Source organism: Myodes glareolus, chromosome 2 (assembly GCF_982192425.1).
Source record: "Myodes glareolus chromosome 2, mMyoGla1.1, whole genome shotgun sequence".
Classification (NCBI taxonomy): Eukaryota; Metazoa; Chordata; class Mammalia; order Rodentia; family Cricetidae; genus Myodes; species Myodes glareolus.
In genome coordinates, this window is record NC_142027.1 from 78,384 (window position 1) to 150,472 (window position 72,089).

Below are 72,089 nucleotides of genomic sequence, written 5' to 3' on the forward strand. Positions count from 1 at the left end.
TGAGACTTCCTCCTGATGAATTGTTCCAGTTATGAGTATGAAATGTCCATCTCCATTTCTTCTGATTGATTTTAGTTTGAAGTCGATTTTGTTAGATATTAGAATGGCCACGCCCACTTGTTTCTTAGGTCCATTTGCTTGGAAAACCTTTTCCCAACCCTTTACTCTGAGTAAGTGTCTGTCTTTGTGGTTGAGGTGTGTTTCTTGTAAACAGCAGAATGTTGGATCCTGTTTTCGTATCCAATCTCTAAGTCTGTGCCTCTTTATAGGTGAATTGAGTCCATTGATATTAAGTGATATTAATGACCAGTGGTTGTTGACTCCGGTCATTTTTTTTTTTTTTAGGTAGTAGAGTGTATGTGTTTTTCTTCTTTGATTTGTGCTTGTGAATGGTCGCTAGATGTTCGAGTTATTGTAGATCGTGTTGGGAATGTTGGATTCCTTCGGTAGTGATTTTCCTTCTAATATTCTCTGTAAGGCTGGATTAGTAGCTACGTATTGTTTAAATTTGTTTTTATCCTGGAATATTTTGTTTTCTCCGTTGATAGTGAACAATAGCTTGGCTGGGTATAGTAGTCTGGGTTTGCATCCATGGTCTCTTAGTTTCTGCAGTACCTCTATCCAGGATCTTCTGGCTTTCATGGTTTCCATAGAGAAATCCAGTGTAAGCCTGATAGGTTTACCTTTATAAGTTACTTGACCTTTTTCCTTTGCAGCTCTTAAAATTTTTTCTTTAATATTTATGTTTTGTGTTTTGATTATTATATGGCGCGGGGATGTTTTTTTCTGATCCAATCTATTCGGTGTTCTGTATGCTTCTTGAACCTTCATAGGAATATCGTTCTTTAGGTTGGGAAAGTTTTCTTCTATAATTTTGTTGAATATATTTTCTGGGCCTTCGATCTGCAGTTCTTCTCCTTCTTCAATCCCTATTATTCTTAGATTTGGTTTTTTTATTGTGTCCCAGATTTCCTGAATGTTTTGTGAAGAGAATTTGTTGGATTTACCGTTTTCTCTGACCAGAGCATTTATTTTCTCTATGGTATCTTCAGAATCTGAGATTCGTTCTTCTATCTCTTGTATTCTATTGGTTATGCTTGATTCTGTAGTCTCCGCTCGTTTACCTAGGTTTTCCATATCCAGCCGGTTCTCGTTTTGTGTTTTCTTCATTGCCTCCATTTCAGTTTTCAATTCTTGGACTGTTTCCTTTACTTGTTTGATTGTTTTTTCTTGGTTTCTCAGGGTATCACTCACGGATTTACTTATTTCTTCAAACTTTTTGTTATATTTCTCATCCATTTCTATCCTCATTTCTTCAAACTTTTTGTTATACTTCTCGACCAGTTCCTTAAGGGAGTTATTCATATCCTGTTTAAGGGACTCTATTGCTTTCATAATGGCACTTTTTTCCACTTCATCTGGGTTAGAGTGTTCAAATCCTTCTGTTGTAGGGTCATTGGGATCTGATATTTTCATGTTGTTTTTCAGATTGTTGGAGGAGGTCTTGCCTTGGCGTCTGCCCATCTCTTTGATCAAATGCTCTCTATTGGAACTTCTGGTATCGGGTCAGGTTCCCTTGTTGGGCAGGGAGTTCACTGATAGAATGCCTACCTTTCCCCAAGCAGGGTATTGAAGCACAGGCACTGCCTCTTTCCGGGATGCCCCTACAGAGCAGGCCCAGTGTGCAAGGCAGCTGAACTGGGGAAATTTTATGGGCTCAGTGGGAGGGGAGAAATATAGAAATTTGTACCTGGATGGAAGCTGGGATGGCAGGTGGGAGAGCCTAGCAGGGTGGAAACAGCACTGCAGGCTGACCTGGGAGTCTATGGGGTCGGGGAAAGTCCTAGCTCCCCCTCGCCGGGCCTGCGGGGGCCCGAATCACCTCACCACTCCGAAGGTCCTCTGGATGGAAGCTGGGATGGCTGGCGGGGAAGCTAGCAGGGTGGAGCCAGCAGAGCAGGCTGACCTGGGAGTCTATGGGGTCGGGGAGAGTCCTAGCTCCCCCTCGCTGGCCCCCTGTCGCGGGCCCGAATCACCTCACCACTCCGAAGGTCCTCTGGATGGAAGCTGGGATGGCTGGCGGGGAAGCTAGCAGGGTGGAGCCAGCAGAGCAGGCTGACCTGGGAGTCTATGGGGTCGGGGAGAGTCCTAGCTTCCCCTCGCCGGGCCCCTGTCGCGGGCCCGAATCAACTCACCACTCCGAAGGCCCTCTGGATGGAAGCTGGGATGGCTGGCGGGCGTCAATTTATTTTTAAATGATTTTTACAGTATGAATTGTTAGAGCAAATGAAACTAAATTAAAAAGGTTAAAAAATAGATGCTGTCCTATTTGCATATTAGTGTTCATAATAATTTTAAGCATAATTTTTGAAGTCCTTGAAAGGACATGTCTGTAATATAGGAAACAGATTATACTTTCTTTTTTTTTCCGTTAGACTTGTTTATTCAAGTATCCGAAAACAGTCTTTCCACTTCCTCCCCTCCTCCCAATACCCTCCCGCTCACCCCACTCCCCCCACTCCCTTTCCTCCTCCCTCACCATTCCCCAGAGCTTTGTATCAGTTTGCTATCCCCTATTTAGATTTGAAAGAAAGAAATACCACTCCAATAGGGGTACACATGTTATGGAGTAACAAATCACTTTCCAATTTTAAAAAAAGAAAGAAATTTAAGGTATACTCCATGAAATGAAATGCATATTTGACAGTGGTAAAGTAACTAAGAACCTGAGGCTATATAGGTCATGGGACAAGGGGAAAGACTACTGCAGTTATTTTGCATTAGGAACTTAGCAATAAAATCACTCCTGATAATTGACCAAGTATAATACTCATGGTTCTTTGCTCAACCCTCCTCAGAGAAGGTACATTTTGCAGCGGATGGAAATTATCACAGAGACCTACAAATAAAAAAATCATAGAGTAATAATTTTGTGCACTTAGTTATAAATGGAACAGCTTCATCATATGTCTCTTCTGAAAGGTTAGAAATCTTTATGGAAAATGAGGTGAAAAAAATTAAGGTGCCAGAGGTGCTCAGGAAATCCAAAGAAAGATTGTCTTTCTGAAACCAGAGGAATGATCCACTTATGAACTCACAGATACTGTATGAGAGTACATAGGACCTGCATGGTTTCAAGTCAGAGGAGGTCTCAGCACTGAGAAAAAGTAATGGATATTGTTTCCCATCTCTAACCAAGAAGCTATATAAAATTGATATCAACTGGCAAAGTGATAATCAGTTTCCTCCAATAAATTGTCACTGTATGTATCAACCATACTCTCCATTCACAGGAATTGTTGGCTAATATACATCACCAAATCTGTAGTTGGGGGAATTTTTTTGACAATTTAACATTATCATTTTATATCTTTTATTATTTTTGATTGATTGAGAGACAGAAGATGAGGTTGGCTGTGTATGGAGTTGGCAAGGTCCTAGAATGAGTTTGTGGAGTAAAAACCATGGTCAAATATATTTTGCATAAATATTAAAAAAGTAAATAAAAGGAGAAAATATAATCCATTTTATTTTATAGGAGCTTGAAGGATTATCTACTGACAACCCGAGGAGCAGTAATACTCTTTTACTATCCCTTTCTTCCTTCACTAATAAAATTATTTTTTCTTATTTTCTACTATCCTCTTCATAATTCACTTTTCTTGTTTTTTTGTCTTTTTGTTGTTGCTGTGATTGTGTCTGAAGTTTCTAGCCCCACACTTTGGTTTCCATCTAGTTCTCAGGTGAGATGGGGGTTATCTTGATGTTCTTACGGACTAAGGAGATTTTAAAGCTGATTTTACAGTATCTTTCAGGTGTCTCATCTGTAAAATAATGATAACTTTGGGGATTAATTTATTTTAGAATATTGATACATTACAGCATTATGTGATAAAAATTTCCTCTGGGATGCAAAAATTAATTTTTGATGTTAACTTCATGAGGTCTCCAGCTGGAAAGTGACAGGTTTTGCTTTTTGAGGTCAGACTGCCATTATCACAGGTTAAATAAGTATATTTTAATACTTTTCCATTCACAAATCTGCACTATTCTGACATTCTATGAGCATGGCATAAAAAACCCCAAAATTTTAAATATGTACTGTTATAAAGAAAATAAATCAAATGAAATATGAATATCTGAATGAAGACATTCTTTGAGTTGGCAGAAGCTTTATATAAACACCAATCTTGTGGGAAAAATATTATAGTAGGAAGACAAGGATGTGTTGTTTATGTTACACTTGACCATAATTTATTTATATTGAGAGTGATGAATTCCCAAATATTTTAATTCCTAAGTAATGAAATAAGACGTGACATCACTATGATGTGATAGATATCAGAAAGTGAGAGGAAATTGTGCGTCTTATTAACAATTAAAGTGAGGTGAACAAATACTAGTGGCTTTTCCAAGTCTGCTGGGAGTTTTTCAATGTCCAAAAGTCAAAATTAATATTGTATATTTCCCATGTTTATTCAATAATATCATGAGTTTGTAATTTGTAACTAATTCAAATCTGAGATTTAGTGTGAACAATAAATCAATACATTTCAGAGAATTTTTAGATATAACATAAAAAGACTCTAAACATAATATATGCAATATGTAAAAATTTAAAATTAGAATAAATCAATGTTATATAAATATGAATTTATACTAAAGGTCAGAAAAAAATGCTATAAAGATAGCGTGGGAAAGCTTGAAAATATTTGAGGATAAAAAAATCTTTTTTTTCCCTCAGTGTTTGGCCCTGGTTATCCCTTTCATCTTACTGGAAATATGATAATAGAATTTACTCTCGGCCAAATACAATGATCCTGTCATCTGCTTAGTAATATTTGGAAAAAAGAACAACCACATATTAATTTAATGCTATTGAAGGAATTTGGTGTTCAATAAATAGGTTAGAACTTTTTATTATAAAATAAATCCTCAGGCAAGTTACTTTTTATGTATCATTCCCCAGGAGGGAAGACAAGAAAAAGCTTGTTTTCTTTTCAAAGAAAATAAAGTGTAGGGATTATCTACAAGTGAGACAAGCAGTGTAGCTGAATTAGCAAAGAGAGGGACAAGAGGAAGTCAGTAATGCTTCTCATGGGGGCTCTGCAGTGCTCTGTCCATCTATGGGAGGAGTCAGCACACAATATAGTTCAGTTCTGCACTCAAGCTCTAATGTGCTCCTTTTCTCTCAGCTCTTTTTTTTAACTCCCTACAACACCAACTCATTTTTTGTTTATTGTGTTGCTCTCTGACAGCCATCTTAGAGCCTGTCCAGCTGTCTCCCAGCTCTGCACTGTTTTCAGATGAGTAGAACAGAGTTCTCACTCTTGATTCCTTTCAGAACCCACTGAAATATATACTAACTTTAGTGGGGAAACGGACATAAAAATCTATGTGCCGACACCCAAAGTGGAATAAATTTGTAACAGGAGAATGTGAAAATGTCAAGATTATCCATGTAAAACACCAATAACAGATTCTCAAAATGTTCATTTCGTAAGTGCCAGAGCACCAGTAATATTAGTATGGTTTAAAATACAACATCTTAATTCTTTTAAAAAGTAAATTAAAAAATAAATTCATTATTTCCCCACAAAATAGAAAGAAACTCTATTAAATTCACTATTTGAATATAGTTTAAAGTCAACAAAACACTCAAATATTCAGATAAATAATAAATTTGAAGTGTGAGTATGTGAATGTGCACATGTGTCTGAGGATGTGTTTGCCCATGTGTGGAGGTCAGAAGTGAACATCAGAATGCTTTCTTCAATCATTTCCAATATTATGTAATTCACTTAATCTAGAGTTGCTGGGCTGTGAGAACCATGTTCTTGGGTTATGAGTACATTCCAACATGCCTAGAATTTTACACGGAAGAGATTTGAACTCATGCCACTGTACTCAGCAAAAACTTTGTCCAATGAACCATCTTTCCATCTATATGATAAGTATTACATATTAGAAAGTAAAAGACAATGTTCAATTTAAAATGTTAAGTAGCAATTCATACAAGATGTTGAGTTTGTTATAATGGAGCATAATATATTGGCAGCACAGATTTCCTGCATATTTATTCATGTAAGAAAACTAAAGAACCATTCAGATAATTGCAATGAATCAAGTTGCTATATTAATACAAAAAACAACACCCTATGAGGATTTTAAAAAATTAGACATTATTTTCCTTGCTACAGAGGACCATTAAAAGGTTCTTTAAGTTTTCTTTAAAACTGAGCCCTAAGATGTAAAGATAGTCATAATAGCTATAAATTGAATATGTTTCAGGGAGAAAAAAATGACTATTTGACTATTGATGGAAATAATGATTAAATGTTCAGTCAAGAACTATAAATTTAGAGGCAGGTGAATTTCTGTGAGTTCAAGTCCAGCATGGTCTACAAGAGCTAGTTCCAAGACAAACACCAAAGCTACAGAGAAACCTTGTCTCAAAAAAAACCTGTAAATTTTGCTGATTCATTAAATCTGCTATTTTTCATCCTTTATAGAAAGACTATGAATATATTTGAGTTTAGTAAGTTCGCTCTAGATTGACAGAATAAACACCCCAAACACTGTATTATCCAAGAAGTTATGAAAATAATTTGAGGTGAAAGCATTTTTACACATAACCATTTCCACAAAGTTTATGTTACTCTCATGTACAAATATGTCATGGCAGATATAAGTGCAAAAAATATGGAAAGAGTAGGCTTATTTTAATAACAAATAGAGCAACTCAGTTCTCTTAGAACCTATGATCCACGCCAAGATCAAAGAATCTATGATGACCGACTTTGTCTGATATTTTACCATGAATATTTTTGATTTATAGAAAGACATCTCAAGTCTATAAAAGAGAAGAAAGTTTTCTAAGAGAGAAAAGTAAATTGGTATAATGACAATTTTGTGTCTGTCATATCCTTTGTTTGACTAACAGCTTTCAGGATTATGCATTTAACAATTAGGTGGGATTGGTAGGATCACAATGGGATACAGTGGTTTTCCACATAGCTTGTAAATAGATTCCATTTACAATGTACAAGTAATTGCTATTACTTGACTGTGTATGCAATCCAAAATAATTTTCAAAGAAATAATTGGTTAAAAAAATACTGTTATTAAAAGTGAAAATCATGAAAATATATTTCATGTTAAATTATTTATTGAAAAAGTAATACTTAAAGTGTGCAGTTATTGACTTTTGCAGGCAGAAACAAACTGAATGAAAAGTCAATTATTTACAATTTTCTTCTTCTAAATAGCTTACTTTCTCTTCTGTATTACTGCTTTGTGTCAAAAACCTGGTGTTTACAGACACATTGATAATGTATATTACTGAGGATTAGAACTGTCTTCTCACCCCCTACCAGCTGACTCTAACACATGTGAAATAACACTGTTATCATGAAAACATTAACAACTGAACAATGATGTCCATCATTATCATTTTATTCAACTATAACCACGGGGCTCTAGATATTCTAAAATATGCCTCTAAGACAATAAGCAAAAATAAAAGTGGTAATAAAAATAATATTTCTATCCACCAATAAATAATTATTCTGAATCAGTGGATATATAAAGTAATATAAACCACAATAGACCTTCTTAAGATTATTCTGAGGTTATAAACATTTATATGTTTATAAGGTTATAAACATTTCTCATGTTTAGGCTGGAATATTTGAAAGAAGCTTTGGTGGGTATAGATAAATTGCATATTTAATTACACCTGCAAAAATATGTGTAATGATGTTTCAAAAATATGTAGTAATGAAAGGCTTCTTTCAATTTATTCAGGAAACCCCAAGGCAATGAAAGATAGGCTAAATATTGAGTTGGTCATGTGTATTAAGGATAGTTTTATGGTTTTTGTTTTGTTTTTTTCTTTTTCTTTTTTTCTTTCTTTTTTTAGTTTTTCAAGACAGGGTTACTCTGTGTATCTCTGGCTATCCTGGAACTCACTCTGTAAATCAGGATGGCCCCGAACTCACAGAGGTCCACCTGCCTCTGCCTCCCTCCGTTCTGGGAGAAAAGTCTTGTGCCACCACCTCCCAGGTATTTTTGTTTCTTCAAGACAGTATTTCTCTGTGTAGCTTTGGAGCCTGTCCTGGCATTCATTTTGAGTACAAAGCTGAACTCAACTCACAGAGATCTGCCTACCTCTGACTCATTACTACTGGGATTAAAGGCATGCACCACAACCGCCTGACTATGTTAATGTCAATTTAACATAAAAAATAAAGTTAATGACAAAATATTACACAATTTTTATTCTAATATTATACTCACTGAGTTGTAAAATGAAACATGATTGTGAAAACAGCAATGTCGCTTTGGAGAGTGCTTTGGGAAATGATCACAGTCATAATAATGCAAAATATGGCCACTCAAATTTAGGAAAAATTGTTGAATCATTTATTAAAGAAACAGAAGGATGTCACTAATGGGGATTGCTTACTTATGAAAAAATATCGATAGAATCACATATGACCCTCAAAATAAATGATTTTATTGTTTTTTAAATAAATTATTTCCTATGTACCACTTTTGATCACTAATGAAACAATGTGACTGGGTTTATTCTACTTGGCTTGACACAGGATCCATTTAGAAAGAAAATCCTATTTGTTGTGTTTTTGCTTTTTTATATGGGGACATTATTGGGTAACTTGCTAATCATTGCTACCATCAAGACAAGTCAGACCCTTGGGAGTCCCATGTACTTCTTCTTGTTCTACTTATCCTTGTCTGACACCTGCTTCTCTACAACCATAGCCCCTAGAAACATTGTGGATTCTTTGCTGAAGGAGGCCTCTATACCTTTCAGTGAGTGCATAATACAAGTGTTTACTTTCCATTTCTTTGGCTGCCTGGAGATTTTCATCCTCATCCTCATGGCTGTTGACTGCTATGTGGCCATCTGTAAGCCTCTGCATTATATGACATCATGAGCCACCGGGTCTGTGGGGTGCTGGTGGTCATAGCGTGGGTGGGATCCTGTGTGCGTTCTTTAGTTCAAATATGTCTAGCCTTGAGTTTACCCTTCTGTGGTCCCAATGAGATTGATCACTATTTCTGTGACTTGCAGCCACTATTGAAACTTGCGTGTTCAGATACATATATGATCAACCTTCTTCTGGTGTCCAACAGTGGGACCATTTGTACAGTGAGTTTCCTCATGTTGATGGTCTCATGTCATCATCTTGCATTCCCTACAAAACTACAGTGCTGAAGGGAGGAAAAAAGCCCTTTCCACCTGTGTCTCCCACATCATTGTGGTCACCTTATTCTTTGCACCTTGCATATTTATATACACAGGACCTGCAACCACATTTCCTATGGACAAGATGATAGCTATATTTTATTCAATTGAGACACCTTTGCCTAACCCTCTGATTTACACACTGAGGAATGCAGAGGTGAAAAATGCCATGAAAATGTTATGGAGGAAGAAACTAGTCTTAGATGATAGAAGATAAATGGAGGTATTTCTTCAATCTTTTTCATAGTTAGCTTTAAATTAGAAGTCAATAAGTTTTACTTCTATTACTAGTTTAATATAACAGTTTCTTACTGCATTAGATTATAAACTCATATATTAAAGGGACAATGTGAAACATGTTGATTCAATTTTACATAGAAGAATAAAGCATGAAACACAAGTATGAAGATCCTTTGTCTTTGTTCATGAGTGATGCTGTGTCTCCGCCCTTCCAGTCCTTCTGTCCCAACAGCTAGTGGCTGTGGTTGTAATCTTTTGTCTTCTTTCTTGTTGACTTCTGATGTTTCCTCCTAATATGTATTTATCTGTATAATTACATTTTATATTCAAAGCCTCATAAGGTTTACCACTTTCAATTATTTATTATTTTTAGCATTTTATTTGTGAGATTTTAATATAGTTATAACTGTTTTTCCTTCTTTCGTTCCTCTAAACTCTTCCATATATATTTTCTGTCACTCCTCCAAAATTGTAACCTCTTTTTTCTACTCCTTGCTATAACATGCATATTTGTACACACACACACACAAACACATATATATACACATAGATTACAATTAGTTATTTTTTATAAAGATGCTTTAGTTTTACTATCAACAGAAGTTATTCTACGAACATAGCAAATTTTTCAAAATACAAATAATTGTAGCAAGTGTGAATATATGTGAAAATGCATACACTTGAAAGAATTCCTATTCTATTTGTGGATTGACCCAGAATTCTTACTATGTGTTTATTTAGATTATTCTAGAACTGCTGTGGAATAATGCTCTTAAACACTGTAAAGATTTGTCATTCATTTTATTTTAATATGAATAACACCTGTAGTAAGACAGGAAATATAGGTGGGCAATCAGACTAGGATGATTCTGGTAAGAAGAAAAACAAAGACACAGTCACAAGCTAGATGCAGAGGAAGAAATATGAGAATGCCTTACTGAGAAAATATAGCAATGCCCCATGGTTGAACATAGATAAGAATTATGGCTTAATTTAAGTTGTAAGAGCTATGTAATAATAAACATTAATGAAGAGGCCAAATTTATATTTAATGTAAGCCTTTGAATGTTTCTTTGGGACTGAATGACTGTGGGAACAAGCAGAACCAAAATTTCCATCTATACAGAGCATTAACAGGATACACAGAAGAAATTTCACTCTTGAGAACCTCTGGTTCTCTTCTCTCATTGTTGGGTTTGCAGTCACAATGATTCTTTTGTAATCCCTATAGCCTTCTTATGACTTGATCTATTCTACTTTATCTGTTAAGATTCATCTTGAATCTATTAATTATAGTACGTTCTTCATAGCAAAGTGTAAGACTTTGTGCAGCATATGTGGAATAGCTTAGATATAGATGTCTATACAAGTCAGCACCAAGAGAAAAATCACTTCAAGATAGGGTATTTGGATATATTAGCAGATTAAACAGAAATAGGATGACCCAAGGGAATATTTCAGGCTTTGAAACAGAAATTTTATATTGCAAATATAAATTATTTTAATGAATTTTGAATCTGATCCAGAAGAAAATATTAGCAAAGGAAGAGAAGACTTTTGGATGAAATTTTTACATTAGAAAAGAGTTGAATTTGACATTGTTAATTAACACTCTAGTACTGAAAGAAATTAATGCTAATAACATATTTAATGTCAATGTTTTCTTGTGTGTTTTTCTTCATAGAAAAATTAAACATGAATTATTTTTATTAAATATTTCTATTACTTTCATTAACCAATAAATTGTACATCAATTTTTAAATCAATTTTGTTATATCAGAAACCATTACATTTATTTCTTTCTTATTTTGCATTCCTTGGATTATTTTTGAGTGCCTAGGATTATATGTAGGTCCTTGTACTTTCAGGTCATAGGATCTATGCTAGAGACATAACCATATCTCAAATTTATTTAGTTCAAAGCATGATTACATTTTTTGTGTGTTAGTAGAAATAGTAGAGTCGTAAAAAACCTATACTGCTATGTATATTGTACATCACTTCCTTTTATATTCCATTATTTTCAGTCTTTCATCATTCTTGAAAATATTGTTATTGTGTAATGCTTATAGCTTGACTCTGTTAGTATAGAATTTTCAGTTTTAAATTCAAGATAACAAAATAGTATTTGGTACCTTCTCTTTCTTAATAAAAGGAAAATTTTCTTCTTGTTCTAGCTAGAACTTCAAGTACTATATTGAATAGATAAAGTGAGATTGGACAGCTTGTCTTGTTCCTGATTTTAGTAGAATTGCTTTGAATTTCTCTCCATTTAATTTGATGTTGGCTACTGACTTGTTGTAAATTGCCTTTATTATGTTAGGGAATATTTCTTATAGCCCTGATCTCTCCAAGTCGTTTATCTTAAAGGGGTGTTGAATTTTGTCAGATGTTTTCTCAGCATCTGATGAAAAGATCATGTGGATTTTTTTCTTTCAGCTTGTTTATATGGTGGATTATATCCACAGATTTTTGTATGTTGAACCATTCCTGTATCTCTGGAATGAAGCCTAATTGATCATGTTGGATGAATTCTTAATGTATTCTTGAATTCTGATTGTAAGTATTTTATAAAATATTTTTTTGCATTGATGTTCCTGAAGGAAAGTTTTTGTAATTCTCTTTCTTTGTTGAGTCTTCATATGGTTTGGATATCGTTGGATATGATGATTGTTGTCTCACAAAATGAATCTGACAATGTACCACCTGTTTCTATTTTGTTGAATAATTTCAGGAATATTGGCATTAGCTCTTCTTTGAACATATGATAGAATTTTGTTCTAAAACGGTCTAATACTGGGCTTTTTATTATTTGGTTACAAGACTTTTAATGACTGCTTCTATTTTCTTAGTCCTTATATATCTATTTAAATTGCTAATATTATCTTGTTTCAACTTTCTTGAGTGGTAACTATCAAGAAAATTGTCCATCTCCTTTATATTTTTCAAATTTTTTTGGAATCTATGAGAGTGATACTAAATAAGACTCCTGATATTGGGGGTGATAAAGTCTTAACTGGTCATCTTCTATAACCAGTTAAGGTTTCTAGTGGCAGGATTGTGACATCAATTCAGTCACAAAACCTTTGACCTACAAATCTGTCCTACCTGTAAGATGTGCTTGGGTAAAGATGGAAAATTTGTGGGAGTGACAATCCAGTGACTGGTCCTGATAGAGACCCATGCCTTGAAAGGGAACCCATGCCCGACACTAAATGGAGAGCCAGGAATCAGGCTGGATAGCCAAGAGGCCAAGGATAGAACCGAGCATAACTTGATAAAAGTCAATGAAATGATTCCTATTGAAGCTCAGCTCTACTCACAGACAGGAGCCTATCATAATCATTCTCACAGAGGCTTTTCCCAGCAAATGATGAGAACAGATGCAGAGACCTACATCCAAACATTAGAAGGAAATGGGGGAATCATGTGCAAGAGACTGAGGAAGGATTGTGGGAGCCAGAGGGTCAATGACACCATAATAAAACCCACAGAATCAACTAACCTAGACCTATAGGGACAAATAGAGAATGAACCAACAATCAGTGAGCCTGCATAGGTCTGACCTAGGTTCTCTATATATGTTATGGCTTGTAGCATAGTGTTTTTGTGGGACTCTTAAAAGTGGGAAAAGGAGCTGTCTCTGATTCTTTTGCATGCTTTTGGGACCCTTTTCTTTCTAATTGGTTTCTTCCATTCATTTTTAGTACGAGGGAATTTGCCTACTCAATTATTGCAACTCAATTTGCTTTGTTTGGTTGATATTTCTTGGAGGCCTGATCTTTTATGAAGGGAAATTGATAAAGAGCAGATCTGTGGAAGAGGCAAGTTTGGGGGAGGAATTGGGAGGAGAGCTATGAGGGAAAACTGGTGCTGGGATGTAGTATATGAGAGATGAATAATGAAGATAAGGAAAACAATGCATATTTAATATAAATGTATCCTTTTCATTTATTTTACTTTGTAGATATGAGTGTTTCAATTTATTTCATATATGTCTGTACAACAACCAGTTCCAAATTATGACAAGATTTATTATTAGTTTTGAATGATTGATCTAGTTTAGATTAGTTTCAAGATAACCGTTTTAACTTAAATTATCCTGCTTCTTTTTGCCTAACTTTTGTCTTGGGGCTTTTAAATTTTCTTTTCTTCTGTGTATCTTAATTTCACTGCTTCTCATGTCTACTGCCTGGTGTCTGCCTGGCTTCCTGCCCTGGGTGTCTGCCTGTTTTCTCCTCCTCTTTCTCTTGTTTCTCCTCCATAGTCTATCTACCTGGCAATCCCAGCTATCTGTTCTTTCTGCATAATATTTGGCTGTTCAACTTTTTGTTAGATCAATCAGGTATGTTAGGCAGGTAAGCTGAAACAAATGCTACACAACTTTACATAATTATACAAATGCAACATAAACAAAAATAAAACCTTTACACACTTAAAGAAATATTCTGCAGTATAAAGAAATGTAGCACTTCTTTACCCACTTAGAATAATATTCCACAATAGATTGTGAACCTCAATACAGATGATGCCAATTAGACCTGGGTCTTCTTGAAAACAACTCTTAACTGCTGAGTCATCTTTTCACAAGTATTGGGACCTTCTTTATAGTCTATCCAACATTACTTCTGAATATGTAGTGAACATAGATCTCCATTTTTACTGTTGCACATCTCCTGCAGATTGTGACCTACATTAAACCATTTGAAAGAATTTGTTATAAAGATACAAATAAGACTAAGTGTGTAACTCCAACAGGTATTTTGCTTGAAATAAACACTAGAGTAGAGGAAAACATGAAAATCTGAGCAGTGAAATGGAAACATTGGTGTGGGAAAATGAGGGAGGGCTATAACCTGTTAAACTATTTTACATCTCTTCAGTTGTCACTACTGTTTCCTTTCCTTTGAAAGAGAGCATTGTTTTTCACATCTAGACAACACTGTTTCTTATGAGAAAAACCTGCCATTTAGTATTGTTTGCTTTCTGCGCAATCATCTTCTATATCACTTTTTGCTTCCCCCAGCAATTCAGTGAAACATCTTAGGAAAGCCTGGCTGGGAAAGTACAGACATACCTTACAGAGATATGAGACATTCGACGAAATGTTAGGAGATACTTAAATAAGTGCAGGAATGGGCCTTATGAGAACTTCACTATGAGAGAGGATTCTGAAGGTTTTAATAATGGCTGTCAGAATACACGTCTAGAGAGTAAGAAATCATTTGACATGTGACACCCAGTCATGATTTAAGAATGGATATTATGAGTGTGGGAACCAGTTTCTCTTTCTGCTGACTGTGGATCAAGATGTAGAAATGTCAGCTAATTCTCCTGCATCGTGTCTGTCTTCATGCTGCCAGGCTTCTACCAATAATGATAATGTACTAAATCTCTGAAAGTGAAGGCCTTTGATAATGAAGTTAATGCTTTCTTGGACAACATTTTTGGACCATGAGAACCAGCTGATATAGTTTCCATGAGTCTCTTCCTAACTGTAAGGATATCAGTAACAGATTATCTATCGAGTTGATGATAAATTGATTTTTATGCTAAAAATGGATTTCACTGTGATGTCCATAGAAAACCCTTGAAGCAGCAATGAAGGAGTGTTTCACTTACTTCAAATTCTCTCCAGAACAGCTGTCATCAGCGTTTTTGACCTTAGCCATTCTTTTAGGTGTAAGATCGTGTGTCAGAGTCATTGTGATTTGCATTTCCCTGATGGATGCAAGAAATTCCTTAAATGTCTTTCTACCATTTGAGTTTCTTCTGTTGAGAATTTTCTGTTTAGACTTGTACCCCATTATTTAATTGGATTATTTGGTATTTTCGTGTCTAGTTTCTTGAGTTCTTTCTATATATTTGAGATCAGCCCCATGTCAGATGTGGAGTTTGTGAAGATCTTTTCCCATCTCACAAGCTACCATTTTGTCTTATTGACCATGTCCTTTGCCTTAAAGAAGTTTCTCGGTTTCAGGAGGTCCCATTTATTGATTGCTGCTATCAGAGTTTGTGCTACTGATGTTATATTTAGGAAGTGGTCTCCTATGTCAATACTTTCAAGGCAACTTCCCTCTTTTCTATTAGGTTCAGTATAACTGGATTTATGTTGATGACTTTGATACACTTCGACTTGAGTTTTGCCACTGACATCTTAAAATTTGCAGGCAAAGGTATGGAACTAGAAAAAATACATCATGAGTGATGTAAGCTAATCATCTAATCATATAAAATATTCAGAGAATAATGAAACACAATTTGTCAATTTATTTTTAAATGATTTTTACTATATGAATTGTTAAAACAAATGAAACTAAATTAAAAAGGTAAAAAAAATAGATGCTGTCCTATTTGCTTATTTTGTTTTTTTCTTTTTCACTTTCCCGTGAGGCGTGTACAACAGGGGGGAAAATGGCATATGTGGAATTCAGGAGGTGGTTAGAATTAGGGTGCATGGTGTGCAACCCCCAAAGATTCTATAAGGAAGCTAAATATATTTTTATGAATATACCAATATCTGAGCTTATTTTCTTTCTGGACCATAGACAAAATTTCCTTGCCTGTGTGTAGAATATATGATATCATTGTAGATAACAAAGTATGACATGTATTGCAGTTTATGAACTGCATTACAAAAAATGTTTATGACTGTTCTGTCCATAGTAATCAAACATTTGCCAAGAGCCTAATGTGTGAATTGTTTTGAAAATCACAAAATGTAGTAAGGTAAATATTGAAAATAGTCCTAAAAGATTTTATTTATTCAAACTAAAGAGATAATGTTGTTAGGTGTGAAAAATCAGGATCCATAGAGATAGTTCTCTCAAATTGTATTATTATCAACCTCCAGCAGTCTGGACTCAAATATAAAAATGTTAAAATATTGTTAGAAAAATAACAAATAACCTCAAAGATTGAGCTACATACATTTTCTTTATGGATACCGCCACCCACACTACATCATGAATAAGATCATACTTTATCATGGAGAAATTCCAACATTTCTATTATCCAGCATGATTTTTTTCTGTCCATAAAGCCTTTTTATTTATGTTTTACATCTCTAGAAAAAGAATCCCAGAATTTTCCCTCCTGTGTGCTTTCGTCTCGCCTCTTCATGGTTCATGATGCCAGCTGAGGTGGTCAGTACAATGAAGCCAAACTGACGGGACAAGAGCAGATTGTTCTGCCATTTTTCTAGGTCTTTGAGTTGCACATCAAATCTAGGGCTTATCACTCCACACTTGTTCAACCTGCCTGTGAGGTTCACAACGATCTTCCCAGCTCTGTGGTCATCAATAATTTCAAATTCACCAATGTAACCGTGCTTCATCATCACGGTTAGGAACCGAAGGATGACTCTGGAGCAGGGCCTGATGAGGACCTGGCGTTTGCCTCTCTTCTCTGCATTGTTGATGCTCTTGAGAGCATCAGCCAGGACATTCATGCGCACCATGGTGGCGGTGCGGGAAGATGGCAGAAAGAGGCCCAGCATGATTTTTTTCATGATTTTTTTTAAACAAAAGATTTTTGTTCTTTGTGAATTGTCCAGCATGATTTTTTCATGATTTTTTTAAACAAAAGATTTTTGTTCTTTGTGAATTCCTTTAAATATTGGTGAAAGCGTAGAGATAATTGTTGGCTCATTCATTCCACAGCTGTCTGCTTTAGAGACTTCATCCAGTTACATACCACCTTTTTTTTTGAGATCTACTTTTTTCTCTGCTCCCTTTCCTGCCTCTCCCCTCCCCTTCAACCGTCTTCTGTGGTCCCCATGCTCCCAAATTACTCATGAGATTTTGTCTTTTTCTACTTCTCATGTAGATTAGATTCATGTATGGCTCTTTTAGGTGCTCATTGTTGTCTACGTTCTCTGGGATTGTGATTTGTGGCCTAGTTTTCTTTGCTTCATGTTTAAAAACCACTTATGAATGAGTAGATGTGATAATTGTCTTTCTGTGTCTGGGTTACCTCACTCAAAATATTTTCTAGCTCCATCCATTTGCTTAAAGATTCAAAATGTCGTTATTTTTTGTGCTGTGTAATCCTCTATTATGTAAATGTACTACATTTTCCTTATCCAGTCTTCGGTCGAGGGGCTTTTAGGTTGTTCCCAGGTTCTGGCAATGTCAAACAAAGATGCTATGAACATAGCTGAGCATTTGTCCTTTGGCATGATTGAATATCCTTTGGAAATATACACAAAAGTGGTATTGCTGGGTCTTGAGGAACATTGTTTCCTAATTTTCTGAGGAATCGCCACACTGACATTAAAAGGGACTATACCAGCTTGCATTCTGACAAGCAATGCAGAAGTGTTCCCTTTACCCCACAACCTCTCCAGCATAAGTTACCATTGGTGTTTTTGATCTTGGCTATTCTTACAGGTGTAAGATGGAATCTCAGAGTTGTTTTGATTTGCATTTCTCTGATGACTAAGGATGTTGAACCTTTCCCAAGTGTCTTTTAGCCATTTTAGATTCCTCTGTTGAAAGCTCTCTGTTTAGGTTTGCACTCTATTATTTTTTAATGGATTATTTATTCTTTTGATGACAAATTTCTTGAATTCTTTGTTTATTTTGGAGATCAGACTTCTGTCTGATGTGGGGTTAGTGAAGATCTTTTTCCATTCTGTAGGCTGTCATTTTGTCTTGTTTGTGCCCTTTGCTATACAGAAGCTTTTCAGTTTCAGGAGGTCCCATTTATTAATTGTTTCTCTCAGTGTCTGTGCTGCTGGGGTTATAGTTAGAAAGTGGTCTGCTGTGCCTATGTGTTCAAGTGTACTTCCCACTTTCTCTTCTGAAAGGTTCAGTGTGGCTGGCTTTATGTTGAGGTCTATGATTGATTTGGATGTGAGTTTTGTGCATGGTAATAGATATGGGTCTACTTTCATTCTTCTACATGTTTATATCCAGTTATGCCAGCACCATTTGTTAAATATGCTTTCCTTTTTCCATTTGATATATTTTGCTTCTTTGTCAAAAATCAGGTGTTTGAAGGTATGTAGGTTAATATCCGGATCTTTGAATCAGTTCCATTGGTCCTCCTGTTTGTTTTTATGCCATTACCAGGATGTTTTTAGTACTGTAGCTCTGTAGTAGAGTTTGAAGTCAGGGATTGTGATGCCTCCAGAAGTTCTTTAATTGTACAGGATTGTTTTGGCCATCTTTGTTTTTTTATTATGAAGTCGAGTACTGTTCTTTCAAGGTCTGTGAACAATTTTTCTGGGATTTTGATGGGTCTTGCATTGAATCTGTAGATTGCTTTTGGTAAGATTGCCATTTTTACTATGTTAATTCTACCTACATAAGAGCATGGGAGATTTTTCCACGTTCTGGTGTCTTCTTCAAATTCTTTCTTCAAAGATTTAAAGTTATCGTTATACAACACTTCCACTTGTTTGGTCAGATTTACTCTGAAATATCTTATGCTACTTGTAGCTATTGTTAAGGGTTATGTTTCTCTGATATTTTTCTCAGCTCCTTTATCATCTGTGTACAGGAAGGCTACTGATTTTTTTTGAATAATCTTGTATCCTGCTCCATTACTGAAAGTGTTTATGAGTTGTAGATGTCTTTGGTAGAAAATTTTGGGTCATTTATGTAAACTATCATATCGTTAGCAAATAGTGATAGTTTGACTTCTTTTCAGATTTGTATTCCCTTGGTCTCCTTTTGGTGTGTTATTGCTCTAGCTAAGACACCAAGAACTATATTGAATAGATAGGGAGAGAGTGGACAACCTTGTCTTGTTCCTGATTTCAGTGGGATCACTGGGAGTTTCTATCCATTTAGTTTGATGTTGGCTATTGGTTTGCAGTATACTGCATTTATTATGTTTAAGTATGTTCTTTGTATACCTGCTTTCTCCAAGACCTTTATCACAAAGGGATGTTGTATTTTGTTGAAAGCTTTTTTGGCATCTAATGATATGATCATGTGGTTTTTATTTTTCAGTTTGTTTATATGGTGGATTACATTGACATCTTTTCATATGTTGAAGCATCCCTGCATCTCTGGGATGAAGGTGACTTGATCATGGTGGATGACGGTTCTGACATGTTCTTATGGTCCGGGAGAATTATCTGTATTCTGTCAATCATATTTTAATAAAACGCTGATTGGCCAGGCAGGCAGTATAGGTGGGAAAGCCAGACAGGAAGTAGGGGTGGAGCAAAGAGACTGGGAGTATTCTGGAAGCAGAAGCTCTCTCTCAGCCATTCCTGTACAGACCACCGAAGAGACAGCATGTAACTTGCCCAGCAGAGAAAGGTACGGAGCCATTATGGCTAACATAGATGAGAATAATGGGTTAATATAAGTTATAAGAGTTAACAAGAAGCCTGGCCTAATGGGCCAATCAGCTTTATAACTTATAGAGATCTCTGTGTGATTAATTTTCTTTGGGGCTTGCTCGCTGTGGAGTACCGGGCAGGAACCGATACCCCAACAAGCCGGCCCCCTCATTGCTACATTCTTAGATTCGATTTGCCAGTATTTTATTTAGTATTTTTGCATCAATGTTCATGAGTGAGACTGGTCTGGAATTCTCTTGCTTAGTAATGTCTTTCTGTGATTTGGGTATCAGGGTAATTGTAACCTCATAAAAAGAGTTTGGCAATGTTCTTTCTGTTTCTATTGTGTGGAATAATTTAACGTGTATTAGTATTACTTCTTCTTTGAAAATCTTGTAGAATTATGAGCTGAAACCATCTGGTCCTGAGCTTTTTATGTTTAGGAGATTTTTGATTACTGTTTCTATCTTGTCAGCAGTTATATGTCTGTTTAATTTGCCTATCTAGTCTTGATTTAATTTTGGTAAGTGATATTTATCCAGAAAGTAGTCCATTTCCTTTAAGTTTTCCAATTTTGTGGACTACAGGCTTTTGAAATATGACTTGATGGTTATCTGTATTTCCTCATGTCTCTTTTTATGTCCTCCTTTTCATTTCTTATTTTGTTAATTTGAATATTCTCTCTGCCTTTTGGTTAGTTTGGCTAAAGGTTTGTCTATTTTGTTTATTTTTCTCAAAGAACCAACTCTTTGTCTCATTGATTCTTTGTATCGTTTCCTTTGTATTCATTTTCTTTATTTTAGCTCTTAATTTAATTATTTCCTGCCTTCTAGTTCTCTTGGGTGAGTTTGCTTCTTTTTGTTCTAAATTTTTCAAATGTTCTATTAATTCACTAGTGTGGAATTTTTTCAGTTTCTTTATGAAGGCATTTAGTACTATGAACTTTCCTCTTAACTCTGCTTTCATTGTGTTCCATAAATTGAGGTATGTTTTGTGGTCATTTTCATTGAATTTTAGGAAGTCTTTAATTTCTCCCATTATTTCTTCCTTGACCCATTGATGATTCAGGTGAGCATTGTTTATTTTCCATGTGTTTGTGGGCTTTCTGGAATTGGTATTGCTGTTGAGTTCTAGTTTTAAATCATGGTGATCTGATAAGGTACATGGGGTTATTCCATTTTTTTTTATTTGTTGAGGCTTGTTTTGTTACTGAGCATATGATCAATTTTTAAGAAGGTTCCATGAGAGTCTGAGAAGAAGGTATATTCTTTTCTGTTTGGATGGAATATTCTATAGATGTCTGCTAAGTCCATTTGAGTCATAACATCTGTTAGTTATCTTATTTCTCTATGCATTTTTTTTGTTGACTGACCAACCCAGAGGTGAGAGTGAGTATTGAAGTCTCCCACAATTAGTGTATGGGGTTTAATATATGATTTAAGCTTTAGAAATGTCTTTTACATATGAGGATGCTCTTGTTTGGGGGGCATAGATGTTCATTATTGAGATTTCCTCTTGATGGATTTTTCTTGTGACTAATATGAAATGTCCTTCTTTGTCTTTTTTGATTGATTTTAGTCTGAAGTCTATTTTCTTAGATATTAGGATAGCTACACCCACTTGTTTCTTAGGTCCATTTGATTGGAATATCTTTTCAAAACCCTTTAATCAGAGGTGAGGTCTGTCTTTGAGGTTGAGGTGTGCTCTTGTATGCAGAAGAAGAATGGATTCTCTTTTTGTATTCAATTTGCTAGCCTGTGTCTTTTTATAGGTAAGTTGAGTCCATTTATATTAAGGGATATTAATGACCAGTGATTGCTATCTCCTGTTAATTTAGTTTTCAATATTGGTGATGTTAATTTGTGCATTTTCCCCTTCTTTGAGGCAATCAATTGTCTGTGCTTGTGTTGAGGTAGCCAACTTCCTAGGGTTAGAGTTTTCCTAACCTAGTACTTTGTGTAGGGCTGGGTTTGTGGTTAGGTATTGATTAAATCTGGTTTTGTCATGGAATATCTTGTTTTGTTCTTCTATGGTGATTGAAAGTTTTGCTGAGTATAGTAGCCTAGGCTGGCATCTGTGGTCTCTTAATGTCTGCATAATCATGCAGACTATGACCTCTGGCTTTCATTGTCTCCAATGAAGTCAGGTGTAATTCTGATATGTCTGTCTTCACATGTTACTTTGCCTTTTTTCTTTGCAGCTCTTAATATTCTTTCTTTACTCTGTATGTTTAGTGATATGATTATTATGTGGCAAGGGGACTTTTTTGATACAGTCTATTTGGTGTTCTGTAAGCTTCTGGTATCTTCATCAGCATATTTTTCTTTAGGTTTGGAAGTTTTTTTCCTATGATTTTGTCAAATGTATTGTCTGTGCTTTTGAGTTGAACTTCTTCTCCTTCTATACCTATTATTCTTGAGTTTGGTTTTTTCATGGTGTCCTTTATTTCCTCCATTTTTTGAGTTAAGCTTTTGTTAGATTTAGTGTTTTCTTTAACTGATGAGTCTATTTCCTCTATTGTATCTTCAGTGTTTGAGATTCTCTCCTCCATCTCTGCTGAACAGTATTCTGGTGTTCATGCTTGCATTTGTGGTTCCTGATCATTTTCTCATGATTTCTGTTCCTATAATTCCATTGGCTTGTTTTTCTTTATTGTCTCTATTTTAGTTTCCAGATTTTGAATAGTTTCTTTCATATGTTTGACTGCTTTTTCTAGGTTTTCTTTAAGAGATTTGCTGATGTCTTTCAATTTTTTGTTTGTCTTTTTCTCCATTTCTTTGAGGAAATTTCTCATTTCCTCTTTAAGAGATTCAAACATTCTCCTGAAGCTATTTTTTTTATCTCATTTTCTTCAGCTTCATCTATATTTGGTTGTTCAAGTCTTGCTGTTGTAGGATCTTTAGGTTTTACTAGTGTCATCTTGTGGTATTTTGTGTATTCTTACCCTTTCTATTCATCTTTTCCTCTAATAGGTTTGGTTGGGGCTGTCTGTGATTCTATTGATTAATCTTCTAGATGCCAGTGAATCCAAGGCTCAGATGGTTGTTCCTCACGGTACAGCAAGTTCCAAGGTTCTAGTTACCACTTTGGGTCACTCAGCGCTCCCAGGCTTTGCTCCCCTCCTTGGAGTTTGCTGTCTCAGGCCTGCCTTATCCTAGGTTGTTGTCTTGGACCTGTATCTGTAAATGTCCCTGGTCTGGATCTGTTCCTGCAGAGGTACCTGGTTTGGGGTTGGTCCTGCAAAGTACTCTGACTTCTGTCTACTCCCTCGGAGTTCCAGGCTCAGGTGCACCAAGACCTGCAGATGACCTGGCACAGGCTTACTCCTTCAAAGGTCCCAGATTCACAGTAGGACCCACAGAAATCTCTAGTTTCTGCATACGCCCTTGGAGGTCCAAGGTTCATGCCCATACCTATGGAGGCCCTGGCTTAGACCTGGTTCCTCGGAGGTCCTTGCCTCACGGTCACACCCACAGGGGTCCTGGCTTAGGTATACTCCCCTGAAGGTCCCAGATTCACGTCCGGATCCTCAGCTGTCTTTGTCTCTGGTTCACTCACTCAGTAGTTGCTCCCTGTACCTGTTCCTATGGAGTTTGCTCTCTCAGGTCTGCTCTGGCCTAGATCACTGGCTCAGTCCTGGTCCACCAATGTCCTGAACTGGTTCTGTTTCTGCTCCCATGGAGCTTGCTTTCTCCAGGGCTTCGCTTTTCAACCTGATCAAGAACCACTGAAACTCTTCCCTGGGTGTTTCTAAGTTATGTCCAGTTGATGATTAAAAGTGAGTATCAGAACTAGAATGTTAGATTGAACAAAAGCCCTTCCAGAACTAAGCAAGCCATCTGATGATGTTATTTTTTTCAGCAAGGCAGTCCTAGTTACATATCTTAAAACATAATTTTAAAAGCAATCTCCAATTGAAGCAATTCAGCATTGATTGGAAAGTTTTACTTTAACTATTTTTACACTTCTTGCAAGGTGTGTGTGTGTGTGTGTGTGTGTGTGTGTGTGTGTGTGTGTGTGTGTGTTTGTGTGTGTGTGTATTTGGGATGTTGAGAAATGGCCCACGAACAATTGCATAGATGTGTAAGTCAGTGAGTAACTTTTCAGGAGCTAATTCGTCCATTCTAGCTTGGTGACAAGCTCTCTTTTGCTTGTTAAACTATCTCACCAGCAGAAATCTTAAATTTTAAAACATATTTGGATGTTTACTAAATATTTTCACTTGTGTATAACATAGGGACCCAGGTCTTATTGACTTAGTGACCTGGGTTTCATTGCCTTACAATTGTTAAGCCTGAGATTCTTATTTCTTACCTACTTGAAGTATCTTCTTTATAATAATTATTACTGGATTCTGAAATACTACTCTTGGGCATATACCCAAAAGATGCTCAATCATACTACAAAAGCATTTGTTCAACTATGCTCATAGCAGCATGATTTGTAATAACCAGAACCTGCAAACAACCTAGATGTTCCTCAACCAAAAATGAATAAAATAAGTGGTACATTTACACATTAGAGTACCACTCAATGATAAAAAACAATGACATCTTGAATTTTACATGCAAATGGATGGAATTAGAAAAGACTATCTTGAGTGAGGTAACTCAGATCCCAAAAGATGAATATGGTATGTACTCACTCATTAGTGGATATGGACAATGGACAGTGATCCTATAGCTTATGATCCTAGAGAACCTAAGTAATAATATGAACCCAAAGAAAACATATAAAGATCCACCTGGAAATTGGAGATGTATGGGATCAACTGACAGGGTTGGGAGCATGGGGGTTGGAGGAGAGGGGGAATTGAAGAGGGAGGAGGAGGAGTCGAGAGGTTGAGGAAAACTTGAGGGAATTGGATGGTTCAGATAGAGAAAGCGCAGAGATGAGAGCAAAGAAAGAGATATCTTGATTAAAAGAGCCATTATGGAGTTAGAAGAAACCTGACTCTAGAGAAATTCCCAGGAATCCACAAGGATGAGCCTGGCTAAGACCCTAAGCAATAGAGCGGTGTGGGGGGAGCTTATCTTGATTTGCCCTGTAGTCAGACTGATGATTATCTTAAATATCACCATTGAACCTTCATCCAGCAAGTGATGGAAACAGAGGCAGAGATCCACATTGGAGCATTGGACTGAGCTCCCAAAGTCCAGTTAAAGAGTGGAAATAATGAGAATGTGAGCAAAGGGGTCAAGACCATGATGGGTTCGCCCACTGAAATAGTTTATCTGAGCTAATGGGAGCTCACTAATTCTAGCTGGACTGGAGAGGAACAAGCATAGGAATAAACTAGTTTCTTTGAATGTGGTTGATAGTTGAATCTCTGTGGCAGATTTGTCCCTGCTCCATGTACTGACTTTTTGGGATCTTATTCTCTTTGGATGTATATCTTACTCAGCATAGATATAGTGCCTTACCCTCTCTTGGGATGGGATAAGGGTGGGGGTAGGAGATTGTATGGAGGTAGTGTGAGGAGGGGAGAGTGTTGCAAGAAGGGGCTGCTTGTTCATCCCGGCTGCCCGGCTAGCTTAGCACCGAAAAAAGCACATAGAAGCTATATTAATTAAATCAGTGCATGGCCCATTAGCTCTAGCTTCTTATTGGCTAATTCTTACATCTTAATTTAACCCATCTATATTAGTCTGTATATTGTCATGTGGCAGTGGCTTATGGGGTAAAATTCCAACTGTCTGTCTCTGGTGGCTCAATGGCGTCTCTCTGACTCCACCTCCTTTCTCCCAGCATGCCATTTAGTTTTCCCCACCTACCTGAATTCTGTTCTACCCTATCAGGCCAAGCCAGTTTCTTTATTCATTAACCAATGAAAGCAATATATAGACAGAAGGAACTCCTACTCTATTTCTCCTTTTCTGTTTAAACAAAAAGGAAGGCTTTAACTTTAACACAGCAAAATTACATATAACAAAACAGGTATCAAGCAAGAACTACAGTTACAATATTTATATCTACTTTATCTTTTATCATAACTAAGGAAAACTATAACTATGACTATAAATTCTTCAACTCCATTAAAGATTCCAGAAGGATATAATATTGCCTAAGTAAAAAGGAAGTGCATTGTAAGCAACTCACAAAACTCTAGAAATGACAGAGACATTTTGCTGCCTGGACAGCTACCCAAAGTTTTCTGTACTGTTGGGACATCCATATTCAGCCTACAGGCCCATAATATCCACCAGTCTTTTCCATGAAGCAGGAAATTTCAAAGACAAGTCTGCCTATATTGGCAGTTTGCTATTTTCTTTTGTATCCTGCAGTATATCTCACAGATTCTTTCATGAAGCAGGAACCCCAAAGGATCATCTCACCTTAGGCAATTTCAGCATTTATTGCTTTGTGGGTCCTCCATGTTCAGTTTATGCAACAGTCCAGGCAAGAGCAGTATCTTGCCAAATGGCTAAACAACTCCATAAGGAGCCTCTTCGATATTCATCTTCCTCTCAAAGTAATTGGTGCTGCCAGAAGCAGATGTGCCTCATTGTCATGAAAAGTCTTAAGTTCTTAAATAATTTTAAATATCATATTCTGAAACTCTCTGAAAGATTTGAAGAAAAGTTATCTAACTGAAATATATTTCTAAACATCTAGAAAATCTAACTAACATGACTACAAGCTTGACTATTATAGATGACTATCTATTAACTTATATTTCTTAATTATACATTACATTTTTAAACAAACTACACAATCACAATACTTTAATCAAGAGCAGAAATATACATAACAAAATTGACCTTAAATTTGTATCAGTTAAACAAGCTTCATACCAATACAAATAAGTTTCGCATATTCCCCTTTAAATTTGAAAGAACATTTACAAACAATATTTGGAAATATGGGCAGAGTTCTGTCCAAACTTCTTCATGTGTTTATTTGGTGAAGTATTTTTTTGGAGTGGTGTTCAAAGCAATATTTCTGGAAGTCTTGATCCATGAAACCGTTTTGTTCTGAAAGCAATCCACAGGTTCGTATCTTCTGTGGAAACAAGAAAAGAACATTTCTAGGGCAACATATCCTTAGACCCAAATTTGGAAGTCATGATACCTTTATAATATACATGCTGGTTTTCTTAGTAGCCCATACAATGAAATGTATCTCTGTACTTAGCGTCTTTACAGTCAAAAAATTCAAAGAAAACACAATAATATACAAAATCCAGGCTCTCTGTGAATTTTCCATCTTCTTGTGGCTCATTTTTCTTTACTCTCTTTAATCTATGATTATCTTTAGTGTCTCTTTAAAGACTTTCCTTTTTTAAAAAAAGCATTAACTTTATGACTCTCTATACTCTTTTTCTTCTCTCTTCCAAGCCTACATACATTTATGCAACACTGTGACCCATTTGGAGGTCTTTTATGTCTGAATCTGTCCTATTGGGAATCTATAATTCTTTACTGTCCAGAAGCACTTCCTAAAATGCTAAACGCTTCTTAAAAATTCAATCTGTATCATTGCTAGGGATAATATGGTACCATCTGTTTGCCTGCCCAGTCTAAAACTTAAACTGCTCTATTACTATGACATATATGGTAGTTCCTGCTAGCTCTGCACAGTACATCATAGGGGAGCTGCTTGCATCTCTGAGCTGAGCACACTGCTCCATTTCCAGGCACACTGCCAGTCCACTTGCCATCAAGGAAGCCACATGAAGCTCACAAACCCTACTCCAAAGCTTTGTAGCCATACCTCCTGCCTGAATGAGTCAGAACTCACACCAACAGCGGCCCAGAAAAGTGGCATATTAATATCGCCATTTTTTTCCTGCTGGGGTTGAGTCAGGAAAATTTCTCTTAAAGGAGCCAGCAAACAGCAAAAAGCTGTGTTAAACTGTATCTTTGTGTTTAAAATTATGCTCTCGAGCGACATTCCTGACCAGCAAGGGGCATTGACTTCTAACAGACAGCCATCGGAGGGGTGAGTTTGCTTCTGGCTCGTGGCAGCAGGAGCCCGGTGAGGAAGAGTTCAGACTCTTCCTGACCACCTAGACTCCCAGGTCAGTCTGCAGTGCTGGCTCCACCCTGCTAAGCTCTCCTACCTGCCATCCCAGCTTCCATCCAGGTTCACTTTCCTGTATTTCTCCCTTCCCCCTGGGGCCATAAAATTTCCCCAGCTCAGCTGCCTTGCGCTAGGCCTGGGCTGTAGGTGCATCCCTGCAGGAGGCAGTTCCTGTGTTGTAAAAGCTTGTCTGAGTACAGGTGGGCCCTGTGTCAGTGAAGTCCCTGCCCAACAAGGGAACCTGACCCGGTACCAGAAGATCCAATAGAGAGCATTTGAAGGAACAGATGGGAATATGCCAAGGCAAGATCTCGTCCAACAATCTGAAAAACAAATTGAAAACACCAGATCCCAACGACCCTACAATAGAAAGACATGATTACCTTAATCCAGAAGAAGTGGAAAAAAGTGCCATTATGAAAGCAATAGAGTCCCTTAAACAGGAAATGAACAACTACCTTAAAGAATTGGAGGAGAAGGGTAACAAAAAGTTTGAAGAAATGAGTAAAGAAATGGATGAGAAGTATAACAAAAAGTTTGAAGAAATGAGTAAAGCCATGAATGATACTCTGGGAAACCAAGAAAAAACAATCAAACAGGTAAAGGAAACAGTACAAGAATTAAAAACTGAAATGGAGGCAATGAAGAAAACACAAACCGAGAACCGGCTGGATATGGAAAACCTAGGTAAACGAACGGAGACTACTGAATCAAGCATAACAAATAGAATACAAGAGATAGAAGAACGAATCTCTGATTCTGAAGATACCATAGAGAAAATAAATGCTCTGATCAAAGAAAATGGCAAATCCAACAAATTCTCTTCACAAAACATTCAAGAAATCTGGAACACAATAAAAAAACCAAATCTAAGAATAATAGGGATTGAAGAAGGAGAAGAATTCCAGGTTAAAGGCCCGGAAATATATTCAACAAAATTATAGAAGAAAACTTTCCCAACCTAAAGAACGATATTCCTATGAAGGTTCAAGAAGAATACAGAACACCGAATAGACTGGATCAAAAAAAAAAAAAATCCCCTCACCATATAGTAATCAAAACACAAAACATACAAATTAAAGAAAGAATATTAAGAGCTGCTAAGGAAAAAGGTCAAGTAACTTATAAAGGTAAACCTATCAGTCTCACAAGGGACTTCTCTATGGAAACCATGAAAGCCAGAAGGTCCTGGATAGAGGTACTGCAGAAACTAAGAAACCATGGATGCAAACCCAGACTACTATACCCAGCCAAGCTATCGTTCACTATCAACGGAGAAAACAAAATATTCCAGGATAAAAATAAATTTAAACAATTCGTAGCCACAAATCCAACCTTACAGAAAGTAATAGAAGGAAAATCGCAACCCAAGGAATCCAACATTGCCAGCACTGCCTACAATAACCCAGACATCTAGCGATCCTTCACAACCACAATTCAAAGAAGAGAAATACACAAACTCTACTACACACACACACACACACACACACACACACAAATAATAACCGGAATCAACAACCACTGGTCATTAATATTACTTAATATTAATGGACTCAACTCACCTATAAAAAGGCACAGACTAAGAGAATGGATACAAAAACAGGATCCATCATTCTGCTGTTTACAAGAAACACACCTCAACCACAAAGGCAGACATCTACTCAGAGTAAAGGGCTGGGAAAAGGTTTTCCAAGTAAACAGACCTAAGAAACAAGCGGTTATGGCCATTCTAATATCTAACAAAATTGACTTCAAACTAAAATCAATCAGAAGAGATGGAGATGGACATTTCATACTCATAACAGGAACTATTCATCAGGAGAAAGTCTCAATCCTGAATATCTATGCCCCTAATACAAAAGCACCCACTTATGTAAAAGAAAAACTTTTAGAACTCAAGGCAGTCATCAAATCACACACACTAATAGTAGAAGACTTCGACACACCTCTCTCACCAATGGACAGGTCAATCACACAGAAACTCAACAGAGAAATAAGAGAATTACTAGAGGTAATGAATCAAATGGACTTAACAGATACATATAGAGCATTCCACCCAAATAAGAAATAATATACCTTCTTCTCTGCAGCTCATGGAACCTTCTTGAAAATTGACCACATACTCAGTAACAAAGCAAACTTCCACAGATACAAAAAAATATTAGTAACCACCTGTGTCTTCTCAGATCACCATGGAATAAAGTTAGAATTCAATAACAATTCAAATACCAGAAAGCCTACAAATGTGTGGAAGTTGAACAGTCAACTACTGTATCATCCCTGGGTCAAGGAAGAAATAAAGAAAGAAATTAAAGTCTTCCTTGAATTTAATGAAAATAAAGACACAACATACTCAAACCTATGAGACACAATGAAAGCAGTGCTAAGAGGAAAGTTCATAGCACTAAGTGCCCATTTAAAGAAAACGGAGAAAGCACACATTGGAGACTTAACAGCACACCTGAAAGCTCTGGGGAAAAAAAGAAGCAGACTCAACCAGGAGGAGTAGAAGACTGGAAATAATCAAACTGAGGGCTGAAATCAACAAAATAGAAACACAGAAAACAATCCAAAGAATCAATGAATCAAAAAGTTGGTTCTTGGAGAAAATCAGCAAGTTTGACAAACCCCTAGCCAAACAAATCAAATGGCAGAAAGAGAACACTCAAATTAATAAGATCAGATATGAAAAGGGGGACATAACCACAGACACAGAGGAAATTCAGAGAATCATCAGATCTTACTACGAAAGTTTATATGCCACAAAGTTGGAAAATGTACAAGAAATGGATTGGTTCTTAGATAAATACCATTTACCAAAGTTGAATCAAGACCAGGTGAACAATCTAAATAGACCTGTTAGTCATGAGGAATTAGAAGCTGTTATCAAAAACCTCCCGACCAAAAAAAGCCCAGGTTTCAATGCAGATGGTTTCAATGCAGAATTCTACCAGAACTTCCAAGAAGAACTGATACCTATACTCCTTAAGGTATTTCACAATATAGAAACAGAAGAGTCATTTCCAAACTCTTTTTATGAAGCTACAGTTACCCTGATACCAAAACCACATAAAGACACCACCAAGAAAGAGAATTACAGGCCAATCTCACTCATGAACGTCGACGCAAAAATTCTCAACAAAATCCTGGCAAACCGAATCCAAGAACACATTAGAAAAATTATTCATTATGATCAAGTAGGCTTCATCCCAGAGATGCAGGGTTGGTTCAACATATGCAAATCTATCAATGTAATCTATCATATAAATAAACTGAAAGAAAAAAACCATATGATCATCTCATTAGATGCTGAAAAAGCATTTGACAAAATTCAACATCCCTTTATGATAAAAGTGTTGGAGATTGGGGATACAAGGATCATACCTAAATATAATAAAAGCTATTTACAGCAAGCCAACAGCTAACATCAAACTGAATGGAGAGAAACTCAAAACCATTCCTTTGAAATCAGGAACACAAGGCTGTCCACTCTCCCCATACCTCTTCAATATAGTGCTTGAAGTTCTAGCAATAGCAGTACGAAAACATAAAGGAATCAAGGGGATTTGAATTGGAAAGGAAGAAGTTAAACTCTCGTTATTTCCAGACGATATGATAGTATACATGAGCGACCCCAAAAACTCTACCAAAGAACTCCTACAGCTGATAAACACCTTTAGTAATGTGGCAGGATACAATATCAACTCCAAAAAATCGGTTGCCCTCCTATACACAAAGGATAAAGAAGCAGAGAGAGAAATCAGAGAAACATCACCTTTCACGATAGCCACAAACAGCATAAAATATCTTGGGGTAACTCTAACCAAGGAAGTGAAAGACCTATTTGACAAGAACTTTAAGTCCTTGAAGAAAGAAATTGAGGAGGACACAAGAAAATTGAAAGACCTCCCCTGTTCTTGGATTGGGGGAATCAACATAGTAAAAATGGCAATTCTACCAAAAGCAATCTATAGATTCAATGCAATCCCCATCAAAATCCTATCAAACTTCTTCACAGACCTTGAGAGAATAATAATCAAGTTTATATGGCAAAACAAAAAAACCCAGGATAGCCAAAACAATCTTATACAATAAAGGAACTACTGGAGGCATTACCATCCCTGACTTCAAACTCTATTACAGAGCGACAATATTGAAAACAGCTTGGTATTGGCATAACAACAGAGAAGTCGACCTATGGAATCGGATAGAAGACCCAGATATTAACCCACAAACCTATGAACACTTGATTTTCAACAAGGGGGCTAAAGATATGCAATGGAAGAAGGAAAGCATCTTTAACAAATGGTGCTCTCATAACTGGATGTCAACCAGTAGAAGGATGAAAGTAGATCCGTATCTATCACCATGCACAAAAATCAAGTCCAAATGGATTAAAGACCTCAACATTAATCTGACCACTTTGAACCAGATAGAAGAGAAAGTGGGAAGTAGCCTACAAGACATAGGCATAGGAGACCACTTCCTAGGTAGAACCCCAGTAGCACAGACAATAAGAGATTCAATGAATAAATGGGACCTTCTGAAACTGAGAAGCTTCTGTAAAGCAAAGGACACTGTCAGTAAGACAAAAGGGCTACCTTCTGACTGGGAGAAGATCTTCACCAACCCCTCATCAGATAAAGGCCTGATCTCCAAAATATACAAAGAACTCAAGAAACTAGACACTAAAACTCTAATTAACCCAATTAAAAAATGGGGTGCTGATCTGAACAGATAATTCTCAACAGAAGAACTTCGAATGGCCAAAAGGCACTTAAGGTCATGCTCAACCTCCTTAGCGATCAGGGAAATGCAAATCAAAACAACTATGAGATACCATTTTACACGGGTCTGATTAGCTAAAGTCAAAAACACCAATGATAGCCTATGCTGGAGAGGATGTGAAGAGTGGGGAACTCTCATCCATTGTTGGTGGGAATGCAAACTTGTGCAGCCACTGTGGAAATCAGTGTGACAGTTTCTCAGGAAAGTGGGAGTCAACCTTCCTCAAGATCCAGCAATTCCACTCTTGGGAATATACCCAAGAGATGCCCTATCATATCACAAAAGCATTTATTCAACTATGTTCATAGCTGCACTATTTGTAATAGCCAGAACCTGGAAACAACCTTGGTGCCCCTCAATAGAAGAATGGTTAAAAAAGGTGTGGAACATGTATACATTAGAGATTTACTCAGCGGTAAAAAACAATGACATCTTGAATTTTGCATGCAAATGGATGGACATAGAAAACACTTTACTGAGTGAGGTAAGCCTGACCCAAAAAGAGAAATATGGTATGTATTCACTCATAAGTGGATTCTAGCCATAATTAAAGGTCTTTGAGCCTATTATTCGTGATCCGAGAGAATCTAAATAAGAAGGTGAACCTGAAGAAAATCATGTAGTTATCCTCCTGGAGATTGGAAATAGACAGGAGTGCCAGGTAACCTCAGGTGCATGGGGGGTTGGGGGTTTGTTGGAAGGGGAGAGGGTTAGAGAGAAGGGAGTAGGGGAGGAATGAGGAAGGCTCGGGGGACTGGGATGGGGGGAGGGAGGAAGGATGGATATGGGATCAGGGAAGAATATATCTCAACTAAAGGAGTCATTTTAGGGTTTAAAAGAGACTTGATTATAAAGGGAATCCCAGGTCCAAGGAGAGATCCCCAGATTTTTCTCTGGACAGAGGAGAGGGGGCCTGAACCGGCCTTGGCTCATAACCATACTGATGAATATTTTGCATATCACCATAGAACCTTCATCTGGCGATGGATGGCGATGGAGACAGAGACCCACATTGGAACACTGGACTTATCTCCCTAGGTCCAAACGAGAAGCAGAAGGAAAGAGAACATGAGCAAAGAAGGCAAGACCACAGGGAACCTTCATCCAACGATGGATGGCGATGCAGATGGAGACTCACATTGGAGCACCAGACTGAGCCCCCCCATGGTCCAAATGAGGAGCAGAAGGAGGAAGAACATGAACAAGGAAATCAGGACCGCGAGGGGTGCGTTCACCCACTGATACAAGGGGACTGATCTAAGGAGAGTTCACCAAGGACAGTTGGACTGTGACTGAACGAGCATGTGATCCAACCAGATTCTCTGAATGTGGCCGGATTCTCTGAATGTGACTGGCACGGGGGTCTTTCTGAAAAGCCATTGACAATGACACTGGGACTTGTTTCTTCTCCATATACTGGACTTTTGGGATCCAGTCAGTTTGCATGCTCACCTTCCTGGACCTGGAGGGAGGGGGGAGGAACTTGAACTTCCCACAGGGCAGGAAACCCTGACTGCTCTTAGGGATGGAGAGGGAGGAGGAGAGGGAGTGGGGGGAGTGGGAGGGTGTTGGGAGGAGGGGCGGAAATGGAAACTTTTATAAATTAATAAACTTTGAAAAAAAATTATGCTCTCTCAGGGTTTTAAGTGGATTTAATTAATCATGCTGATGCCAATTGTTGCAATTGGTGGGAACTTGGATTGGTATTTTTTTTAAAAAAATCTAATCGCAAAAATAAAGAAAAAAAAATCATTGTTACTTTTGATGATTTTCTACTTTTCATTTTAGTCAAAATAAGCAAAGTACATGGAAAGAGAAAACTACAAAACACTAATCACTATTGGATATTTAAGTACTTAACTTCATAAACATTCAAACAGAGTAACTGTTCATACTATGGACTTTAGTTCCTTATATTTGGAATATCTGTTAATTCCTGCAATATGGAACAATTATGTAAATTAAAAATACAGTTTTTGTAGTTATATAAAATATTCAGAATATTAGACAGTGGTAAAGTTACTAAAAACCTGGTGCTTATATAGGTGCTTATATATTCAGCTATTTTGCCTAAGGGAAAAAAAATAAAATCACTACTGATGACCTGCGTATGATACTCATTGGTAGTACCTTTCTCAACATTTATCAGAGAAACTAGATTTTGCACTGGATGGAAGTTAACACAAATATCCACAACTGGAAACATTCAGAGAGTAAACATTTTTGAGAACTTAGTCATAAATTGAACACCTTCAGTAAAAATATCCACTCAAAGATCAAACATCAACATGGGAAAGAAAATGGAAAATTTTTATGTGCCTAAGATTGTTGAATAATCTAAAAAGTGTCTTTCTGAAACTACAGGACAGAACTATGTTTGACCTCACAGAGACTTTGAAAGTACATAGGCCCAGTATGGGTTCAAGTCAGATGAGGTCTCAGCTCTGAAAAAAGGAATGGATATTTATCCCCACCAAAATCAAGAAACTATATGAAACTGATAACTACCAGCTGATAGCTACCAATTGATAACTGGCAAAGAGATTATTAGTTTCTTCTAGTAAACTGTCAATGTATATACAAACTCCCCATTCTCAGAAATACTTGGCTAACACACATACACAAAATCTGTAATTTGGGGAAATTTTTTGACAATTTTAATATTATTGATTTTTAATACTTTTTATTTTTGTTTGAATGCTTTATATTTTTGCTGTTGAGAGGGGAAAAAAAACAGAATATGACATTAGTAGGGTATGGAATTGACCAAGATCTGAAAGGAGTTTATGGAGGGGAAACATGGTCAAACAAACATTGTATAAAATTTAAAGAAAAAATAAAATAAAAAAACAGAGAAAATATAACACATTATATTATAAGAGATTGAAGATGTATCTATTAATACTGTTTAGTAGCTTAAGGCACTGGTGGGAGCAGTAATATTCTTCCACTACCCATTTCTTTTTTCACTAATAAAATTATTATTTTCCTATTTTCAACTATCTTCTTCATCATGTACTTGTAGTGTGTGTGTGTGTGTGTGTGTGTGTGTGTGTCGGCATCAGTGTGTGTATGCATGTGTGCATGTGTGTGAGTATGGTTGAGCTTGTCTGAAGCTTCTAATCCTGTGCTTTCATTTCCATCTGGTTCTCAGGTGAGATGAGGATTACATTGATCTTCTTGTAAGCTAAGAAGAACTCATAGTTGAACTTATGATATCATACAAGTCTCATCAGTAAAATAATGATAACTTTAGGGAATAATTTATTTTGGATTATTGATACATTATAGCATTATTGACGAAAAATTCCCTCTGGGATACAACAATAAATTTCAGTATTCTATGAAAACTCTGCCTTCAAAAGGCAGTAGACAGACAGACAATGATGTTAACTTCCTGAGCCTACCAACTGGTAAGTGAGAGGTTTTGCTTTTGGGGGTCAACCTCTCATTATAGTAAGTTAATTAAGTATATTTTAATACATGTTCATGTTTAATTTGCATCATTCTGACATCCTATGAGCAAGAAATAAACAAAAATAACCCCAAACTTTAAACATTTACTAAATCAAATGAAATCCAAATATTTGGATGAAGACATTCTTCGATGTTGACAAAAGCTTTATATAAACACCAAGTATGTGAAAAAACATTATATTAAGAAGAAAAAGATATGTTCCATATGTTAAACTTGATGATAATTTATTGATATGGGTGGGTAAAGAATAATTCACAAATACTTTACTTCTGAGGTGGTGGGATAAAATATGATATCACTGCGATGCTATAGATGTCAGAAATTGAGAAAAAGACTGTGTACCTTATCAACAACTAGAGTAAGGCAAATAAATCCTAGTGACTTTGCTAACTAAGCCTTCGGAGGATGCCATTTTTTCCATTTTCAACTGACAAACTTGGGCAGAATACTGTGCTTTTCCCATGTATCTTCAATGATCTCATGAGACTGCAATTTGTAATTCACTCACATCTGAGATTTAGTCTGGAAATTAAATGACTGTATTTCAGAGAATTTTATATCAAATATGTAAACAAGGTCTCTAAACATAATATATACATTATGTAACTCATCTTGCAGTAGCATGAAATAAAAAAATATAAAGATGATTATATAATATAGTAGAGAGAAAATTCTATAAAGCACAGAAAAATCATCAAAATATTTTGACAGAAAATCTTCCTTTATCTTCAGTGTTTGTTCCTAGTAACTTTTTTTAACTGAAAATATGCTATTATGATATTATAATATGCCCAAATATGATGATCCTGTCCTCTGCTTAGTAATATTTGAAATGAAGAATAACTACATAATAATTTCATGCTATTTAAGGAATCTGGCAAGTCAAAACTAGGTTAGAGTTTTTGAATATTTAATGAGTCCACGGAAAAGCTGCTTTTCAGGTATCATGCCACCCTGAGGGGAGATTTTCACTCTTTAATTTTGGCTTTAGGAAGTATTGAAACACCTAAAGACATAATACATTTTACATATAAGAAAAAGTTGTTTATCTTTTCCGTGATAATATTAACTTCCTCATGAAAATAAGGGGAGTGTAGCAATTTTCTAGAAGATAGACAAGCAGGATAGCTGAATTAGCAAAGAAGGGACTTGGAGAAGCACAGATGCTTATCATGTGGACTCTGCATTGCAGCATCCAGTCATGGGAGGAGTCACCACACATTCTAGTCCACTTCTGCTCTTACTTTTTCTGGATTTCTTTTCATTGAACTCTTTCCCTCCACTCACAGCAACAACTCATTTTCTAGTTATTGTTGTGTTGATCTTTTATACCCATCCTAGAACCTTCCCAGTTTCTCTTCAGCACTGCTCTGTTCTCAGACCAGTGCAACAGAATTTTAAAATATTATTCTTTAAGAACCTGCTGGAAATGTAACAATTTTTGGTGGGGAAATGGACATAAGATTTTATGCACAGACACTGAGAAAAAATATATTTGTATTATGATATGAAATTAACAAGATTATGTAAAACACAGTGAAAATATTCTGAAAAATTTTCATTTTGTGGGTGCCAGAGTCCTAGTAATATCACCACATTTTAAAATGAAACATTCTGTGTTACAGTTTATTTTGTTAATTTATCAGTTACTTAGAACTTGGGGCTTTTAAAAAATAAATTAGGATAATATTTTCTTGCTTTCCACACATAATAGATGGAAACTCCAATAAATTCATAATTTCAATATGATTTAAAGTTAGAAAAGCACTAAAATTATCAGATAAATACTAAATTTGAGTTGTGGGTGTGTATATGTGCACATGTGCATGAGAATGTGTTTTCCTGTGTGTGAAAGTCAGATGCAGACATCAGGATGCTTTCTTCAGTTGTTTCAAATATTGTGAAGTTCATTTGGGCTAGAATTGTTGGGTTGTGAGCACTCTGCTCTTGGGTTATGAGTACATTCCACCAAACCTAGCATTTTATATAGTAGAGATTTGAACTCATAACATCATACTCAGTAACCACTTTGTCCACTGAGCCCTGTCTCCATCTATAAGACAAGCATTACATTTTTAAGAAGAAAGAAACAATGTTCAATTTAAACTGTTAGGTATCCATATATGTAAAATGTTGAGTTTGTTATAGTGGAATAGGATATATTGGGAGCATAGATTTTCTGCATTCAAGGAGGAAAACAAAAGAACCATTCAGTAATTGCAATTAATCAAGAATCTACATTAGTGCAACAAAACATATGAGGAAAGTTTTTTTTCGCAAACCAGAGATTATTTTCCTTGTTGCAAAACAATCATTAAAAACTTCATTGACTGTCTTTAAAACTGAGTCTTAAAATGTCAAAATGGTCATAATACCTATAAATTGAATATGTTCCATGAAGAAAGATGAGTATTTGACTACTGATGAAAGTAATGGATAAATGTTTGATCAAAACTATAAACTTTACCAAGTTCATTAAATATAGTCCTTTGGATTCCTTAGAGAAAGAAATCAGAGTTTATGTTTGAGGTTAATGTGCTTATTCCAGAAATGAAAAGGTAATGGGATTAATATAAAACACTGTTTTCTACAAGAAGTGAATGCATTTTTCCATCACCATGTCCACAAAGCATACGTTATAATAATGTACAAACATGTCACAGCAAAGTCGAATGTAAAATGTAAGGAAAAAATATTTGATGATTAATAGAACTATTTAGTTCTCTTACAGCCTAAGATACTTGTCAAAGATCACAGAACCTATGGTGAGTAACTTTTATTAATCAAAATAATTAATAATAATTAATAATTAATATTTTGATTCATAGAAAGGGAAGATATCTCAAGTCCTTGATAGAGAATAAAATTTGACAAGAGAGAAAAGTAAATCCATGTAATGACAATTTTGTGTCTGTCAAGTCCAGTCTGTCCCCTTTTTTTGACTAACAACTTTCAACACCATGCAGTCAATATGGTGGTGGGATTGGTTGGAGCATAGTGGGATAAAAAGTCTTTTTCTATAGCTTATAAATAGATTTCATTTCATTGATATTACCTCACTATACATATCTTACAATTTCATTTTGATCAGAAATAATTGGAAAAACGGCTCTAATCTTAAAGGCAAAAACCATGCTAATATCATATTGCATGTTAGTGATTATTGACAGTAGTGGTATTTTAAGATCTTAGTTATTGATTTTTGTAGGCAAAACAAACTGAATGAAGAGTCATTTACTGACTATTTATATTTCCTATTCTGCAAAATAACATCTTTCCTTCTCTACTGTATTGCACCCTCATTCCAAGAACATAGTATTTACAGATAGATAATAAAAACTACAGAGGATTACATGCATTTTTCAGTCAACTGTAAGCTGATTCAAACACATCTAAATAAATAACTTTAAAATAAAACTCTTATCACAAAAATATTGCCAATTGAACAGTAATGCCCACTATATTAATTTACTCAAATACAGGGCTCTGTATGGTCAAAATGTGCCTCTAATACAATAAGTAAAAATTAAAAATGGTAATGGTAATGATATTTCTTGTTACCAAAAAATATTTATTGTGATCTATTGTCTATATCACATAATAAGTATCACAGTGTATTTTAAAATTATTTGGAAGTTATAAATATTTATTTTCCTCATTTTTTGGCTAGAATATCTGAAATATCTCATTTTAGGCTGTTTTATAAAGCTGAAATATTACATATTTAATCATATCCACAATAGAATGTATGATAATATGTCAAAAATATGTTATTCTTTATGGTGTATTAATGATAGGCATCTTTATATTTCATGAAACACCAAGAAAATCAAGTATATGTCAAATATTGAATTAGTGATATGATTTAATATTAATTTAATAAGAAAAATGAAGTTATTGAATGACAAAATACTATAGATAACTGTTGGGAGCCACCTGGAGGCACAGGTGGTCCTGCAGTTTGGAGGTAGCCACGTGGGGCTGAGCACCCTTGCCTGCACCCTTGCTTGCACATGCTCAGACCAGCAGAATGGCATTAACCAATCAGGACAGCATTCAAGCCTCTCCACCGTTTAAAAGCAACTGCCTCGGGACTCTACTTCCTCTCTCTAAGCTTTCTCTCGTCCCGGCTCTATCTTCCCTTCCCCCAATTTTCCTCAATCAAAGGGCTCCGAATAAAGACGTGACCAGGGAAGGAATTCTCGTTTTTAGTGGCGTTCATTCCTGCTGGTCAGGATGCGCGCCGCAGATAACATATTCTAAATTTATATTCATTGAGTTGTTAAATTAACCATAATTGTGATAGCAGGGATTTGTGTTTAGAGCCTGCTGTGGAAAACCATCACATTCAATAATCCAAATGTCTAATCTTGAAATTTAGAAAGAAGTATTGAATCACTTATTAAAGAAATATCAGAATATCATTAATGGGGATTACTTAGTTTTACAAAAAATTCTCTACAGAATTACACACCACCTTCAAAATAAGTATCTTTTTTGTTTTACAGATAAAGTATTTCATATGTACCACTTCTGATTACTAATGAAACAATGTGGCTGAATAACAATGTGACTGAGTTTATTCTACTTGGTTTGACACAGGATCCATTTAGAAAGAAAATCCTATTTGTTGTGTTTTTGCTTTTTTATATGGGGACATTATTGGGTAACTTGCTGATCATTGCTACCATCAAGACAAGTCAGACCCTTGGGAGTCCCATGTACTTCTTCTTGTTCTACCTATCCTTGTCTGACACCTGCTTCTCTACAACCATAGCCCCTAGAACCATTGTGGATTCTTTGCTGAAGGAGGCCTCTATACCTTTCAGTGAGTGCATAATACAAGTGTTTACTTTCCATTTCTTTGGCTGCCTGGAGATCTTCATCCTCATCCTCATGGCTGTTGACCGCTATGTGGCCATCTGTAAGCCTCTGCATTATATGACAATCATGAGCCACCGGGTCTGTGGGGTGCTGGTGGTCATAGCGTGGGTGGGATCCTGTGTGCATTCTTTAGTTCAAATATGTCTAGCCTTGAGTTTACCCTTCTGTGGTCCCAATGAGATTGATCACTTTTTCTGTGACTTGCAGCCACTGTTGAAACTTGCGTGTACAGACACGTATATGATCAACCTTCTTCTGGTTTCCAACAGTGGGGCCATTTGTACAGTGAGTTTCCTCATGTTGATGGTCTCATACATCATCATCCTGCATTCCCTAAGAAACCATAGTGCTGAAGGGAGGAGAAAAGCCCTATCTACCTGCATCTCCCACATCATCGTGGTCATCCTTTTCTTTGGACCTTGCATATTTATATACACACGACCTGCAACCACATTTCCTATGGACAAGATGATAACTATATTTTATTCAATTGGGACACCTTTGCTTAACCCTCTGATTTACACACTGAGGAATGCAGAGGTGAAAAATGCCATGAAAATGTTATGGAGGAAGAAACTAGTCTCAGATGATAGAAAATAATAGGAGGTCATCAATCTTTTTTCATAGTTAGCATTACATAATAAGTCAGTAAATATAATTTATATTATTAGTTTAGTATATCAGTTCCTTAGGGTATGGGTTTATAAGCTTACATAGTAAAGAGACAAGGTGAAATATGTTTTTGAGTCAATTTTATACAGAGGGATAAAGCATGAAATATTTTTGTACATGTGCATTACTGTGTCTCTGCTTTTCTAGCCTTTCTGTCCCAACAACATTTGTGGTTTTTTTTGTGATTTTCTGCCTTCTTTCCTGTTGACTTCTGAAATTTTCTCCTAATTTTTATGTATTCATATAATCACATTCTCTATTCAAAAATTCTGATAAGGTTTACCTCTTACAATTACTTATTTCTTACTTTTTGTATTTTATTTGTGAGATTTAATACAATTACAGTAGTTCTTCCTTATTTTCCCTCCATCAAAGACCTCTCATATATAAATACCTGCTCTATTTCAAAATTGTAACCTCTTTCTTTCCCCAATATTTGCTATTGCAGGCATGTGTGTATATGTATATGCTTATATATTCCAGTGACTTCCTTTTTATAAAGAACATTGGTCTTATCAACAACTTAACTTCTTTTCTGGACTGAAGAAATTAGGCTACATTCAAATAATTATAGCAATTGTGAGTATAGGTGAAATTATGCCAGATTCAAATAATTGTAGTAAATGTGAGTATAGGTGAAAATGCTTTCACTTTAAAGAATTCCTAATCTATATGTGTATTGACTCAAAACTCTTACCATGTGTTTATTTAATTGTTCTAGAAGACTAACAGGATGCACAGACAAAAAAATCATTTTTCAGAATCTCTGATGCTTGGCTGTCAACATTGGGGTTGCAGTCACAATGATTCTTTGGAACCCCTATTCCCTCCTTCTGACTGGATTTATTCTATTTTAACTACTAAGATTTCTCTTTGACATACTATGTAACACATATTCTTTGTATTGAAGTGTAAGATTTATTGCAACATATTTGTAGTAGTTTTAAGGTAGTCTATACAGGCTAGTATTAAGAGAAAAATCACTTCAATGTAGGGGATTTGGATATATTAGCAGATTAAATAAAAACAAGAAGACTCAAGGACATATTTCAGGTTTTGAAACAGAAGTTTAATATAGCAAATATAAATTATTTTAGTTAAATTTTAATCAAATTCAGAAGAAAATAATATTAGTAAAGGAAACCAGACCTTTGGATGATAGTTTTACATTAGAGAACAGTGTTAATTTTATCATAATTAGTTTCAAGGACTGAACATTATTAATGCTTATAATATGTCTAATTTCAATGTTTTTTTATGTGTTTTTATTCATAGAATATTTAAACAAGGATTATTTTTTAATTAAGATTTTCACTATTTTCATAATCCAGTAAATTGTATAGCAAAATTTTTATCAACTTTTTAATATCAAAAATCATAAAATTTCTTTGTTTTATTGTGTATTCCTTTTATTTATTTTTTGAATGCCTGAGATTAAATGTTGGTTCTTGCTCATGCAGGTAGGTCATGGGCTCTCTAACAGAGATATATTCCTGTCTTATAATTTCTTTATCTCAAAGTATAGTCATATTTTGAGAGTGTTAGTAGACATCAAGAGAGTCCATAATAAACTATACTGGTATGTGTAGTGTACATCACTTATTTTATATTCTGTGAGTTTCAGTCTCCCATCAATGTTAAAAAAATGTTATCATTATGTAATAACCATATTGTGACTCTGTTATTCCAGCATTTTCAGTTGACAGAATAATATTTGGCAACTTCTGTTTCTTAAGAAAAGTTTCTCTTGGTGTGGGAGAATTGTCTGTATTCTGTCAATCATGTTTTAAATAATCGCTGATTGGCCAGGCAGGAGGCGTAGGTGGGAAAACCAGACAGGAAGTGGAAATGATGCAAGGAGAGCAGGAGGAATTCTAGGGAGGAGGAAGCTGTTTTCCCCACTCCTGCCCAGATCACAGAAGCAGCAGGATGTAGGCTGCCCCACTGAAAAAGGTAATGAGTCATATGGCTAACATAGATCAGAAAAAAGGGTTAATCAAGATCTGAGAGTTAGCCAGTAAGAGGCTAAACCTGATGAGTCAATCACCTTTATAACTTAAAGAGATCTGTGTGGTTGATTTTCTCTGGGGCCTGCCGGCTGTGGGGTACCAGGCGGGACAGAAAACACAAACAAATAGGCCCAACATGTTACATAATGGCGCCCACGTGGATAACTGCAACCACACAAAGCCTGAGAAAGCTTGGGAAAGACTAGAGTAAAGCATTTCGGTTTTCAGCCGTAACAGGAAAAAAGCACTGATTTAAAATGTTGGCTTTCTGGGCCATCCTGCCAGGGAAAACTCTGACTCTTTCAAGCAGGCAGTCCTGACTATGGAAACACTGTTGCAGCTTGCTTCCTGGCAAGGACCTTGAAATGCCTTAAGAGCTTTTGAGTGTTGTTTTCTCCATATTCCTTAGCAAATTAAAGACCCATGTGGTCAGAAAAAGAGAGATATACAGTAAAGAAAGATTCAAAGAGTAAGAAAACGTTTAAATGTTTTACAATGTGTTAAAATATATGAAGGCTTGAAAAAAAAAAGGTTTAAAGCCTTAAAAATAAAAAAGAAAGAAAGAGAGTAGTTGGGTGTGGTGGTACACACCTGTAATTCCAGCACTGGGTTGGCAGAGACAGATGGATCTCTGGGAGTTCAAAGATAGCCTGGTCTACAGAGGGAGTTCCAGGACAAAGATATGCAGAGAACCTGTCTCAATAAGCCAAAAGTTAAAAGTAAAAATAAAAGAAATAGAGGTTAAAATAAAGCCACAAAAAGATGGAAAATACATAGAGAATCTTGATACTGTATGCTATTATGCTCTCTTTGAATTGTTTGAATGCTGAGGAAGGAACAACAGCTACTAAAAGATATTTACTTATAAATGCTGCAGAATCAATCCAAGATAGATATTTTGAATAGACCATGGCTTCAAAATTGAAGTCAAAAGGTATGTTACTTTGGAGAAGAGATTTTGCTTTTGTTTCCACAGAAAACGAGAGGCTCTGGATTTATTCAGAGTTAAGAAAAATCACCTTTGATCAAGGAAGGTCACCTGAAAAATCTCCGGTAAGAACAGATAGCCCAGATGTCTGAGTTCCTCATCCAGAACAGGTTCAAGACTGCTGCCTGAGATGACTAAGACTCAAAGGATACTTCAGTCATGACTTGATTATAACCCTAAATTTTCTTTAGGTCCCCATAAGATTTTCAGCGCTCCCAACCAGCTGGAAGTAGCCTGGAATACTACACCCACATTCCCAAAAAAATAAACTATGGATTTTTTTTTTAAAAGAGGGGGAAGTGGTGCGGGAGAATTGTCTGTATTCTGTCAATCATGTTTTAAATAAATGCTGATTGGCCAGGCAGGAGGTGTAGGTGGGAAAACCAGACAGGAAGTGGAAATGATGCAAGGAGAGCAGGAGGAATTCTAGGGAGGAGGACACTGATTCCTCCACTCCTGCCTAGATCACCGAAGCAGCAGGATATGAGCTGCCCTACTGAAAAAGGTACTGAGCCACATGGCTAACATAGATCAGAAAAAAGGGTTAATCAAGATCTGAGAGTTAGCCAGTAAGAGGCTAGACCTAATGGGCCAATCAGATTTATACCTTAAAGAGATCTGTGTGGTTGATTTTCTTTGAGGCCTACCGGTTGTGGGGTACCAGGCGGTTGTGGGGTACCAGGCGGGACAGAAAACACAAACAAGCAGGTCCAACATGTTACATTCTCTGATGGAGTTAAAGATTAGATAGTTATACTTACAACTGTAACTTTGTTAACAAATTCAAAGAAGAAATTTATAAAAGAGATATAAAGTATGTAAGACTGAAAGACATGAAAACTTAAAATGTTTATCTAAAAATTGTTTTAAAGTTCATAAATAAATAAATAAATAAGGAAAAGAGAATTGTCTTATTGTTCTAACTAGAACTTTAAGTACTATATTGAATAGCTATGAAGAGAGTGTCCAGGCTTGTCTTTTCCTGATTTTAGTGGAGTTTCTTGGAGTTTCTCTACATTTAATTTGATAATGGCTGTTGGCTTCCTAAATATTGCTTTTTATTATTTTACGGTATGCTCATTTTATCTCTGATCTCTCCAAGACTTTTATTATGAAGATGTGTTGGATTTTGATAATTGGTATTTTAGCATCTAATGAGATGATTGTGTGGTTTTTTTTTTTCCATTCAGTTTGTTAATATGGTGGATTACATTGACAGATTTTCGTATGTTAGACCATCCCTGCTCTCTAAGATGAGGGCTCCTTGAACATAGTGATGATTTGTTTGTCTGTTCTTTAATTTAGTTTGCCAGTATTTTACTGAGTGTTTTTGCATCAATGTTCATGAGGGAGAGTGGTCCATAATTACCCTTCTTGGTTGCATCTTTGTTTAATTTCTGTATCAACATAACTGTAGCCTCATAATATAATTTGACAGTATTCTTTCCATTAGTATTGTGTGGTACAATTTGAGTAGTATTGATATTAACTCTTCTAATAGAATTCTACACTGAAACCATCTGGTCCTGGGCTTTTTCTGGTTGGGAGTCTTAGTGACTGCTTCTATTTTCTTGGGAGTTACAGGTCTATAAATTATTTGATTCTTATATAACTTTGGCAGCTGGTATCTATCAAGAAAATTGTTCATTTCCTCTATATTTTCCAAAATGTTTGGAGTTTATTAGGGGGGCAATAGCTAAGACTTCTAGTAATGGGTGTTACAGAGCCTTAACTGGCCATCTTTTGTTACCAGATAAAGCTTCCAGAGGAGGAATGTGACAACAACTCAGCCATAAAACTGTCAACATACAATTTGTTCCACCCTTGAGATGGAACAAAGTTCTGAGATGTGGCTCAGAACTTGTGGAGTGGCAAACCAATGACTGTTACTGATAGAGATCCATACCATGAGAGGGAGCCCATGCAAGATGCTTACTGGAGGGACAGGGACCAGAGGATGGATAGCCAAGAGACCTAGAATAGAACCAAACACAGCTGGGAAAAAGTCTATGAAACGATTCCCAATGATACTCATTTCTACTCATAGACAGGAGCCTACCAAAATCATTCTTACGAAGGGTTCATTCAGCAACTGATAGGAGCAGATGCAGAGACCCGTAGCCAAACATTAGAAGAAGCTGGAAGAATCCTGTGCAAGAGGATGAGGAGGGATTATAGGAGCCAGAGGGGTCAGGGACACCATAAGAAAACTCACAGAATCAACTAACTTGGCCAGGTTCATAGGGACTGAGAGAGAATGAACCAACAATCAGGGAGCCTGCATGACTCTGACCTCATTTCTCTGCATAAATGATGTGACTGTGTAGCTTAATGATCTGTGAACATCTAACAGTGGAAGCAGGTAGGAACTCTTAACCCGCTTTGGGTATCTTTTTCATCCTAATGGGTTGCCTCCATCCAGCCTTCAGGATATTTGCATACACTTTCTGCAACACAATATATCTTTTTGGTTAATATCCTTGAAAAGCCTGCTCTTTTCTGAAGGGAAATCACAAAGTGTGGATCTGGAGAAGAGGAGAGGTAGGAAGAGGGACTGAGAAGAAAGAATGAAAGGGAAACTGCAACTAATATATACTATATGAGTGATGAGTAAAATAAGAAAAGGAAAATATTGCATATTGAATATGAATGCATCCTTTTCATTTATATTATGAGTGTTTAGGTTTCCTGTGTGTCTTTGCAGCATGTATGTGTCTGGTGTCCACAGACATCAGAAGAGAAAATTGAATATCTTGGAACTGAAGTTGTGAATAGTTGTTGTACTGGACTTTTTCTTTAGGGTCAACGACCATGTCCCAAATCATAACTCAGAGACTTACTAGAATTGAATATTTGCCTTAGCTTAGGCTCATTCTGGCTATCTCTTTTAACTTAAATTAACCTTTTTCTTTTTTATCTACCCTTTGCATCAAGGATTTTTTTTTTTTACTTTTCTTTGCTTTGTATATTTTACTTTTACTGCTTCTTATGTCCATCTGGCCTTGGTGAGCTCCCATTAGATCAGTTCCACCATCTCAGTGGGTGGACGCACCCCTCGTGGTCCTAACTTCCTTGCTCATGTTCTCCCTCCTTCTGCTCTTCATTCAGGAGAGCTTGGGGGAATGGGATGGGTGGGATGGAGGAAGGGTGGATTTGGGAGCAGGGAAGTAAATATCTTAATTAAGGGAGCCATTTTAGGGTTTTCAAGAGACTTGACTCTAGAGGGGTTCCCAGGTCCAAGGTGAGGTCCCCAGATTGTTCCTTGGGCAACAGAGGAGAGGGTGCCTGAACTGGCCTTGTCCCATAACCACACTGATGAACATCTTGCATATTACCATAGAACCTTCATCTGGCGATGGATGGAGATAGAGACAGAGACCAACATTGAAGAAAACACTTTCTTGAGGAAAAATTGGAAATCTGTGTAGTAAATGAAAATATTGGCGAGGGAAAATGAGCATTATAACCTAATGAACTATTTTACATCTCCTGTGTGGTCATTAACAGCTCCCTCTACTTTGAAAGAGAATTTTTTTTTCACATCTAGAGAGGACTGCTGCCTATATGAAGAACCTACCATTAAGCAGTGTTTGCTTTCTCACAAGGATCTTCCTACACCAATTTTTACCTCCAACAGCAACTCAGTGAAACGTCTAAGAAAATCTTGGCTGAGAAAGTACAGAATTACCTTAATATTTGTGACATATAATAATATGTCAGGAAATAATAGGAGTTAGCTAGTAGGTGCAAAAGTGGACGTGTTGGAAACTTCACCATGAGAGTACTGAAAGTTTTGATAATAGTAGTCAGAATACAAATCCAGAGAGTAACAAATCATTTTACATGAGACACCCAGTCATGACTTAAGAATGGATATTACTGTGATTTGGTTGCTTGCTCCTTAAAAACAATAGAATGAATCCTGATTCCCTGTACCTTACTCAACTTTATTTAGAGATAGAGTCCTTATAGAGATAACAATGCTAAAACAGTCTTAAGGTGAACCATTATATAAAGGGAAAGTAAGGAATAAAGATAAGCACATAGAAAGGAATGTGATATGCAAATGATGGCAGATTTAAATAATTCCTTTAAAACCAAAGAACCTCTACATGTGCCAATAAGCTCCTCAACTCTAGAATGCATGGTCTGGATTCTCCTGAGTTCTTTGCAGTAACCTATTCAATTGCTAGTATGATCTCAAACTTTAGCCTATGGACTGTAAGAAAAAACAAAAACCACTATTACTTAAGTTCATGGTACTTAAGGCCACCCAAGGAGACTCATCATAGATATTATTTTGAGATCCTTAAGTATGGAGTACTACTCAGTGGTAAAAGAAAATAATTGCATATTGAAATTCTCAGGTAAATGGATGGATCTAGAAAAAGAAAACTTATTGAGTGAGGTTAGCCCAGACTCAGAAATGTAACATGTACTCACTCATAATTGGCTCTTAGACATAAAGCAAAAAAAAAAAAAAAAAACCAAAAAAAAAAACCAGCCTACAAACCACAACTCCAGGTAACCTAGACAACATTGAGGACCATAAGAGAGACATTCATGGATCAAAATAGAAAGGAGAAAAAGATGAGATCTCCTGAGTAAATTTGGAGCGTGGGGGTGATGGCAGAGGATAGACGGGAGAGGAAAGGGAAGAAGGGGAATGGAGAAAAATGTATAGTGCAATAAAAACATATAAAAAGAGCAAATGTGAAATGACTCTTTTTCCCTTAACATAAATCATGTGTTTTGGTGCATCAGATATCTAAACAATTTAAAATATTGTTAAAGATACAGTTGTAAACCTAAATGCAGGTTGTTAAAATAACATGAGTTTATTTTTGACAGATTGCTCCAGGAATTTCCTTGGGGATTACCAGTGGAGTTTTGTCCAAATCCCTCCAGTGTCCTTAAATTCTCCTCTACTGAATTGCAGTCTCTCTAAAAGCTTTGAACCTTGCAGGGCTGGACTTGGAATTTCATCACCACGGATAAGAAAGGAAGACAAAGGTGCACAGAGTCCAGATGCATTTCAAATTTTTCACATAAATCTGATGTGCTTCTCATTCTTGTTCTGAGTCCTGACAGGGTAAGTTTTAATGACTCTCAAATACATTGTCATGAATTTATGAATCACAGATATTATTTCAAATGCTGATAGGAACTGGTCAACACCAAAAGTATAATCATTGCTATTTTACTTTCTATTTTTCACCCTTTCTTCTTTCCTTTGCTTTTTAAAATTCTCTGAGTCTGAAAGAAAGTCATAGGCTAATCTATTCTTATTTTCTTGTTTTCCAGTAGAATTGTAATCTTTATTAACTTTCCATTATGAAAAAAGAACTTTGTGTCAGCTGCTTTTGATAACCTTAACTGCCTTTCATTTGTATGTCATCTGTTATTTCAATTGTTGTAGAAAATTTTGGAGGATGTATTCCAACAGAAAATTCATCATTGGAGTATGTTATTGAAGTCTTAATTTTAAATTTGGGACTGATAAAGGCTGGAATAGGATATGAAAGGAAGAGAAAATAAGTTTTTAATTACTTGAAATAGAAAAATGATGATAAACTAAAACACTTAGAAATAGTATAAATAATGAAATCAAAGAAAAATAAGCAAATATACAAAATAAATTCCAGAAATCTTTAAACAATCAAATAAATAATCTTAATACAAAATGAAGATTGTCATTTTCTATAATTATTTGGTCTGATTATTCCACAGTACAAGGGGGTTTTCTTTTGCAGGCAATAGATTAGTGTTTCTTGTATAAATTATATTTTCCCGGATTTCAGTCCTTTCATCCATGACATCAGTTCTTCTTACATACTTTATGTTCATATTTATACAATACTTTTACTAAAAAAATATTGGTCAAAATAATTTACAACTTCTATAGAAATCCATGTTTTGGAAGTATTAAAGTCACGCAGAACGACACACATGCTTCCACTATTCATCATAGATCCATGTAGATTAGTAGGAAAAAAAAGAGAAAATATAGCCTTAGGGCTTTCCTTGTCTTACAAATGTCTCATAAATGTTCATTTTTTCATTTTCAAAGTAAGGCAATTAAACAAGATGCAGTTTCATGAAAAGAAAATAATGACAGGATATCTAATCATTAGCTTTCTCCTACAATATATTAGCAATATATGTGTACATTTCACTGTTTAACATGGATTGTTTTGTTTTTCATAAAAATCCCCTGTGATAGAAAATATTAGATAGTATTATTTTACATGAGTAAAATCAAAGCTCAGAGATACAAGAAATATGCAAAGATTAAGAGATGACCAAAGTCAATTTCCTACAAATTGACCAATACAACCACAGTGATGGACTGCCTTCCTTGTGGTCAAAACAAAAGATTGAGATTGTATCTTAGATAATTTGCAATACCTATTTCTGAATCGAACACTTTATGTAAGAGAAAAGATATCCAACATATTTGAAACTCTGAAGTTGAGAAATTTCCTCCTTCCCATTATTTTTGATATCCACAATGTCAGCTTAGATCTAAGAGACAAGAGTTTTATTCAATTCCTATGAAGGATTTCATAGAACAAGGGAATTTAGGTTTCTTCATCCTGAGAGCAAATGTAGAAATAAGGATATGTATGTAAATGCATGTGCTGACGAAATGTGTTCCTTGTTTCCTTATGTGGACTATTTCTTTGGATGTCCATACCCCAGACAAGAGTGAATATATTGTCACATCATATGTGACAATACGTGGATTCTAATGTTTAGGGTTTTTCTCTACCTTACCTTAGTAAAAGAGAAAATGAAGTATTAAATAATAAAAAATTTTCTGCAGAATTATAATGAGAAATTATGATTTCTTCTGTATTGATCCAAATTCCATGTAGTGAATTTTTCAAAAATCATTATTAATATAATGAGCTTAAGTTTTCAATTAAAAATGTAAGAAAAATATCTTTGGTAAGAAAATTAACATATAGTTTGATTACAATATCTTTTGATAATCCTCTTCTTTATTCTTCAAATATAACCATGCCACTTTACTCCTTTTTTAATTGATTTGTTAGCACTCAGGTACTCTTGGAAATTTCACTTACTCATTACTTCTGGGCCATCTTTGTATTTTTATGCCTATGATGTAGTTCTCCTTACTCTCATACTGAACCAGTTAATCTATTGAAGCTTCTGCTTCTTATTCCACAGTAAGTAACATATTCCACTTTTGTTTTGTTACTACTATGTATTTAAATCTTTTCCTATTTTTAAATTTTCACCAAATTGTAATGAATATTTTTCTAGTGTTTTTAAAGGTAGGTTAAACTTTTTCCCTTATCAATCATTGAATTTTTGACTTAAAAATATGTTGTTATACATACATAATGCTGACAATTCAGAATAATAAAGCATTGCTGCTTAATTTGCATTTCCCTGATTTTGGATTTGTAACTGGACTTTTTTCATGTGACATTTTCAGAGATATGGAGGATAATTAATTATACAAGCATGTATTAAATTGAGATCAATGGGTAGAATTTGAGTCAATGTATTAAAGGCTATTCACAACCTCTTTCAGTGTCAAATATACTTTTCCCAAAACTTTACCTCAGAAATTGTACAGTGCAAAAGGAATTGATTTCTTCCTATTCTAATTCTTTATAGTATAATGATATGTCATTCATGAAAAAGGATGAATAATTTATTTACTTTTATAAAGCTGTCTTGAATTGAGCATTTATGTGGCACATTTTAGTGCAGGTTACTACAGTTACAAAAATAAATAAGAAAACAAGGAAAATATTTTGTAGTTTCCTTTTCCCTGAGAAATTTTAGGATTTGTTATTTTGCACAAATTTTGTCTTGTAAAGTAAATCATGTAGTTTAATTTAGAAAGTCAAATTGTTGAAAAATGTGGCAGAAGGAGAGTTCTTTGGGTATACTCTGTGTCCCTGCAGGTGTTAACATCCAAGGTGATGCCTAAATATGAGAAATTGATGACAACAAGAAGAACCTCCTGAACAGACTTGAAACTAAGCTGGGAAGTGAGGTGACAACTACGAAATCATAGTCATTCTGGAACCTGGAAAGAATCTACTCTCTTCTTCAAAATTTTCGTAACCACTTTTTATCACTGTTATTACTGATTTTAGACATAAGTTTCAGTAGCATTCTTGAGATTGCTGTGAAGAGGTTCAATAATGAGACATAGGGAGTCCACTAAAGTGGAGTGCTAACAGACATTTTTAAAATTCAATAATTTTAATAATTATGAGTGGTTGAGACTAATAAAAATCTCATTTTCAAATAAAAACAGATACTTCCATGACTGTCAGAGTATATACCTATAACATAAAAATTTATCCCTAAACTAGTAGAGTGAAATTGCATCTTGATTTTGAACTTAGAGTATGTGTTTACTTTTTAAAATATATACCTAGTTCTTTCTAATAATTTTAAGATTTTGGAATTCTTCAAACAAGTAAAATTAATTTATTATTAAGAGTATCAATCTATGCATCTGTTCTCATGAATGAACTTACTATACGTCAAAGTATTCTATTTATCTTTGTCATTGTTCTATCTAAAGTAAGAAATTTACAATTGAATTATCTTAAACATTTAATGCATGTACTTATTGGTTAAAATGACTTTGAAAATAACAAAAGTTCTCTAGAGACCAAGTCTTCAGCCCAGCCCTCTTGCCATATAAATAATCAAGCACGTATAAACTATGGGATATGTAAACCTCACAGAATTTATATTAGTGGGACTTTTCCATAACGAGGATGTCAAGGCCAAGTGTTCTGTGTTGTTCTTGCTTTGTTATCTAGCAATTCTCTGTGGAAACCTGGTGGTTCTTCTCACAATAAGGGGCAGCCAACTTAGTGAGCATCCAATGTACTTTTTTCTCAGCTACCTTTCCCTCACGGATGTGTGCTTCACTTCCACAGTGGCCCCTAAATTGATTATAGACTTATTGGTACAGTGTAATGCTATATCCTACAATGGCTGCATAGTCCAGATGTTTTCTGCCCACTTCTTTGGTGCCACTGAGATATTTATCTTGGTGGTTATGGCCTATGATCGCTATGTAGCCATTTGCAGGCCCCTTTACTATATGATCACCATGAACAGACCAGTGTGCTATGTACTTGTGATAGTCTCAGTTATTGGTGCTTTTATGCACTCACTTGTGCATGTACTGATTGTTATCAGACTTCCCTTCTGTGGTGCCAATGAGATAGACCACTACTTCTGTGACATATTCCCTCTGCTGAAACTGGCCTGTGCTGACACGAGACTTCTCGTTATTATAGTCATTACCACAACAGGGCTGTTGTCTATTTTGACCTTTATTGCTTTAGTCATTTCTTACATCATCATTTTGTCCACATTGAGGATGTGCTCATCCAAAGGCCACCGGAAAGCTCTTTCTACATGTGGCTCACATATTACAGTTGTATTCATGTTCTTCTTGCCGATCGTCTTTACCTATGTCCCAATGGGTGATTCTATTGGGGATGACAAAGTGTTTGCTCTATTTTACACAATGATTGTTCCTTTGTTCAACCCATTGATCTACACACTGAGGAATACAGATATGAAGAATGCCATGAGGAAGGTGTGGTGTCAAGAAAAACTGTCTGAAGGAAAGTGAAATTTCTTCTGGTGGAGCCTTTTGCTCAAGCTTGCTCTATGTACAGAATTAATGTGAGCGAAACAAAAAGATACCTAGATGGATACTGGCAAGCCATGAAGAGAAAAGCCATCTAGCCACAAAGACTGTGTATATGGGTGAATCAATTTCAAGTCTTTTCTATTTTAGTTCAATAGAACTTATTTTGTCTTATTATATAGAATAATTATATAATTTGACAATTTTCACTCTACCTTGGGATACTGATGTTTGTCTGAGATAACTGTCCTAAATAAGTTCTAATCATATCCTTTTTCATGTTCCCACTACAGTTAACAAAATAAATGTGGGAATTGAATCACAACACTGAATTTGGCTTGTTAATTGCTGTTATCCTCATATACCTCATGTTTCATAATCATCTTGGTGAAACTTTATGGACTTAGTTTGTGTTGTTATTAGGAGACAGAATCTTACAGAAAACTTTTTGGTACTCTGGCTTTCACAATCTTTCCTCTCTCTTCTTCATTTCTGCCTGAGTTTTAGTTGTGGGTGTATTTTGTAGATATGTCCACTAAGACCAGGATTAATATCTTTGAATTTTGATTGTTTGCTGTTTTATATATATATATATATATATATATATATATATATATATATATATATATATATATCTGTTTAAAATAGAAGTTTCCTTGATGAGGGGTCAGGACTACACTTACCTGTGGACGTAAGGACAAATGATTATATGATTTTTAGGGATTGTGCTGGTTTAACTTATCAGTGGTTGTCGATTCCTCTCCAACAACCATGACTTCACTAGCATTGAAAGTTAACTAGTTTTCCATAGGCATGATTTCTATCTAACTGTATGAGTCTTCCATTCAATTAGAGAGCTGTTAGTTACTGCCAATACATATGTGCCACTGTTTAACCCTTAGGGCTATCATGCAGTTCTGGTTGTCAGTGTGGTTTATATGGGTCAAAGGTGAGAAAAGCTTTTTTGACTCTCTCCTTTGTGAGTGGGATAGGTGGTATTTTTCACCAAAGAACATAGCAATTGGTTGTCCAGAGCCAAATGTTCAACACTGAAAACATACATAAAAGCAACATTATGTCAGCCGAGTGATGGTGGTGCATATTTTTAATCTCAGCACTTGGGAGGCAGAAGCAGACAAATCTGAGTTTGAGCCCAGTCTGCCCTACATGAGCTAGTTCCAGGCTTCAAATCTGTAGAAAAAGCCTGTCTCAAAAGAACAAAGCAAGCAAACAAACAAACAAAAAACAGTACATTATCTGAAAAGAAAAGTTTATCTTTAGCAATACATAAACATTGCTAAGTATGTGTACAAATATAAGTATAATAAAATAACAATATGAATGTATGTATGTGTGTGTGTATGTGCAATAACAATTAATGTCAATGTGGTAATGAATTTAAAGGAAACCAGGAAGGAGGATATGGGAGTTTGGGAAAGAGAAAGTACTAGGGAGAAATATAATTATAATATAATCTTTAAAAACCCTGTATTTATACATTTAGAGTCTTTATACAATTGTTTCTAAAAATCATTCAGTGTAGTATAAGCATACTATTATTTTAATTTTTATATCCATTACTATATTTAATACTTAGAATACTAGTGTACTATTTTAATTAGGTCTTTTATACTAAGAATGATTATATACTATTTATTTATTGATTATTGGTAAATTGATGAAATAGGGATTTCCAACATTCATCCCCTGTAATGAAACATGAATTTGAATGACTATCAGTCTATATACCAAACTGCCTTCATGAGAATAATTAAAGTATATAGAAGATACCTCCCTATCTTACCTATATAATTAGGACAAGCATACAAAAATAACGTATAGCTAAAGTTAAAACTAATCTCATCTTGTCTTTATCAGCCTTTTCCTAACGTTGGCATAGAGAAAGGCACCTGCTTCTGTCTGTAGGTGAGAGAGGTAAGCACAATATTTGTAGCAGAAATATTTAACAACAGTATGAAAATCATGATGGCTGGCTTGACTCCTTGCAATAAACGAGCCCTGGGATTCACTGTCCTTGTCACAGGGCTAGAACTACTAACTCAACTTCACTTATAGTTTGGATCCAAAAGGTTCTTCACAGGCTCGTAAGTTACAGATTGTTCCTCAGCCATTGATACTATTGGGAGGTTCAAAATGTAGGAAATAGATCATTCAAGTATGCTTGTGAAAAAATATGCTGAGATTTACAACTCCTTTCTTTCATTTTGATTCTTGGCTATCATGAAGTGATCATCTTTGATATACTCTGCATTTGATATCTGGATATTTGGCCTTACCAGTCTTAAATACTATGAGTCAAATGACCACAGAAAAAAGCCTCTGAAACTAAAAGTCCAAATAAGTATTCTTTCTTATAGTACATTAGTATATATTATATATAGATATATATTTATATATTATGCAGCATATTATGCATCATATATGGAAAGCTTAATAGGTATAAAGATAATGGAAATATTACCAACTCAGCTTCCAAATAGAGTAAAACAAGGAAAAGTGTTAATCAGTGTACTTGTGCTCATAGACTGTGCTTCTAAGATTTCTCTGCTACCAAAAATGCTTCCAATATATTTGATCTAGCCTTGCCTTATTGTACTAGTCTTTAGTGTCATTCAATCTCCAGGATTAACCACCAGTCCTAGTAACCAGTGCATTCCCAATTGATCTTGCCCAATCTTTAGAGCTACATATTTTAGGATAGAATGTATAGATTGAGCTTGTCAGCCCTCTGTAGTGCCAGACAAGATATCCAAAATGGAAGTCTGTGTGACCTTTTTCTCTCTAGTTTGAAACTGTCACAAATTAGTTAAGATCTCTTTTTCTTTAGTGTTGACATTATGTCCCATTGAGTGTTAATGGATTACTATTTGGTCTCTGCTTATTTTAAATTAAATGTTGAAATATATATCCTTATGTACATAAATATAACCTTCTCAATCTGTATAATGCTTTCAGGGCTGACCATTAGGTAACTAATTCCCATTCCACAGGGAAGATTATTTCTTCCATTCTCAGCATTTCATGGTTATTTATAACTCTTTTGTAGAATTGGAGCCTTCTTCAATTTGGGGACTCCTCTGACCGAGTTAGCAAATGTATTCTGTCTATTATTGTTGTTCTTATTAGCTCATGTTTAGTCAGTCATTACTGAGGCTTCATAGGTATCAATTCTGACATTACTAGGAGACACAGTCTTATAGCAAACTCCATGGTCTCATGACACTTACAATCTTTCTGACCAGGGTTGCAACCTGATGATTGATCCCCGAGCCTTAGTTTTAGGAGTTTTATTGTATAAACCTCATAATAGGCAATAAAATGTCTTTCAGAAGCCTTTATTAGAACCTCATTAAATTCAGTCTCCTTACATAGTTCAGAAGGGAGAATAGTATGTTTAAGCCCAGCTTCCAGTTCCACCAAGCAGTCTATTCTCTCTCTTTCTCTCTCTGTCTCTTTCTATCTCTCTCTCTTTTCCTCTCCCTCCCTCTCTCTCTGTCTCTCTCTGTCTCTCCCTCTCCTTGTGGTGTGTATGTATCTCTGTATGTGTGTGTGTGTGTCCATGATTTCCAAATGTATCAGTTGCAAGCCTCAATTGTATACTGCTTTTTTTCTGTCAATAACCAGTATCATACCGAGACACAGGTTAGATATCTACCATCCCAGTCCCACAAGTTGACCACAGTGTGAACAGATGCAAATTGGATGATGCCTACCTGAATGACAGTGATCAAGGCTACTCAGAGCAGGACTTCTTAAATTGTTACCATCTGCAACAGTATTTATTTTCTAAAGGGCCATGCCTTTTGATGGATACATTATGTCATGAATCATCCATTAGAATAACAGAGAGTATAATTTCATGCTTCTGAAAGTACCTTGTGATTCATCTTTTAACATTTTTTAAAAAATTCATCTTGTACCTGTGACAACCCAGATTTCCTTCCAATGACTTAGATTATTTTCTTTTCATTTTTAATGACATATTTTATTAATTTTTAATTTATTCATATATGTATGGGTGTGCATATAGATATGTAATGTCAAGTCCCCTGGAGATAGAGTAAAACACAGTGAACCACCTGTTTTGAATGTTGAAGCTGAACTCAATTTCTCTGCAATAATAGTATGCACTTTTAATTACTAAGCCACCACTCCGGACCTCTAGTAATCCTATTTTCAAAGGATAATTCATATTTAAGCCTTAAATTTCTGCTCTGAATTATATTATTTTGTATATTACAATATTAACATTTTAAAATTAATTCACACTAATTGGTAATAGCTTTAATATTTAGTCTATGTAATCCATGCAAACATTCCACTCTATAGTAAAGCCATCTCGTGACTCTCATGACTATACATTACCCATGATTTACTATTATACTTCAGGACAAATGTTGAAGCTATCCTATCAAGTGAGAAAGAAACAATTTAGAACCATAAATATATTTTAATAATATTGTGTGATTATTAATTATTAGCAAAAAATAATTCTTACCGGTCTTCCTAAGACAAAAGTTCTCCTTCAGAGGAAAGGATTTTCTGGTCTCTTCTTATTCTAGAAGTATGTTTGTTAACATTGAGGTAAAATGTAATGTTAATCTCATAGCACAATTGCAAGATTTTGGAGAATATAGGGAAAAGAATTTATGCTTTCAAGTAAAAATTTCTGTCTAGAGCACAGATATTATTATTACAGACCAAAAAGTTATAGCAAGTATTATAAACATTACTAAACACCTCCTGTCATTGCATAATAAAGAATTCATTTCTTTAATTTTTAAAAAATAAACTTTTATTTGCTTTGATAACTCAGGTTAATAAAAAGAAACTTTATAATTTGCTGTGGTATGAATATAAAATGTCTCACACAGGCTTTTGTTTTTGAAAATTAGTCCCTGACTAGGGGTACTATTTTGGAATGTTGTGGGAAATTCTCTTCACTGGCTTAGCTGGTCTATTTATGGCCATAGGGAATTGATTATCAATTATAGCCTGGTCCATATTCATACCTAAACACTCCCATTTCTGCTTCATGATCATTTAAAATGTGATAAAGCAGCCATCCTCTACCTGCTTGGTTACTTTAGCCAATTTGACTTTCCTGCTAGACTGGCTGGCAACTGTAGTGTACCAGCTGTGTGATTTGAAACATTCCCTCCAGGAGAGAGAAGGGATGATCACGAGATTCAGAAAATGAACAACACACAGGTCTCTGGAACTACTTTAACTTAACAACATTCATAAAATGCTCTCCAAAAGATTCTGTGAACAGTAAATGATTAGTGAAGGAGGAACATTTTGACAAGTCATGCTGCTTGTAAGAGACTACCCAAACATTGGGTTGCCTGAAAGTCTTTAAAAGAAGTCCAGCTCTCCTAGATAAAGTCAACAGGTGTGCTTTCCACTGATAAAGATACACAGGAGTCACCTGTGAATAACCCCTTACCCATAATGCTGTATGTTATCTCAGTATCCCAATGGATGTTACTGAAATAATTACTTTGTTCTGTTGCTGCTTACTCCCTACTTGGGACATATAGGTATTTGATCATATCTCCCCCAGAAAACTTTCAAAGTCTCACATTGTACCCATAGTGTCAGGGATTCTGCTATTTCCATTTATATAGCTTTTGCACTAAAGATATGGGCCACTGTGTCTACCTTTTTATATGTACTCACATATGTACATATACCACATATATGTATATACACACACACGTGCAAGTATATGTATATGTGTGTGTGTGTGTGTGTGAGTGAGTATGTTACACATATGAACTCATGGAGACTGACAGCAAGCAGAAGGTCTACAACAATTTCAAGCCTGATTGGGATCAGTGCTAAGATAGGAAAACAGACATAGGCTCTCACACCAAAAAATCAACAACTATATCTGCTTGAAAAATAAATTTTAGCTCTTTCTCCCTTTCCCCTGAAGCCACAAGATCCCCCCAGAGCTGATCCCTTGCACGCTGAGCCTGGGCTGTGGACTCAGCCGGGCAGGGGCAGTTCCTGTGCTTTGAGAGCCTGCCTGAGGACAGGCAGGCCCTGAATCAGCTCAGCCACATTCCTGACCAGCAAGAGACAGTGAACTTCTAGCAGACATCCATTGGAGGAGGGGTGAGTTTCCTCCTGGCCCAAGGGCTTCGGCTAGGAGGAATTCAGACTTTCCTCGCCCCCTCGACTTTCTGGTCGCCCTGCAGTGGTGGCTCCACCCTGCAGAGCTCTCCCGAATCCCAACCCAGCCTTCATCCAGGTACACCTTCCTCTCTTCCCCCCTTCCCCCTGGGACCACAAGATCTCCCCAGAGCAGCTCCCTTGCGCGCTGGGCTGGGACTGTGAGTACAACCCGGCAGGAGGGAGTGCCTGTGTTTCAATAGACTGCCTGAGGAAAGGTAGACCTTCTGTCAGTGAAGTCCCTGCCCAACAAGGGAACCTGACCTGGTACCAGAAGATCCAATATAGAGCAGTTGAAGGAAGAGATGGGCAGACGCCAAGGCAAGAACTCCTCCAACAATCTAAAAAAACAACATGAGATCACCAGATCCCAACTAACCTACAATAGAAGAACTTGAACCTCTTAATTCAGAAGAATTGGAAAAAAGTGCCATTATGAAAGCAATAGAGTCCCTTAAACAGGATATGAAGAATTCTTTTAAAGAACTGGATGAGAAGTACAACAAAAGGATTGAAGAAATGAGTAAAGAAATGGATGAGAAGTATAACAAAAAGTTTGAAGAAATGAGTAAAACCATGAATGATACTCTGGGAAACCAAGAAAAAACAATCAAACAGGTAATGGAAACAGTTCAAGAATTAAAAACTGAAATGGAGGCAATGAAGAAAACACAAAATGAGGGCCGGCTGGATATGGAAAATCTAGGTAAACGAACAGAGACTACAGAATCATGCATAACCAATAGGATACAACACATGGAAGAACGAATCTCAGAGTCTGAAGATACCATAGAGAAAATAAATGCTCAGATCAAAGAAAACAGCAAATCCAACAAATTCTCATCACAAAACATTCAAGAAATCTGGGACACAATAAAAAAAAACAAATCTAAGAATAATAAGGATTGAAGAAGGAGAAGAACTGAAGATCAAAGGCCCAGAAAATATATTCAACAAAATTATAGAAGAAAACTTTCCCAACCTAAAGAATGATATTCCTATGAAGGTTCAAGAAGCATACAGAACACCGAATAGACTGGATCAAAAAAAATACATTCCCCTCACCATATAATAATCAAAACACAAATCATACAGATTAAAGAAAGAATATTAAGAGCTGCAAAGGAAAAAGATCAAGTAACTTATAAAGGTAAACCTATCAGACTTACACCGGACTTCTCTATGGAAACCATGAAAGCCAGAAGGTCCTGGATAGAGGTACTACAGAAACTAAGAGACCATGGATGCAAACCCAGACTACTATACCCAGCCAAGCTATCATTCACTATCAATGGAGAAAACAAAATATTCCAGGATAAGAACAAATTTAAACAATTCGTAGCCACAAACACAGCCTTACAGAAAGTAATAGAAGGAAAATTGCAACCCAAGGAATCCAACATTGCCAACACTGCCTACAATAACTCAGACATCTAGCGACCCTTCACAAGCTTAACTCAAAGAAGGGACACATACAAACTCTATTAAACAAACAAACAAAAAATAATAATAACTGGAGTCAACAACCACTGGTCATTAATATCACAATATTAATGGACTCAATTCACCTATAAAAAGGCACAGACTAAGAGAATGGATACGAAAACAGGATCCAACATTCTGCTGTTTACAAGAAACACACCTCAACCACAAAGACAGACATCTACTCAGAGTAAAGGGCTGGGAAAAGGTTTTCCAAGCAAATGCACCTAAGAAACAAGTGGGTATGGCCATTCTAATATCTAACAAAATTGACTTCAAACTAAAATCAATCAGAAGAGATGGAGACGGACATTTTATACTCATAACAGGAACAATTCATCAGGAGGAAGTCTCAATCCTGAATATCTATGCCCCTAATATAAAGCCTCCTACTTATGTAAAAGAAACACTTTTAGAACTCAAGGCAGTCATCAAACCACAGACACTAATAGTAGGAGACTTCAACACTCCTCTCTCACCAATGGACAGGTCAATCAGACAGAAACCTAGCAGAGCAATAAGAGAATTATTGAAGGTATTGAATCAAATGGACTTAAAAGACATCTATAGAACATTTCACCCAAATAGGAAAGAATATACCTTCTTCTCTGCAGCTCATGGAACCTTCTCGAAAATTGACCACATACTGGGTAACAAAGCAAACTTCCATAGATACAAAAAAAATATTAGTAACCACCTGTGTCTTGTCAGACCACCACGGATTAAAGTTAGAATTCAACAACAGTGCTACCCCCAGGAAACCAACAAATTTATGGAAGTTGAAGAGTCAACTACTGAATCACCCCTGGGTCAAGGAAGAAATAAAGAAAGAAATTAAAGTCTTCCTTGAATTTAATGAAAATAAAGACACAACATACTCAAATCTATGGGACACTATGAAAGCAGTGTTAAGAGGAAAGTTCATAGCACTAAGTGCCCAATTAAAGAAAACGGAGAAAGCACACATTGGAGACTTAACAGCACACTTGACAGCTCTAGAAAAAAATGAAGCTGATACACCCAGGAGGTCTAGAAGACTGGAAATAATCAAACTGAGGGCTGAAATCAACAAAATAGAAACACAGAAAACAATCCAAAGAATCAATGAATCAAAAAGCTGGTTCTTGGAGAAAATCAACAAGATTGACAAACTCCTATCCAAATTAATCAAACGGCAGAGAGAATATGCAAATTAATAAGATCAGAAATGAAAAGGGGGACATAACCACAGACAGAGAGGAAATTCAGAGAATCATTAGATCTTACTACGAAAATTTATATGCCACAAAGTTGGAAAATGTAAAAGAAATGGACATTTTTTTAGATAAATACCATATACCAAAGTTGAACCAAGACCAGGTGAACAATCTAAATAGACCTATCAGTCGTGAAGAATTAGAAGCTGTTATCAAAAATCTCCCTACCAAAAAAAGCCCAGGACCAGATGGTTTCAATGCAGAATTCTACCAGAACTTCCAGGAAGAGTCTGTACTCAGATATTTTAACTATGATTATAAATATTCAAAAAATAAATATTCAATACATTCATGTATATATTGTATACATTCACATATAAAATTAGATTTTACTGAAATATTTTGTTTGTGTATACAGAAGATACAGAGACATTTGATTCTGTTACTGCCTATGAAATGAATCCATGAATCCTGGAGTTCGAATACTTACCTAGGGGATTCATACATGCTTCTTCAGTTTGTAAGACAGCTATGCTTACCAATGAACTAATTACATCAACCATTGTAATGAAATGCTAACATGAGTAAAATTTTGACATTAACAAATTTGTTCCTCTACATCATTCTTCAAAATTATCAAGTTGGTTGCTTACCAGTATGTTTTGCAATAGATTCATATAATTTCAAATCCTATATTTTCTTAATTTTTTTTACTGAAATGAAGTGACACTGTATAAATGTCCAAAAAGTAAGACTTAGACTGTCAATCATAACCAGTGAATTATTTCTTTTCTTAATTATATGGTTTTCTACAATTGTCCTATGTAGATGGCGAATTCACTCTCCTCTGATTCTCTATCATTTACTTATTTGCTTTAAAGGAAGATGCATCATTTACATATGTACAAGGTAATAGAATGTGGTACTGTTATAGAGAGAGGGAGCCTGTTGTATGGATACTCCAACACTTATTTCTTATTTATCAAAAAATGTCTTACTTGAGGCTCTTGATCCTCAAGAGATGTCCAGTGTCTCTTAAAATCCCCAAGTTATGCTTCCTTTATTTCTTTAAACTTATGATCTGCAGTTAAGCTTTTGTATAAAAGGCAATAATAGCCTCTGTCACTATTATTAAGAAGGTTGAATTCTGAGCTGTGGTTTTTTGTGTATTCTTTCATTTAGTTGTCATGACAACAGCATACTTTTTCTGAAGTTCTGGACATATTTTAAAATGATGAATTGAAAGTGAAATTTCAACTCTTTCAACAGGTATGTCATGTATAATACTACATAAATCCCAGAGTCCTATATGATTTATTAGGAATAGATTCATTCTTCTGAAGTTCTAGTTCACTTCATACTTTGAAATAAAATTTTTAATATATAGTTAAAGTACACCCTAAAATACATTTTACCTGTTCTTTTGCTGATAGAAAAGACAGTTCTGTGATCAGTTACTGTATCCTGTGCATCTGAGCTTCAGTTCATACAGAAGGAGGGCATGAGTATTATTATCTTTGTTTATAATTAGAATATGAACTCAAAATGACTTTCAATGTTTTTTACTTTAAAAACCCATTAGAGTTTAACAATGTGAGGACAAATTATTTTTATTCTATAATCACATTAGAAATGTTCTTGGCCAATATTTAAAGTGTGAGTTTTTCAAGTGTTTGATAAGTTTCTTCTATATCATTTCTATGAAATAATCAAATAATACCCTCAAAATATTTCTAATGTTCTATTGGTAATAAAATAAATCAAGACAATTTCAAATAATAATGCACCAACTTGTTTGTGCTAATAGTATAATCTTGTTTGAAACATTTTAATTTTTCACTATTGCAGATTTACATGAACACATTTTCCTTTCACTGTCTATTTGAGAATCATGAAAAACTGAGCTTTTTCTTTGAGTTCTTACTCCTTGGGTCTTTCACAGAATTGATAGGTTCAGAAAATATTATTTGTTATATTTTTGTTTTTCTACTTTGCAATGGTTGGGGGTGATATGATGATTTTGAATACCAAAATATGTAGCCCTGCACTGCTGGGTTACCCCGTATACTTCTCGGCATTCCTGTCCCTCCTGGATGCATACACTTCCTCTGTTATCACACCAAAAATAGCTGTAGATTTTCATTATGAGAGTAGAAACATTAATTTGATGGCTGCATCATGCATGTCTTTGCTGTCCTCTTCTTTACTGGAGTGGAAGTGATTATCTTGACATCCACGGCCTATGAGTGCTATGTATCCATTTGCAAGTTCTTGCACTACTCTTCTGTTGACTGTGGTTTCTGTCCTGCCCAGTTTCTGTCCTCTCACCAGGTCTCACAATCGTTTAGCCCCAAAGAAATCACACAGAGGTCTATATTAGTTATAAACTGATTGTCCCATTAGCTCAGGCTTCATATTAACTCTTATAACTTATATTTGCCATTATTCTAGTATATGTTAGCCACATGCCTGGGTACCATTTTCTGCAGGGCAGGTCACATCTTCCTTCCTCTATGTCTGGATAGGACTGTGGAGGAATGGACTTTTTCCTTTCCAGAATTCTCCTGTTTTCTTGATCCACCTCTACTTTCTGTCTGGTTGTCCTGCCTATACTTCTTGCCTGGTTACTGGCCAATCAGTGTTTATTTAAAATATAATTGACAGAATTTGGACAATTGTTCCACACCACTTCCTCCTCATCCTCCTCCTCCTTTTCCTCCTTTTCTCCTTCTCCTTCTCCTTCTCCTCCTTCCCCTTCCCCTTCCCCTTCCCCTTCCCCTTCCCCTTCCCCTTCCCCTTCCCCTTCTTCTTCTTCTTCTTCTTCTTCTTCTTCTTCTTCTTCTTCTTCTTCTTCTTCTTCTTCTTCTTTTTCTTCTTCTTTTAAAAGATCCATAGTCCATTTGTTCCAGGATACTTTCTGTTGGTTGGGAGTGCTGATAGTCTTATGGGGACCTAAAGAAAATTTATAATTATGATCAAGTCCTGATTGGAGTATCCTGTGAGTCTTGATCATCTCAGGCAGCAGTCTTAAATATGTTCTGGATGTAGAATTCAGTCATCTGGTTGTAGAATTCAGTCATCCATCCTACTGGAGATTTTTCAGGTGGTCTTCCTTGATCAAAACTGATTTTTTTTAAATTCAGAATGAATTCACAGCCTCTAATTTCCTATGGAAACAAAAGCAAAATCTCTTCTCCAAAGTAACATACCTTTTGACTTCAATTTTGAAATCAAGATATTTTCAAAATACCTATCTTGGATTAATTCATCAGCATTTATAAGCAAATATCTTTTAGGAGTTTTTGCTCCTTCTTCAGCATTCAAACAATTCAAAGAGAGCATAATAACACACAGTATCCAGATTCTCTATGTATTTTCCATCTTTATGTGACTTTACTTTAATCTCTATTTCTTTTATTTTTACTTTTACTTTTTGAGACAGGTACTTTGTATATCTTTGGCTGTCCTGGAACTCCCTCTGTAGACCAGGATATCTTTGAACTCACAGAGATTCACTTGCCTCTGCCTCCTAAGTGCCAGGATTAAAGGTGTGTGCCACCACACCTTGAATTTGCAGAGGTCTGTTTACCTCTGTCTCCCAAGTGTTGGTATTAAAGGTGTGTGCCAACACACTCAACTACTCTCTTTCCTTTTTATTTTAAGGACTTTAACCTTTAGTCTGCATATACTTTTAACACACTGTAAACCATTTAGAGGTTTTCTTCCTCTTTGAATCTCTCTTTACTGTATATCTCTCTTTTTTCTGACCACATGGGTCTTTAATTTGCTAAGCAACATGGAGAGGATTAAAGCTATAGCTTTTATGGCTGGATCAGCCCATTCCTTAGCTTTCTAAAATTTCAGGCTGATGGTGGAGGTACCTACTGTAGCCATGCTTATTGCCACAACTCAATGGTGTTTCCAGGTCCCTGCCAGCAAGCAAGCTGCAGCAATCTGCTCACAAACCGCAGGAAAATACTCTGTAGCAGGACCTCCTGCCTGATAGAGTCAGAGTTGTGCTGGCAAGATGGCCCAGAAAGCCGGCATTTTAAAACAACACAGCTTTTTTTCCTGCTATGGCTGTAAACCAAAAAGTATGCGGTCAGCTTTTATCAACACCATTTAAGTGTTTTCATGTCAGGACCTCTCAAAAGAACTGCAAGGTTTTGCAGCTAAAGCTGAGTAAGGAAGCCTCTTTTAAATGAGAGTGCTTGCCTCTAGCTAGCAGAATATTTCCAAGAATATTCTGAGAATTGCTGCTACCAAGAAGCCATGCTTTACTCTTTTCTTTTCTGTCTAGAATTACTTCCCAAGCTCTCTCAGTTTTTATGTGAACACAGGTTTTATGTGTCCACATGGGTGCCATTTGATTTCTGGGTTTCTGTCCCGCCTTGTTTCTGTCCTCTTACCAGGTCCCTCAGCTGTTTAGCCCCAAAGAAATCACACAGAGGTCTATATTAGTTATAAACTGATTGATCCATTAGCTTCATATTAACTCTTATAACTTATATTTGTCATTATTCTAGTATATGTTAGCCACATGCCTGGGTACATTTTTCTGCAGGGCAGGTCACATCTTCCTTCCTCTATGTCTTGGCAGGACTGTGAAGGAATGGGTTTTTTCCTTCCCAGAATTCTCCTGCTCTCATTGACCCACATCTACTTTCTGTCTGGCTGTCATGCCTATACTTCCTGCCTGGCTATTGGCCAATCAGTGTTTATTTAAAATATAATTGACAGAATATAGACAATTGTCACACACCACTTTTTCATCTTGAACAGGAGGATTTGTGGAATTCTGGTAGGAGTGGTGTGGACAGGGAGATTCTTACATTCTATCATACAAATTTTCTTCATTTTGCAACTGCCCTTTGGTGGTTCCAAAATCCTTAACATTTCCTATGTGACTTGTTTCCACCAATGAAGATGCCTACACTAGCACTCATATTTTTGTCATTTTGTTGTTTGCAAGCAGTGGACCTTTCTGCATTATTATTTTCTTGTTGCTTGTTTCAATGGTGTCATCTTGTTCTCTCTGAGAGTCCATAGCTCTGGTGGGAGACATAAAGCTCTCTCCACCTATGGATCCCACGTTACTGTTGTGGTTTTGGTCTTTGTTCCATGCATAATAATATATTCAATGCCGATAACTGTCTTCTCCAAAGAACAAAACATGCTTTTATTGGCCACCATCGTGCCATATTTGATAAATCCTATACCTTATACTTTCATGAATAAAGAAATGAAAAATTTCAACTGGAAAATGTTGAAGAGAAAAATAGTAGTTTATGGGATATCTTAAATATTGAATTCTTACACACTGGCAAGAAAATTGCACTTGACAGATGTTTCAGTTAGTAAGAGGATTTCCTGTGTAAACTTTAGGGAACTGAATTCAGATTCCCAAACATGACAAATTCCAGTCATGTCATTCCAACTCAAATCATAGTGTTGGTGAAGTGGAGACACTCAGTTCAAGAAACTAAATGAGTAGCTATTTTAAAAAATAATCTAAAGGTTCATGTAGAGAATGCTTGTCATTCATACTATGCATCATAAAACCTTCACTGAAAAACAAAAGATATTCACTAAAATATGTGAAACTATTCCTTACAAGATATAGTCTCTGTGAAGAATTTTGACACATCAGAGCCCACAGAGACAATACAACTCAACTATCAGCCAAACCTTGTTATCTTTTGACTTTATTTAAATTGAATCTATTGAAGGCTATTAAAGAATCCAAGTTATTTATCGACATTGTTTATAGATAAAATGTGATTAGCTTAGGTGACCTATCGTTTAATTTCTTCTGGGTCATGCACCTACCTCATTAAAATCATATAAGACACCAGATTCAATAGTAAAATACCCATGCACAACTTTTAGTCTAGTACAACCTAAAGCAGATCTCAGGTATCACTTTGCAAGCAACACCAGATCTACAATGCTGATATTGTGAGCCTACTTCTCTCTTTCTATATAGGAGTAATATTTTCAAATGAAAACAGGTTTCAACAGACACTTTAGCATTTTAGTTTTGTGGATTTTAATATTATTTCCTGTAAATAGAATTATTTTACATTCCAGTCACAATTTGCCTTTCTTCCTCTGCTTCCAGTCTCTACCCATCCAGCTTTATTTCAAAAACTTCAATTCACTCTTCTCATATCCATTTAGGAGGGTTCAATGAGGAATGCCTAGACCTCTCTGAGTAGTGGAAACTGATTTTAATACTATTAATGATGTACATAAAGCTGAAAATGATTACATTCAAGCAATATCAATAGAGATCATCGAATGCTATTGCCTTTAACTTTTTAATGTTTGATAGTTTCTTACATTTACATAATAATTTTAATCAGTTTTACACACTATCATTCCCTTTCTTTTCCCTATTCTTCTCACTTAAATCTTTCTTCCCCCCAAATCACCCTCTTGTTCTTCTACCCATCACATCATTTTTGTCTGTGACTCACTGAGTGTAATCAGAGTTTCATGCCAGAGTTTGTGTAAGAAGTCATTTACAGGAACCATTTATGAGTGATTATAATCATGAAGAAAGCGATATAGCTCACCAGCTGCTATTTACTGTCAATAGTTCCTTAGAGAAGAGAAGGTTCCACATAATGAATAGTTAGATGTTCAAGCTTGTGCATATCTTGTGAGTATTTAAAAAGCTTGTACAAAATTATTTTTGATATATAAATTATAAAAAATGTACATCTTACAGTTGAAAAAAGATAAAAGACATTTTATTGAGGTTTATGTTGGGGTGTTAGCCCCCTTAAGCCTCTTAGGATTCGGAAGGACTCTTGTAGCAGGAGAAAACTGGTGAAAGATAACTTTGGGTAAACAAATTAAGTTCATAAGCCTTTTTATCATTTCCCATTTATTATTTCTATGCTCTCTCTAATGCTCTCATGATGTTCCCCTTTAATTGTTTCTCCTCGATGTTTCTCTTTTAATATTACTCGCTGTTTTTTTCCATTCCACAAGGTTTCCAGTATATATACTCACACAGACATAGCTAACAGTTCTCTGGTAAATAACAATGATACCAAGCATGCATTTGTTAGGGCTAACAGATGGATAAAGTAGGTGTAAATTATCTTACTATTGCCTAAGAGGGATCATGACTGTGAAACTCCCCTGTAGATACTAGGAGAATTAGTATGGGGATTTAAATCAGTACAGAATTAGAAGAATAAGAAAAAGAGAGTTTGTGTGTTAACTACATTTGTGTGGTTAATTAGAGCTTGTAACTCCAACTAGCTAAATTAAAGTAAATGGAATCTCTTAGCTTTAGATATAACACCTAATGTGCTAGATCAAAGGGGAAACTATGGTAGTGTAAAATCCAGAGCAAGGCATTTCTAGCTTCCCAAGAGGAGGCTTAGTTTCTGCTGATGCCTGAGTGTAAAGCATTTCCTTTCTCTGGGGCCTTGTGAGAATTCAAGGCCAGAGTATATATTCTAAATATCAAGATTATATGGCAAAATGAAAGGTCATACAGTTTAACAGCACATACAAATGTTATATCCAATCATTAATACACTGCTGATGTATTTTGGGTATGAATTCCACTATGAAAGAAGAGGGACACCATGGCTTCAGAAGGTTTACAGAATGATGGACACTATTGAAAAGGTAGGTTCCCAAAGCTTTGCAAATTGGATGCAGCCTAGTGATTTTGCCAGCTTGTACTCCCTCTGTATAATGCTTGTAGTCACCAGCAACATTTTACATACCAGTAAATAGTAAGTCCTTCTGACCTTTAGGTAAGAGATTAATAGATGTCTGATTAGAGCCACATACCTGTACTCTTAGCACATAAAGGCTAAACAAGATGATTTTGAGGACAGCCTGGGCTATACATAAGGAAAATTTTCCCCAATGAAAATAATAGATAAAATAAATTGAAAAATTTATCTTGCTGAAAACTATTTTCAATGTACCTTAAAAGGTAAATATTTATTATGTTGTAGGAACCATATTTTATCTTCACAAGTATTTTACAGATATTTTAACTTCAGAGAAAAACAGATGGTTCAACAAGTCTCTGACTCCCTTAAGGAGGTGAGATCTTCATTAAGAAAGTTAAAATTCATTTGTATGGTATTTAATTTATAAGATGATGGTTAAATTCAATTATTTCTCTGATTTATGAGGTGATAGATTAATATGCTAAAATTGCTTTTATGCTTCTATATCTACTAATTTTATATTTTGGGACTAGAAAGATGGCTCAATCATTAAAATCACTGCCTGCTCTTTCAAAGATTCTAATTTCACTTCCCAAAAACCACACAATGGCTTACAACCATCTGTAATAAAATTTGGTGCCCTATTGAAGAAGAGACCAGGTCAGTAGTTGTTTTTAACCTGGACTATAAATCCCAATATGGACAAGTTCAACAGAACTACCATATACAGACTATCCATACATGTTTCAGCATTTCCAGAGCATAAATTTCATTTCATTTTCATTTTCAGTTGTGTTCTTTAACTTTGAAAATATGTGTACACTTCAAACCTTCTTTTCATGATTTTTGGCTAGGATGATATCTTTTACTTAATTTTCATGGATGACTTAAAGTACGTCATACATTGGTTTTATTTTGCACTAATATTTGTACAACACACACTTTTCTATTCATATCATTAAACTCATTGCAATTTGATTTAATATTTCTCATCATTAGCGACCTGGCACATTGTATTTTCTCCTTAAACTTTACACACACACACACACACACACACATATATAAATAAATAAAATGTGTGTGTGTGTATTAGGTATATACATATGTACCATGTGCATGCATGATCCTTCAGATCTTCTGTCACTGGAGTTACAGAGATTTTGAACCACCATGTGGGTTCTGGTATTCGAA

General features: G+C 35.7%; 3 protein-coding genes and 2 pseudogenes across 3 annotated transcripts; 4 read left to right on the plus strand and 1 right to left on the minus strand.

The window, feature by feature from the left end:
• Positions 1–8,573: 8,573 nt before the first annotated feature.
• LOC146895373 (olfactory receptor 4C16-like) lies at positions 8,574–9,488 on the plus strand (annotated as a pseudogene).
• A 7,089-nt stretch (positions 9,489–16,577) lies between these two features.
• LOC125413220 (small ribosomal subunit protein uS8) lies at positions 16,578–16,970 on the minus strand. The gene has a single exon (XM_048454404.3). It carries the CDS (start codon positions 16,968–16,970, stop codon positions 16,578–16,580), a length of 393 nt encoding a protein of 130 aa, XP_048310361.2.
• A 23,677-nt stretch (positions 16,971–40,647) lies between these two features.
• LOC146895372 (olfactory receptor 4C16-like) lies at positions 40,648–41,580 on the plus strand. Its single transcript, XM_085686062.2, has one exon. The coding sequence runs from the start codon at positions 40,648–40,650 to the stop codon at positions 41,578–41,580; it is 933 nt and encodes a 310-aa protein (XP_085542188.2).
• A 7,929-nt stretch (positions 41,581–49,509) lies between these two features.
• Positions 49,510–54,557, plus strand: LOC146895371 (olfactory receptor 4P4-like). Its single transcript, XM_085685950.2, has 2 exons — positions 49,510–49,741; positions 52,593–54,557. Exon 2 carries the CDS (start codon positions 53,369–53,371, stop codon positions 54,293–54,295), a length of 927 nt encoding a protein of 308 aa, XP_085542076.1. The 5' UTR covers positions 49,510–49,741; positions 52,593–53,368; the 3' UTR covers positions 54,296–54,557.
• A 9,372-nt stretch (positions 54,558–63,929) lies between these two features.
• On the plus strand, positions 63,930–68,494 carry LOC125399395 (olfactory receptor 4C15-like; annotated as a pseudogene).
• Positions 68,495–72,089: the final 3,595 nt, after the last annotated feature.

What these genes read in the sequence shown, in the direction of transcription:
- LOC146895372 (XM_085686062.2), top strand. Translation starts at nt 40,648, where the DNA reads ATGTGGCTGAATAACAATGTGACTGAGTTTATTCTACTTGGTTTGACA.
- LOC125413220 (XM_048454404.3), bottom strand. Translation starts at nt 16,970, where the DNA reads ATGGTGCGCATGAATGTCCTGGCTGATGCTCTCAAGAGCATCAACAAT.
- LOC146895371 (XM_085685950.2), top strand. Translation starts at nt 53,369, where the DNA reads ATGGGATATGTAAACCTCACAGAATTTATATTAGTGGGACTTTTCCAT.